Raw genomic sequence first — 70304 nt, 5'->3', positions numbered from 1 at the left:
TCATTCTGGTTCTGACTCTTTGTTTTTTACATCCACAGATGTTTTCTGAAGCTTTGCCACCAGGTTTGTGTTTTAATTGTTTTATCACATCAAGTTTTGAGATGAGCGCATCATAATTTACACTCTGGGAAGCCTTAGGCTCCTCCCCCTCCGGTTGGCTCACAGCTTCCTAAACGCAGCTATAAAAGCTAGTTCATGGACGTAATTTTCACTTTAGAAGTGGGGCGGACACGGGGGTCTTTACAGTATGCTCTAATAGGAAACAGGCTTCAACACAAACGGTTGTTTTCTGCTTGGTCCTAGAGCTCAACTAATGTCAATTTAATATAGCGTAATATTGTTTTTGGATGGTAAAAAGTGCAGGGGTCAAAACTTGACTATGGAAAAAGTGGGGGGGACATGTCCCCCCCCCCCCCCCAAAATTACGTCCATGAGCTAGTTTCTGATCAGCTTTGCCTCATGTCCTGAATCCCTTCAGTCTAATCAGGCATGTCATAAATGACGTGGCAGCAGAGTCCCTCCTCCTCACATGACCACCTTCATGGTGGTTTTCTCCACGTTTCATGCTCCTTCTGTTGTCCTGGAAGACGGATTTGAAGCTCGCTAAACTTCTTAGCATCAAACTGTGTTTTTTAAACGTACAGAGGTCAGAAGTGAAATCTACGGCACATATCAAACAGGATCAGAAAGTAAATGTGTCCACTCATAGACTCCCATTCATTCTTTTGGCAGGAGGGGAGCCATCGTCCAGAGGTAGATGGGCGTGACCTAGGCTCCCCATTTAAGGCCCATGAATATTTGCAGTTGAAACGTCTAAAGTCAGACTGATTCTTATATCGAGGGCAAAGTTGGGTTGTTTTAGGATTGGTGTTCAGAGTCTTTAAACTGTCTTCATCTACATGTTTGGATTTGCCACTTTTCTGCATCTCATCATCAACTGTGACTTGATGAGTCCTTCCTTCCTGTTTGTGTAGTTTGTCTTCCAGGCTTCTGTCGCCTTTGTCCTCGCGGCTGGACTGACTATAATGGCTACTGTTACCAGTTTGTGAACCAGGAACTGGCTTGGGCCGATGCTGAGGTACAGCTGATTTTCTGTTTAAAAGCTCTAAGCTCCTCATTTCAAATGAAGGTTCCAGCAGAGCAGTCTGCCTCAGCTGGGACTATCCAGCCTTCAGAGATGATTGTTGGACACCTGGATCAGCTGATGTGATGATGTCATGTCTTACTTTCCCTCAGATATTCTGCAATAAACACAAAGCACATCTGACCTCCATCAAAAACACAGATCAGTACAACTTCATCAGGGATCTGATCGTCAAAGGAGCAGGATTCAACCAAAAGTCTTGGGTTGGAGGCACCAATGCAGTCAGGGTGAGTTCAGTCACAGTTGTGACGTTCTGATGGTACAGGACTTGCTGCTGATCCTGGTAAATCTGAGTTCACACTGAGCATGAATGAGTGAATGATGACTACCAAGAAGTAAACTTGACTCTGAGTCACTTCTTCTGTCAGAACGATCTGTGGATGTGGACCGATGGAACACTGTTTACCTTTAAGAACTGGGGTCCAAGTGAACCCAACAACCAGGGAGGAAACGAGCACTGCATGGACATCAACCTGCGTGGTATGAGATCACTGCTGACTACACCGCTGCCTCGTTAGTCAGGACTAGTATAGATCAGCTGTTGAGGTCAGAGATGAAAACAGGAAATGATCATTTGTATAGCTGATGGTCACATGACCCCACGTTGGTAACAGTTTAGATATTTCTACATGTATCGAGAAGAAAAGCTCAGATGTCTGACTCTGTTCTTTCTTTTTCAGAGCAAGATTATGTCAACGACGAGGAATGCATCCAAGAGCTCTCCTTTGTCTGTATTAAACCAGAGAAACCCGTCTTCCACTCAAAATAATCAAAACCACAACATAAATAAAAATGTCCTCCTGACTTTCTTTGATGACTGAGTCTAAATCTTCACTAGAGCTGGTCCCAGCATGCCAACCTGCCAGAATCAGTTTGTCTGTTTTCACGTGCATTACAGATTACAAACACACGGGGGTGCTGATTCCTCATCATCTCCTTATGTTAAAATCCATCCACGTCTTTTGGGTTCTTTTGACCACGCCTATCTCGTACTTTGAGATTTCATTTAGTAGAATTCTTAATTCCTATGACTACAAACCAGATGAGGCTTCTAACACTTTAACCGTGTTTAATACGGGCCGTTTAAACGTCACTAACAAATTAGACGGAAAGTTTAATCTACACTTTTCATCCAGGAAACATAGAAGCTGCGCTTTAATCCAGGTTCTTCTGTGTTCACAAATCAGTCCGTGCAAGATTGCTCAAAAGCCACATGCAAGAATAAATCAGAATCATACCTGTCATAAGCCAAGCCACCGGGCTAACTCTAGGTATTAAATCTCAAGGCCTTTGCTCATGGTACAATATGGTGGGCTTGACCTCTGACCCCTCCTGACGAGCACCCTTACTCTGTGGAGAGATATTTTACCTTGTGCAACCTAGACTTTTAATTCTGGTAAAATCACCCTTTTTTTTTTTTACCGTGTCCTGTCTGGCTGTGAAGCAAGCAGAAATGATGTCTGAATGCTGGTGACAAGCCTTACAGATTTACTCTCAGGTGGAGCATCAAAGCGTTTGCTTTTAATGTCACGCCTGATACTTAAAACTTTATTGTTATTGTTGTTGAATGCATTGTAATTCCGACCAGACATGGAGACAGAGGTGAAAGAGAAAGGAAAAGAAAAGGTGGGGAGAGAGGAGGGGGGCGGTGTTCCACAAAAATAAACAATGAACAAGAGTCTGCTTCTAGACCTGCAGAAAAAGACAAAAAACAAAAAGGGACACAACAATACAACAAGATCTAGCTATCACTGCGTCAACTTGATGAAGAAAATATATAATCAACATTGCTTAACTGAAGAATCACGATAATAAATCACAGTGCATTAAGTGCCCACCATAGTCTTAAGACCTGTGTTTAACGTTCCCAAGCCCATACTTTTGAGAGCATCATGTGAGCACCTTTGTGTGTACACGCTCTTGTTTATGTAAGGTTTCTCTATAGGAGCGTCCAACAGAGAGTGTGAGGGACCACAGATCCGCCCCCCAAAGATGCGCAGGAGACGGGGGGAGCTCCAAGTCCCAGAGATCCAGGCGCTGCCCCAGAACACAGGAACCCCAAGGAGACTGCAACCAGGAAGGCCCCCGCCCCCCTCGAGAGGCACAGAGGATCGCCCCGGGGGCCACAACCAGCAGCCGGCAGAGTCCCGGGAGAAATCAGCGGCAAGCCCACAGGCCCGCCCGCAGCCTCCCACCCTCTAGCCGGCCGAGCCCGGGACCCAGCGACCCGGGACCCAGGGGCGACCACCCCCGCCGGGGACCCAGCAGAGCCCAGGGACCCGGACCCCACCAGGCAGCCACCGGGATCTATCAGGCAGATGCCTGAAACTTAAACCCCCAGACCCGGTTGCCACGAACACTCAGGCAGACCATGGCACAACCCCTCACACCAGGTGTGGCAGGTGGAGGGGGGACAAAGATCTATATCGTCAAGAGAGGTTCCAGAAGAAGGGAGGAGTCAAAGGCCCCACCTGACATATACAGTCATACACAAACACAGTCACACACTCCCTCCCTCATGCTCACACATGCACATACAACCCAAGACTTACAAAAATGCACGCCGGACACCCACTCATGCTCCCCATACACACCCTATTCACTCTGGTCCCGGTACTGCTGCACACTGGGTACAACCATCACCGGTAACCAGAGTTTGACCCTTTCTGCTGGGGTGCTGATGAGTAGGCTTCCCCGCCCAACGCTGAGCACAGCAACCCACCACCCCAAACCCCAACCAGACGGCCAGATCTCCCTCCTAGCCTCCAGCCCCAGGAGGCCTAGCAACAACAGAGGTGGCTAAGACCCCTAGTGGCCCTCCGCCTGCTCCAATATAGTGTTGTGTGATCATGAGGTGTATTACATGGCTGTGGTGAGTGGGCAGTGCGGGCATCATCCGGCCTATGCCAGCTGATGCCACCGCACCACCCCACTTACACCCTCAGCCATCAGTGTCTAAGTGCGGTTTAAAATTGGAAGTGGGCACCGGCACCCGGGAGGAGGCTGAAATATCCCCCTGCCAAATGCCGTTGAATGTGCTCACTCCCAAGGCCCTAAGTGTGTGTTTGTGTGGAATGTTGTCAGTGGAAGTGTATAAGGTGCAAATTAAATTGGGGGGCAGGTTGCCACAGGAATGTGGAAATGGGGTCCAGACCCGCACTCCCTGACTTGCCCACCCCCCAAGGTCCTATGTGTATGTTTGTGTGATGATGTGAGGGAGCTGGAGGAGAGAAATATGCGGGGATGGGGAGGAATGGCTGGCTGGGATTAGCCCTCCAGGGAGCCAGCTCCCCTACTGGCCCAAATAGGTACCTCCGTTGTCAAACTGCCACCCAGGGCATGGAGACCCCAGCCCATCCTGCCAGGGCCCAAAGCAGCAACATTACAGAGCCCTACGGAGTCCGAGGGCACCAACCCAGCCCCACCCCAGCAGAATATCTATGCCTATCCCTGCATTTGCACAACTTCCAGAATATATAAGACATGGGACATCCAGGTAAGGTTGGGTCCTCCCCCTCCTGAACCACCCCTCCCCTGTGATGGAACGGCAGAGGAGCCAAGGTCTACCTGAGGCCCCTGAACCCGGGCCAGGCACTGCTGCGTGTTCCTGCCTTCTTCCCGGCAGCATACATGTCAGGACCCGACCCCCAAGGCCCCGCCCAGATCCCCACATGGGGCCGGCCACCCCCAAACCCCGAGCACCCAGGCCCCCACCCAGACCCGCCCAGGGCCATTGCAGCCGCCAGGCAGTGACCCATGGCCACCGCCAAGCCCCCCATGGGGCCCCACTCACAACTGCCAGCAGTCCACCCCCCGAGGCAACCCAAGCACCTCCAGAGGGGGGCAACGGCCCCGCAGACCCAGACACCCCCAGTGAACCCACCTCCAGGGAACATCCGGATACTCCAAACTCAGACCCCACACCCCCCCCACCCACACCATCCTGTAGGACAACATCAACGGCCCCCCACCCTCGCTATGTGATGGAACCGATCAAAGGAGCCCAGAGAGATTGATCTGAAGTGGAAGCAGAGGCTATATCAAGTGTAATATGATCTACCAAAAGATTTCTAAACTGGTTAATGCAGAGAGTTTCTCTATTTTTCCAATTCAAGAAGATGGTTTTCTTAGCGATGTATATGGCAGTCAGAACCACGTGAACCACAGATGTTTCAATCAGAACATCGTCCAGGTTTCCCAGTAAACAAAGAGAGGGGGTGGTTGGGATATGACATTTCAGAGACTTTGACAGGTCTTCAGACACTCTATCCCAAAATTCCTGGACAGGAGGACATGACCACAGTGCATGAATGTAATTGTCAGGAATGCTGTTTGTGCAGTGTGTACAGGTGTCAGACGACACAAACCCCATCTTGAACATCCGATGACCTGTGTAGTGTACTCTGTGTAGAATTTTGTACTGAATTAATTGTAAATTGGGGTGTCTGATCATTTTAAAAGTTTTTAAACAAGTTTGGGACCAGAAGTCCTGGTCAAAGCTAACTGATAGATCCACCTCCCATTTTTCAATAGGGATTGCAATTTTATCGTCTATTTTGGACAGTGTCTTATATACTTTAGACAGTAGTTTGGGGGGTTTGAGATTATAAAAGTCTAATACCCTTGGTGGTGTTTGTAATTTTATTTTATTGAGCTTAAATTTTTTGTTTGACTACAGATTTAATTTGATGATATTCTAAAAAGCTATTCTTATCCATTCCAAATTGGGAGACTATTTGATTAAATGGAATGAAGTCCAATCCTTCATATATGTGTTCCAGGTATAGGATTCCTTTATTTTTCCAGTCCGGAAGGTTCATCGTTTTTTTGTTTTGCAAAATGTCAGGATTATTCCAGATAGGTGTGTGTCTGCATGGTACTAGTGAAGACTCTGTCATGTTAAGACACTCCCACCATGCCATCAGAGAAGTGCTGATACTAATACTTTTGAAGCTTTCATGTTTTCTTATGCTTGAGCTAATAAATGGTAAGTCTGAAAGCTCTATCGTATTGCAAAGTGTCTGTTCTATATCTACCCAGGACTCATCTAGTGGATTATCTTGCAACCATCTTGGTATACATTGCAGCCTGTTGGCTAAGAAATAATAAAAAAAGTTGGGTAAATCCAGTCCTCCTCTGTCTTTGGTCTTCTGAAGCGTTTTTAAGCTAATTCGTGGAGGTTTATCCTGCCAAAGGAATTTAGTAATTGAGGAGTCCAGAGATTTAAACCAGTCAGCTGGTGGTTTGTTTGGGATCATCGAGAATAAGTAATTTATTCTGGGTAAGACCATAATTTTAATTTTAGCAACTCTCCCCATGAGTGATATTGGTAAGGATTTCCATCTTGCAAGATCATCTTCCACTTTCCTTAAAAGTGGGATGTAGTTTAGTTTGGTTAGATCTGCTAACTTGGGAGAGACATTAATTCCCAGGTATGTGATATTCCCTGACTCCAATTGTGTATTAAGCAAATTGACAAATGAGAAATTAATTGGTAGAACTGTGGATTTTAACCAGTTTATAGAGTAATCTGAAACTCTGGAAAAAGGGTTTATCAGTTCTATTGCTTGGGAGAGAGAGGATTGTGAATTCTGGAGAAAGAGTAAAACATCATCTGCATAAAGACTGATCTTATGTTCTATTTTCTTACACTTTATCCCTTTAATATCTGTTGTTTGCCTAATTGCTGCTGGTAGTGGTTCAATAAAGATAGCAAATAGTGAGGGGGAGAGTGGGCATCCCTGCCTGGTCCCCCTCTGAAGACAGAAGCTAGCTGATATTTGGTCATTCGTCCTGACACGTGCTGTTGGTGAACTGTATAATGTTTGTAGCCAGTTTATGAAGAAGTTCCCAAAACCAAATTTATGTAAAGTTGCAAATAAGAACTTCCAGTTAACTCTATCAAAAGCCTTTTCTGCATCTAGAGATAATATACTAGTTTCTATTTTTCTACTGTAAGAGAAATCTATCAAATTAAGTAATCTACGTGAGTTTGTGGATGACTGTCTACCCTTAATGAAACCAGTTTGGTCAGGGTGTATTATGAAGGGGGTTACCTTCTCTAATCTTTTGGCCAGGGCTTTACAAATTATTTTGAGATCAACATTAATAAGAGAAATTGGGCGATAGCTGGTTGGAAATGCTGGGTCTTTGCCTGGTTTTAACAAGAGACTAATATTGGCTGAATTCATGTTTGGCTGTAATTTGCCGTTCTCTTCGATTTCCCTCACCATTCTGAAAAAAGTTGGAGCCAGAATGATCCAGAATTCTTTGTAGAATTCTACTGGGAACCCGTCTGGACCTGGAGCTTTCCTACTAGTCATGGATTTATGGGCTTCCTGGAGCCCCGCTGATGTTAGTGGCGAGTCCAGGACTGTAACTTGGCTGTCTGATAATTTAGGAAGTGTTATCCTGTCAAGGAACTCATTGATCTCATTATCTGATGGGTTTATCTGTGGTGAGTACAACGTTTGGTAAAAGTCTCTGAAGGTGTTGTTTATTCTTTCAGGGTCATTAACTCTATTCCCGGTTGAGTCTTTAACAGCAGATATGGTAGTTTTCTCTTTATTGATTTTTAATTGGCTAGCTAAGAATTTACCTGATTTATTACTATGTTCGAAGTTTTCTATTCATAGTCTTTGTGCTAAAAATTGTGTCTTTTTGTCAATAATTCCATGAAGTTCTAGTTTAGCTTTACATAATTTGCTCATTGACTCTTCTTCTGTGGATGCCTCTAAAAACTTGATGATTTCCTCTAACTGCTGAATACGTTTGTTTTCTGTTTTTTTCCTATGTGATGAGAAAGAGATTATTTTACCTCTCATCACTGCCTTTCCTGCCTCCCAGAGAATAGATGCTGATGTTCCAGGCAGGTCATTATGTTCTAAATATAAAGCCCACTCCTTTTTAAAAAATTCTATAAAACCTTCGTCTTAATGCAGTGATGTATTAAACCTCCAGTTTTTGCTTGGTGGGATTGTCTTCTTGTTTACCAGAGTTAAAGAAACCGGAGCATGGTCGCTGACAAATATGGGGTGTATCTCAGTGTCTGAAATGTCAGCCAACAATGAGCTGCTGACTAGAAAATAATCCAAACGTGAGTGAGAGTGATGGACGTGCGAAAAAAAAGTATACTCTCTACGGTTAGGATGAAGAGATCGCCATGCATCACAAAGCCCATAATCACTCATGTACTGTTTAACTATATTAGTGGATTGCCAATTGCGCTGAGTCCCAGCTGTACTGAGCCTGTCTGTTAAGGAATTCATCCAAAAATTAAAATCACCTCCAAGTATAAGTGGACAGTCCAAGTGCTCGGAGAGTACAGAGAATGGAGGGTCATCAATATTTGGACAGTATATGCTGACAATACATAAGCTTTGGTTCTGTACAGATATTTTTAACATTATAAATCTACCCTCTGGATCAAAGACTGTGTCCAGTACTGTGAAATTGATGTTTTTGTGTATTAAAATAGCTACACCTCTTTGCCTAGAGTTATAGCAGGCAGAGAACATGCTGGGAAACTCAGGTGTTTTAAGTTCATATGTGGATGTGGCAGATCTATGAGTCTCTTGTAACAATATTACGTCTGCTTGCACTCTCTTTAGCTGATCAAAAATCTTTAATCTTTTCTCTATGGAGCCAGCTCCATGTACGTTCCATGAGACAAATCTTAGTGCACCCATAGATGTGTGTGTGAGTAGCTAAAATATGACGCCTTCATGTGAATAAGATGGAATAAGTATCTAAATGAATAAAATAGTACGTTAATAAATAACAGAAAAGTTAATAATAATAATAATAATAATAATAATAATAAAGATCCAACAGTGTTTGTGGTTGTATTATTTGATGCAAAAATTATGATATTTATTGTGCTGTGAATTTAACTTGTGTGTGTGTGTGTGTGTGTGTGTGTGTGTGTGTGTGTGTGTGTGTGTGTGTGTGTGTGTGTGTGTGTGTGTGTGTGTGTGTGTGTGTGTGTGTGCGTGTGTGTGCGTGCGCGTGCGTGCGTTTGTGTGTCGGGTCTGACGCAGTGTTGGAAAGTTGTGTGGTTGTGCCGTACAGGTGTAGAGGTGCAGAAGCAGGTAAAAAGGAAGGGAAAATACAGATACAGGTTAAAAAAGAAGAAAGAACTAAAAAGAAAAGGTGATACGGGTGTGAAGTGGTGATGAACAGGTGATCGTATCATCAACAATACGGATTTAGCAGCTGTTTAATCCTGACGTGATCAAACCCAGTGAATCCTGAAAAGAATAATAAATGTCTGACCTGATGTTGGGCTAATACAGCCAGTCTGTCACTCCTCGCTCCTTGTAAAGCTTATTGTCCACATAAAGCTTATCCACCAAGATGACAGCCCTCTTCCCATCCTGGATAAACTTTTTACGCAGCGGAAAGAGGACCCGGCGCCGATCCAGAATTTCCTTCGGGAACTGATCATTGACGCTGAAATCTTTCCCTTTGAGCTCTCTCCCGTGACTTTTAACAAGATCCTTCTGCTTAAAATGTTCAAATTTAGCCACAATGGGACGAGGTCTTCTGCTGTCCCCTCTTTTAGCTCCAAGGCGATGTACCCGGTGAAAGGTGATGTTTTTTACCTTTTCTTCTGGAATCTTCATTTCTGTCTGGAGAAAGTTCTTTATTGTTTGCTCGCAGTTCTCCGCCCCTCCCGCCTGCTCCGGCAGGCCTGCGAACACCAGATTATCCCTCATGCTACGGGCCTGAAGGTCCAAAACCATCTCCTTCAGAATCTTGTTGTCCTGGGCGATCCGCGTCATTCCCTCTTCCAGGGAAGAAACGGACTCCCGCAGAGACACGTTCTCAGCAGCGAGCCGCTCAACCTGCTCCTGGCTGAACTCCAGAGATGTTCGGAGGTTCTGAAACTCCTGGTGTAGAACCTCGAGCAGAAGAAGTCGCCCCTCAAATCCCAGAAGCCATTTATCAATAGAATCTAATAATTCTAATATGTCCTTCCGGGGAGATGAGGCCTCAGGCGAGTCCTGAGGACGGCTCCTCTTGATCCCAGGTGTTTCAGCTTCAGCTGCTGATTTCTTCGGACCCATAACGAATAACTCAAAAACTTCGTCAATATAATTTAACAAACTTTCTAAATTTCCTTCACTTACCTCCAGATTGAGTGAGTTATACTTACCAGATGATATTTTCGTTGTCAGTAGTTAAATTAGGCAAAAATGCATCTAAATTGTTTGTGGATGTTTGCTAACGAGCTGCCATCAGCTTCAAACGCTGCTGTGTCCGGTGATCGGCCGTCAGCGCATGTGCAAATCACCCTTATTTTGCTGCAGGAAGACTCTTGCTGTATCAGAACACACTGCATGAGTGCATCACGCTCAGAACAGACTCTCGTCAGCTCCTCTGATCAGGCAAACGTTGATGTAACAACCTGGGATGGAATGAAGCAACCAGCAAACTCACCTTTTGCTGGGCCAGAGAAGTAAAGGAGGCCCCGATGAATTACTTTTAATTCCTTCCCGAAGGAGGGAAAAGTTTATTCCACACACAAAAAGGAAGAAAGGTAACCCACCACAGGGAAGAACAGCTTAGGCTAAATAGGAAAAGTTCTTATCAAAAAACCGAGATTCTAGCAGATCCGAGGAGAACATGCTCTCTGTGTACAGACACACACTTTCAGACCCCGCAGCAACACCAACCCCGATCAGAACCAACAAACACTGTTTATTCCACCCCTCCCACCTTCATGCATCATAATAATTTTTTTCTTCATTCTTCCGGGCTGTTTCTTTTTTTTTTTTTTTTTTTACTGTCTCGACTTAGAGATCAACTTCTTGAAAGGACGACTCATATTTTATTTTTGCAGCACAAAAACTCCCCCTCCACCATTGCAGGCCCCTTATTGTGAAGTGTAACCTTTGCTGTTTAACGCTTCTTCGCCCACCAAGCAGGAAGCCCGCCTCCTCTTCCTTTGTTCTCTCACACATGCAGTTCTTTCTTAGACTCCACATTCTGGTTTCTGAGAAGTCATGTTGGCGCCAAAAAGGTCAAGAGGTCATCTACAAAATGTATTGAGTTAAAGCTGAGTTCTTAGGTTGAAAGTGTTTTCTGGCTAGAGTTCGTGTGCTGTTCCAACATCAGCTCCAAAGGAATTTCCTGTTTTGGTCTCTGCTTGCTTCCAGTAGAATTGCTTAAAGCTTATCTGACTTGCTAAATACTTGATGTGATTCCAAAAGTGTTGCTGTGTCCCAGACAGAAGTCTCCACCCACAGTTTCCACAGAAGAGATGTGAGCTATAAAAAGGGGAACCACTCTTTTGTCGGGGTCTTTCGGCTGTCCTGAGATGTGAGGAGACAAATAAAAGACCACGCTGTTTCGACTGGGAAAACTCTCTCCGACTCTTTTCTTTAAGAATAACAGAAAAAGCCCACAGTCAGGCATGCAGTCTTGGTTCCAATAAACCCAGTCAGCTTGCTCCTTTCCACTGAATTGACTGCAGGAGACTGGGGTCAGAGGTTACCACACAGAGAGGAGCTTGGCTCAGGCTCGAATCATGTTTATGAGCGAGTCTCCTCTCAACAATACCCATCGCCCAACCCTGATGGCTACTTTTTACTTGATTACAAATATGAAGTAGTGCTACGCTTACTTGAGTGATAAATTTTAGCAGTAATGAAACGTTTGAGCTCCGTTTTCTTCCTTTAGAGGTCGTAGGGATCTACGTTGATAGTAGACAACGTCTGAAAATGCGGATCTTTAGCCTTCATCACAAGTTTCCCTGTAAGAGATGAATCCATCCATCCTTTAGATTCCTGTGTGTTGCGTCCACTTGTTTATGGAAATAAGGAAGGGATGGAGGTTACTGCTCAGCTCGGCTCCAGAGGAATGAAGACAAAGACCCGGGTTGGAACTCTTGGTGTCATAGCTGACTCAGAGCTGAGCTTCACTGGTCACAACTAGATCAGCATTTTATCATCTTGGTTTATTTGGATTCAAGATGGCACCAGCAACTTGTGTCAGTGTTCATTTTTTCTCATCTTCCCATTGGGCGGTTTACTGGCGGGTTGCAGTTCCACTATCAGCTATGACTCTCACAAATCCAATACACGGAAATGGGATTTTTTCCATCTCGTCTCAATGGAGGTTCTCTGTGCAAACCAGTTGAAGACTTGACTAGCTCTGACCAGTGGAGTTATCAGGTTTCAACCAAGCTAACCTCCACCATCCCACTGTGTCCAGGCCCTCCAGCCTGCAGATCTTTGCTCTAAATGGCTAAATGGGGATAAAATCACCTTAAGGGATTTTTCCTCCATATGAGGGGGCCTTATACTGCACGACTGAGACTCCAGTTCCACTTGGAGGGTTGGCTACTCTTGGAGCATTGTCCTTCAGATTGGTCCTAAACAAGCTTAGACCCTCCATGGTGGCCTTTCCGTAGTTCTTTTTATCCAAGAAAAATAAAATCAGATTCCTACCAACTTCGAGGTAACATGTTGTTCTTCTTATTCTGTTCTCCAAACATAGTCACCAGGCTGAATTGGGATCAGTGGTTAATAGAGGTTTTCTTCTCGAGGCTAGTTGGATCCGTTTACTATTTCATCCTAAGCCGAGTACAGCTGGGTCTGTAGAATGACTGGGCTGGTTAAAAATGGTCTCACCCCTTCAACTCTGGAAAATATGTCAGAAAAAATTGTTATTTTGGGTGAAATATCCTGTTGTGGTGTGAAATATTAAGTTAAGATTTAAATTAATGTCAAAGTTTATTTATTAAATAGAAGATTCAGTAAGATTCTTTTCATCCGATAAACTGGATATGCAACCCTTTTCTGTGTTTCGTTTCAATAATGAGGCAAGTTTAAAAAATGAAGACATTTATTTACTAAGAATTTTAAACTAAAGATTTGAAGCAACAATTATAAAAATGGCAATTCATGGATGGCAATTTTAATAACAATCCTTAACAGTGTCATGTTCCTGGGAAGGTGTTTAACCCACGACATGAAGAACCATCACAGGACAAAGGCAGAAAGTTCAAACAATGATTTATTAAACCTAACTAAAAGTGTCCTGGAGATATCCAAGTGCGAAGTAGTCGGCAAGAGTCCAAAAGCCAGCAGGGAGGGCAGACGGTGTGACGGGGTGCGTGCAGGAGAGGGAGCCAGATGATGGCGGCAGAGGGCAAGTGGAGAAGGAGGAGAGGTGAACCTTGAGTGTGTAATCCAGGCGGGTTATGGTGACTTCCAGGTAGGTACATCCATTAGTGGTTCAGCGATTCCAAGTATCCTGAAGATGACACAAACTTGAGTCCAAACACCAAAATCCAAGCACAAAAAACCAGATAAATCCAAAACTGCGACAACACGAATGTCTGAGCATAGACCAAGCAAAACCTAGAACTGAGTGGCAAGATTCTACCGTGAGTAGTTAATCATCCAGCGATGTGAAGTGGTTCCCTCTCCTCTTAAATAGAGCTCTGCTGTGGTTGATTAGAGGATCTGCAGCTGCCGCTGATCGGTAATGCCCCGCAGCTGGTGAGTGCCCTCTCCTGGAATGACAGTCTTACAAAGATGTTGTGGAGAAGAGGGAGTACTCACCCCGTCACACAACAAACAGCTTTGATGTTGCTTGTTTAAAAGCAAGCCTGTGATGGATGGAGCTAAAATTGAGAATGATGAGTTTTGAATGCGTGAATGAAGTTCTCAGAAGGTTTCTTTCAGAGGGAATGGAAGGTGTTCTGGAAGAAATGATGTTTTGCAGATAACTGAGTTATTTTTAGAGAAAACAGCATCAAACGCATTCTGTCGTGTTCTACCTCACCGAAATAGGCTGACCCTCTTGTGGATCCAGAGATCAGAGGATGGGTTCATCCAAGATGACACTCGGGGCTGGCAGAGAAGACGCCAAGTGTCCGATACTCTGGTCCGGAGTGGTAGCAGGGTACACGGCTGTACGAAGCGTTTGGCAGATGCAAGTTTCGTATTTAAATTAACTTCAGAAATCATTGACTCTGGGAGAGTCTTGCGTTAGCTCGTTAGTTTCGTTGTTCTTTAGCCATTCTGTCGGCGTGACAGACAGCTTGCAGAGGGTCAAGGAGACAGCCGTTCTCCTTTCCTCGTGGTGTTGGTTCCAGAACTGGACGTGAAATCTGTGATGGTTAGATTTTACCAAACTCTCTCAGAACCCCTCCCTCTCTCTGTGGAAGAAAGCTTGGTCATGCGTCAAAACACATGTGATGCAGTTATTGTTATCTGAACTCTGTTAGCTGAACAGGGTGAAGGTCTTCTTTGCTGAACACATCTTTAATCATTATAATAATTATCATTATAATAATACCCAAAGCATAATAATCCATTTCACGTAATTAAAATACCTTTATATCTGAACCAAGTGATCATGTATTAATGATTATTTAAACAGTAATAAAATCATAAGTTTATTAAATATTATTTAATTATTATCATTGTGGCTTGAAGTGTCCTTCTTCTGGGACGGAACAGCAGATGATGTTATGATCTTGGCAATACATCGTGGCTCCTTGGGCTTTAATCTGTGGATTCAGAGTACTGTTTGACCCAGCTTGACCCAGCTGGGCAAATGTGACCTTTGGCACAAATCAGAGAACCTTCATGCCGTTACAATCCCTTTCACATGAAGAGGACGGAGAGCTCATGTGACAGCCTCCTCTTGTCCGTCCAGGGTTATTGGAGTTTTTCTTTTTGTCGCCTCAAATCACCGCACACATACAATCAGGCCACAGACACAGGACTGCCCTTCAGAGCTTTTTACTGGCAGGATCTGATGTAAAAACAAGCACACAATAATACATCAGTGTGTGTGCGCTGCAACTGCATACAACGGTCTCCACCAGCTTTCATTACTGCTTTTCCTTTTTTTCCATCATGTGATCGTATAGTGACATTTAATAACAACAGCAATATATTAATTTAACAACTTGCATTTCAGAGCAATACATACTTTCTTTTTGATAAAACATATAAAATAGTTAATAGTACCAACAATGACAGCGCAGCCGCCGACAGTTGAAACAGTTAACTGCCATCAGTAGGTATAACAGTCAACTGCCACCGGCAGTTGAAACAATAAAACATTTACAAATCATATTTTAACCAAACACATCTGAACGTACCTGATGTAAAAACAAGCACACAATAATACATCAGTGTGTGTGCGCTGCAACTGCATACAACGGTCTGTTCAAGGCAAAAAGAAAAACCCAAACATTACTAAAAGGACTGAAAAGCTAGCTTCCATTAGCGTGAATCTCGGCTATAAAGTTATTAATTTAATGCAAACACGGCTAACCTTTTTCAAAATATGCTCTAACAACACTTAAATATCTGTAACAAGTCCTATTTATATATTAATTAAAGGTTAAAATGACTAAGTGCAGAGCGGCTTCACAGTACACCTACCTCCACCAGCTTTCATTACTGCTTTGGTGGGAGGGGCCGTGAATGCGCCTGAAGGACCCGTTGCATGCAGTTGCGCCTAACCACCAGTAGGCGGCTCCAAAAACAAACAATCACTGCACATCACTTTTGGTGAAATTCACATTTTCATCTCTGTTACACTCACAGGAACGTTTTATTTGCATTCAAAAGACTAACAGGAAGTTCCATCCTTTCAGAAGTGTGGGCTTTAACTTTGGGCACAAACAAAGTAGTTCTGTTGAGCGCACTCGTCGTCATCGATGCTGAGCTGAACTAAAACAATTCCAACATGGCAGCTGTGATCTCATACCGCCCAGGTTGATGTCCATAAAGTGAAGAAGAAGAAGAAGAAAATATAATTTCTATAGCGTCTCGCAAGATAAAAATCACGCGGCGCTTCACAAAAACAAAAACAAAATATAAAAATGTAAAAATATAAAAAAGCATTTAGAAAATGTGCTCATTTCCACCGTGGTTGTTTGGTTCCCCTGGAGACCAGGAGTCAAAGGTAAACAACGTTCCATAGGTCCACAGCCACAGATCGTTCTGGACAGCAATGCTGATCAGAGTTTAGTTCTCGTATTGACCAGTACACTTTAATCAGTTTACAAAACCAGCATCAGTACCTGGTGACGATCAGACACCTAAACTCACCCTGACCGCATCGGTGCCTCCAACCCAAAAAGGTACATTTGCTCCAGCTCCTGTGTAGATAAGATCTCTGATGAAGTTGTACTGAAACCGGTCTTGAATGGAAGCCAGATGTCCGACAAATGAATTGCACAATTTCTGTGCCGAAAGATCACAACATCAAATGAACAAGAGATCAAGATGTCCAAAAGCATCTCTGAAGCCTGGACAGTCCCAGCTGAGAGTTCTGTTGAAATTTTTATTTTTAAAGTATAAAACCTATATGAGCCTGATGACAGCCCTCAGTTGTACCTCAGCATCAGCCCAAACCAGTTGTTGGTTCTGGAACTGGTAACAGTGGCCAGCATACTCAGTCCAGCCATCAGGACAGCACTGGCAGTATCCCGGGATAAACTTTAACCAGAAACAACGGTTGCATAAGTCCGTTCATGGACAGAAAATAGTGAGTTGATCATGATTCATGAAATCAGAAGATATCTGGATGAAGAAACTACAGAAGAACTTCTGCTGACTCACATTTCTCCGATCCCAAGGAGCAACAGGAAGAGCAGACCTGACGCCATCTGGTTAGAATGTGTTATTTTAGTGTTCGGGAGGAAAATCCACATTAAAACACTTGAATAAAACCTGACATGGATATGCATTACTACCAATAACTGGAGATAAATCTAATCCAGAACAACTGAAGCATGGTGCACGTTTGTACATTGTGATAAGTCCCAATAACAGCAGTGACTGGATGAAGAATGCCTTCCTCCTCCTTCTTCTTCTTCTTCTTCTTCTTCTTCTTCTTCTTCTTCTTCTTCTTCTTCTTCTTCTTCTTCAGTGAGGTAGGCAGGCAACCTTACAGACAACAGACGTCAGAGCTATCGGCTTGTAGGAGCCGGGGAACCAGGGGGCCTACTCGGATTCAAAAAATGGAAGAACAACAGAGTGCCTCCACACAGCATTGTACAAGAACAAAAACTGAAGCAGCGGATACCCCAGACCATCCCTCCCAGGGCAAGTATCCCCCCAGACCAAACAGCTGACTGCAGCTCGTCCATAGCAAAAAACAGGTTCAAGTCACAGGCAGTGTCCCCAGAGACCCACATACCAGTCGTGTAATGCTCCACCAACCTAGCCCTGGCAGCACAGTCGTCAGCCGAGATACCCGCTGAACTATGAACCTCCTGAAAATGAACGGCAGGCAAATTCACCTTATCCATATCCCATATTGCCAGTCCACCCCCAATGCCCAGTACAGGAACCGCCGGAAGCACCTGTGCCCCCAACATCCTACGGACCATGCGCCACAACACCCTCACATTGGTCCGGGGCCCCAACCCACCACAGAAGCCCCTTCAACCAGCCCGCTTGGCAGCTCTCACTACCCTATGAGCCTGAGCCCTAAGCTTTTTATAAGCAAGCACATTGACCTCCAAAGGGTGCGCCCTGAGCAACCGGAACGCCCTATTCCTTGCCCCAATAGCCACATCACAGGCCCCAGTCCACCTCGGGACCATGGACCTCCCAGCAGGGACACGCTTCCTAGGGAATGTGGGCATCCGCCACCGATCGCACACACCCAGAAATAGCTGAACACCAGTAATCCACGTCCGCACTGCCCTCCAACTGACAAATCGCATCCTCTAAATCCTGCGTAAAGAGGGGCCAACGGGCATGTTTAAAATTGAACCTCATAACCAATAAACGACATTCAGACACCAACCCCCGACCAAACCAACTCAGCACAGGCACATGGTCACTCGCCATAGCTAGGTGAATCAACACCTCCCACCCCCCAGCCACCGCTGCCAGATCAGTCGTAACAATCATCAGATCCAGCCCCGACGAACATCGGCCATCTACCCAAAACCAAGTAGGTCTCCCATCACTCAATACCACAAAGCCCTTCTCATCCAAAATGTCCTCCAGGACATACCCATTCCCCTCCGTCCCCCGGGTCCCCCACAACCCCTAATGAGCATTAAATTCCCCGACGCACAAAACCGACACGGAAGCAACCTGCAACAGTCCTCGGAGAGCTTCACCCGCCAAGCCCAAACCGAAGAATGCCTTGATAAACTAAACAGAGTTTATTTACTCCTCCTAGTTTAAAATGTTAACGGTTCACACCTGGTTCTCATCAGCTCACCTGTCTCACTGTCAGGTTGGTGAGAATGTTCCTGCCACACTAAAGGAAAGCACCTTGAATGACCTCTGTGTGAAATGTGCTTTATAAATAAAGCTGCCTTGCTTTGATTCTGTTGTGTGATATTTTTGGGTTTTGATGTTGTGCTCTTCTGAAACCTGTTTCAGACCGCTTATGATGAGTTATATAAATGGAAACCGTGTTCCTTCGTCCAGACGTGGGTCACCGGGGCCCCCCTCTGGAGCCAGGCCTGGAGGTGGGGCCCGTTGGCGAGCTCCTGGTGTTCGGGCTTTCACCCATGGAGCCCGGCCGGACACAGCCCGAAGAGGAAACGTGGGTCCCCCTTCCCACTGGCCCAACACTCGTGGGAGGGGCAAAATAGTTTGGGTGCAGTGTATGACGGGTGGTAGTCGACGGCGGGGACCTTGGCGGTCTGATCCCCAGCTACAGAAGCTGGATCTTGGCAAATAGAATGTCACCTCTCTGGTGGGGAAGGAGCCTGAGTTGGTGTGTGAGGTTGAGAGGGTCCGACTAGATATAGTTGGATTCACCTCAACCCATGGCTCTGGCTCTGGAACCAGTTTCCTTGAGAGGGGTTGGACTTTCTACCACTCTGGAGTTGCTCCCACTGAGAGGCGCCGAGCAGGGGTGGGCATACTAGTTTTCCCCCATCTTGGTGCCTGTACGTTGGCGTTTACCCCAGTGAATGAGAGGGTAGCCTCCCTCCGTCTACATGTGGGGGGACGGGTTCTGACTGTGGTCTGTGCTTATGCACCAAACTACAGTTAAGACTACCCACCCTTTTTGGAGACCTTGGAGGGGGTGCTGGAGAGCGCTCCTTCCGGTGACTCCCTCGTTCTGCTGGGGGACTTTAATGCTCATGTGAGACCTGGAGAGGTGTGGTTGGGAGGAACGGCCCCCTGATCTGAATTCCATTGGTATTTTGTTATTGGACTTCTGTGCCAGTCATGGATTATCCTAAATGAATACCGTGCTCAGACATAAAGGTGTCCATATGTGCTCTTGGCACCAGGATACCTTAGGCTGCAGCTCGATGATCAACATTATTGTTGTTTCATCTGACCTGCGGCCACATGTCTTGGACACTCGGGTGAAGAGAGGGGCGGAGCAGTCAACTGACCACTACCTGGTGGTGAGTTGGCTCAGATGGTGGGGGAGGATGTTGGTTGTTACGGATCCTGGACTCCCGCGCCCTGTATGCCCCATTGTTGTTCCCTCCAGGATGGTTCAGGACCTTGGACAGGTCCTCAGTCAGGCCGGCCTCCGCCTCGGCCCGCCCTCTCTGCACCAGCTGCGGACAATCCAGTGATGATGAAGACCGCTAGTTTAAAAGGACTGGCTGTTTCAGTTGTCAGGGAGAGACTTGCAGACTCGACCCCTGTATTTCTCTCCTCGATTAGATTTGAGATACTCGGATTAGCTTAGAATAAGAATTTATATTCTAGTGATTAGTAACCGTGTGTGTTTAGAGATCTTGTTTTGTTTGGCCCCTATGAGGTATTTTCATTTAGTTTTTCAGCTTTAATAGCTCGCTTTTCATTTAGTACATTTTGAATATTGATAGCGGTCGAGATTTGGGTTTTAGTTAGTTCCGGCAGTTTGTTTTCTTTTTTAAAAGCTATAGTTATTCTCGTGTTTTCTTCCCTGGGACTGTTTGTCCCAGGTGTTTTGAGTTATCTCCGTAGTGCGTTTTCCTTTAGTTAGATTAGAAGTGCGTTTTTCATTTGAGCGTTTCCAGTCCAGCACTGTGCATTTTGGTTTTCTCTTGTAAAAATAAACATCTTTTATTTACACTCACCCCTCCTTTCTCCACATCAGTTTTATGTTACCCCTTACCACAACTCCTAACACTCAAGGGTGTAACACGGTCAAATCAGGAGGAACCAAACGTATCACGCGGGTCTTCTGGGAACGTCTGGCAGAGTCTCCTGTCAGAAGGAGCTTCAATTCCCACCTCCGACAGAACTTCCAAAATGTTCTAGGGGAGGCAGGGGACATTGAGTCTGAATGGACCCTGTTTCGTGCCTCCATTGTTGAGGCGGCCGACCTGAGCTGTGTTTGCAGGATCGTCAGTGACTGTCGTGGTGAAAACCCCGAACCCGCTGGTGGACACCGGCGGTTAGGGATGCTGTCAAGCTGAAGAAAGAGTCCTATCAGGTCTTTTTGGCCTGTGGGACTCCAGAAACAGCTCATGGATACCAGCATTCCAAGTGGAATGCGGCTCGGGTGGTCGCCGAGGCACAAACCAGGGCATGGGAGGAGTTTGGTGAGATCATGGAGCAAGACTTCTGTAAGGCTTCGAGGAGATTCTGGTCCACCATCCGGCACCTCAGGGGGGAAAGCAGTGCGCTACCAACACTTTCTGTAGTGGGGACGGTGTGCTGCTGGCCTCTACTCAGGACGTTGTGGATCGGTGGGCAGAATACTTCAAAGACCTCCTCAGTGCCACCAACTCGTCTTCCAGTGAGGAAGCAGAGTCTGGGGACTTTGGGTTGGCCTCTCAAATCTCTGGTGCTGAGGTCACTGAGGTGGTTTAAAAGCTCCTCTGTGGCAAGGCTCCAGGGGTGGATGAGATCCGCCCAGTGTTCCTTAAGGCTCTGGATGTTGTGGGGCTGTGTTGGCTGACGCGGCTCTGCAATACCGCGTGGACATCGGGGGCAGTTCCACTGGACTGGCAGACCGGGGTGGTGGTTGTTGGATAAAAACAGATTTTACTGTTATTAATATCCTTAACGGTTTAACATCTGGTGTTTTTAAACGAAGTTTCATCCATTAATGTGTGTCTGGAAACAGACAGGCCCTTTTGCAGTTTCTACTGGGAGGATTGACCTCGACCAGTCTCCTTATCAGTAGAAAGTCCAGACAGCTTTATTGTTTTAGAATTGCACCTGGAGTGTCTTCCTGCCTGAGAGTCTGTGAGAACCTCGAATGTGTGTGTGTGTAAATGGGTGTGCGTTTATCTTTTTGTGTGTCTGCTTAAAAATACTGTCGGAGGACTTTGTCTGATGAGAGTGAGCTGGCAACCTTTGTTTGGTGTGTATTCCTTGCCTCTCCACTTTGCAAAGTCTAAATTGATGGTTGATTGTTGATTATTGGTATTGGTTTTGACTAATTAATTACCCCCTGAGCTTTGAACTTTCTCTGAGGTAATCCTGGAGTGATAAAATTACCAAACAGTGGTCCCCTCATTTAAAAAGGGGAACGTCAGGGTGTGTTCCAACTACACTCCTGAGCCCTCCTGGTAAGGTCTATTCAAGGGTTCTGGAGAGGAGGGTCCATCGGATTGTTGAACCTCAGATTCAGGAGGAGCAATGTGGTTTTCGTCCTGGCCGTGGAACACTGGACCAGCTCTATACCCTTAGGGGGATCCTGGAGGGTGCGTGGGAATTTGCCCAACCAGTCTACATGTAATTCGTGGATTTGGAGAAGGCATTTGACCGAGGCCCTTGGGGGGCCCTGTGGGGGGTACTCCGGGAGTATGGGGTAGCAGGCTCTCTGATATGGGCTGTTAGATCCCTGTATGACCGGTGTCAGAGCTTGGTCCGCATTGCCGGCAGTAAGTCGGGCTCGTGCATTTCCTCTGCAATCACCTTTTTATTTTTCAATATGGACTTAATTAATTGGTCATTCAACGCGATTGATAAGATTTTTTCTACAATGAGGACGGAGGAGGGGGCTCACGCTTGTCCTCAGGGGACACATGCAGCGGGATACATGTTCGATTCCTGGAAAAAGTGGAATGTCATCTGTCTCTCTCAGCTGTCCATTGAGGACGTCGAAGATATGTGGATATTTGGCCTGATGATCGTTGGATTTCTTCTGATTGGAGTGGGAGGATATCTGGCTTTCCGTAAAATTGGGATGACGGGAGCGATTGGAGGGCGACCCGCATCCATGGACGGCACCGTCCGGATGGATACCTCACAGACTGGGACGTTGCTCGAGGTGAATCGCAAGCTGGACAATGTCTTAGCTGCGTTACCGGTGTTAGCGCGCAGGATTGATAACATCTCGGAAAGGGTCACCGGACGGTGTGGAGATGTTTAATCACTGAATTGGCTTCACTGGAGGACTTGAATGATCAATACAGACTTAAGGCAGAGAGGAAAAATTATCTCTGTCTGACCCAAAACAAAGTTCTGTTATCGAATCTGACGCCATAAGCAGCCTTGGAGTTGCATGCAAAACCCCCACGCTGGAAGGAATGCAGACAAATGCTGTGAATCTCTATCCACCCCCCCCCCCCCACCTTCAGATTGTGCTCTCTACCGAGGTCATGAAGCTGAAGGACTCACTGCTCTCTGTGCTTCCCCTGACCTCCCTCCCACCTGCGGAGCCAGCTGGTTGAGCGCCACACAGGCCGCCCCCGCTGATGAAACCAGGATCCCAGCCCCACCCCCCTACCTACCGGGTCTCATGTTGTGAACTGTGACGTTTGTTGCTTACATGTCGGGTGTTTTTTTTGCATTGGAGCGCTACACCCTGCTGGTGTAACCCTGTTAATGCCTTTTTTATCCCTCCCTGAACTTCCCTCATGTATTCCCTTACTCATCTACAAAGGAGCGCTGTTATGGCTGCTCCCATGGTCTGCCTGTATCTGTCTTGTCTATATGTGTGTGTGTGTGTAACCTTGGTCAGGTTGTACTGTGGAGTCAAGTTCCTACGCTCTGAAAGGAGCGCTGGCAATAAAATTCTTCTGATTCTGATTCTGATTCCCAGTGAGAGTTGGACTCTGCCAAGGCTGCCCTTTGTCATCGATTCTGTTCATAACCTTTATGGACAGGATTTCTAGGTGCAGCCAAGGTGTGGAGGGCATTCGTTTTGGTGGCCTGAGGATCAGGTCTCTGCTTTTTGCAGATAATGTGGTCCTGTTGGCTTCATCAGAACGGGATCTTCAGCTTTCGCTGGAGCGGTTCGCAGCGGAGTGTGAAGCAGCTGGGATGAGAATCAGCTCCTCTAAATCTGAGACCATGGTCTTGATTCAGAAAAGGGTAGAATTCCTTCTCCGGGTCAGGGATAAGGTCCTGCCCCAAGTGGAGGAGTTTAAGTATCTCGGGGTCTTGTTCACGAGTGAGGGAAAGCTGGAGCATGAGATCAATAGGCGGATTGGTGCTGCATCTGCAGTGATGTGGGCGTTGTACCGGTCTGTCGTGGTGAAGAGAGAGCTGAGTCAGAAGGTGAAGCTCTCGTTTTACCGGTGGATCTACGTTCCTACCCTCACCTATGGTCATGAGCTTTGGGTAGTGACCGAAAGAACGAGATCGCGGATACAAGCGGCTGAGATGAGTTTTCTCTGCAGGGTGTCTGGGCTCTCTCTTAGAGATAGGGTGAGAAGCTCTGTCATCCAGGAGGGGCTCGGAGTAGACCCGCTGCTCCTCCACATCGAGAGGAGCCAGTTGAGGTGGCTTGGGCATCTGGTCAGGATGCCTCCTGGACTCCTCCCTGGTGAGGTTTTCCGGGCACGTCCAACCGGGAGGAGACCTAAAGGTAGACCCAGGACACGGTGGAGGGACTATGTCTCTCACCTGGCCAGGGAACACTTTGGGATTCCCCCGGAGGAGCTGGCCCAAGTGGCTGGGGAGAGGGAAGTCTGGGCCTCTCGACTTAGGCTACTGCCCCCGCGACCTGCCTCCGGATAAGTGGATGAGGATGGATGGATGGATGGATGGATGGATGGATGGAGTTTTTGGGTTTTGATGTCATGCTCTTCTGAAACCTGTCTCATGTTTTCCCTTTTTTATTTTGACCCGGTGTAGTGGAGTGGGGGTGAGGCTGAGGGATGAGAAAAATCAATGAAAAAGATTTTATGAAACAATGAAAACATTATGATCTTCATTCCTCTGAAAGGCGGAAACAGCCTCTCCAAGGTTTCCAGTGACGAGTTCCTGGTAGAGGTCAGAAGTCAAAGGGACAGGAGCATTGACCAAACCTGAAATCATTCTCCTGATTGTTTTTTAAATATCTCACATTACCTGCTTGTCTCTGTCCAGCAAGCAGGTTTCTACTTTGGCCTCTGGTCTTTTTTTACTACCTAAAAAAACCTGATTTTTGGGTCATTTTCAGGTAGAAGAGGAAGCTGAGTGACAAGAAAACGCAGAGAATGCAATAAAGAAAGTATAAAAGTGACGAAGATGTGTTGATTTGTTTTCTGGTTGCATTCATGCATTCATAGAAATAAAGTTCATCCTGGTCTGAGAAGAGTGACCGCTCGTTAGTTTTTATTTGTCCGTTTTTGTGCGTTTCCTAATTGTTGCTGTAAACTTCTCTGCTCTGCATGTCCTGCTCCAAACATTATCATATATCAACTGACCCAAGTTAAACCAAAATTCACTAAATAAAAGACAAATTAAAAAAATCCTGAATACAGCTCTTTGTTAAAAAGGAGCATCAAACTCAGTGTAGACACTGAAAGGTACCAGAACCAACAACTTGTTCTGATCCCCATCAGAGTCTTCTGGTCAACAACAGAAATGTTGATCTAAACCATTTCTTAGAAACCCCAGCAGGCTGTTCCCTCCATCGGCACCAACCTTCTGGGATGGAGACGCAGAGAGAGAGAGAGAGATGGTGAAGTCAGATATGTGAAACAGCTTCAGGTGATGTTGCTGCTGACCCACCCTGATCCGTCCCAGTACTACCTGGGTAACTGACACTGTGAATAGAGCCGAGGCAGATGAAATATGTGGATATGTGGATTGGATTGGCTGACTGGCTCACCTGGCGGTAAGGCGTTTCCTGTTTCCTGTTTTCAGTGTTGCACTCCGTGAAGCTGTTTGGTGTTTGGGGCTCGCTAAAACCGATTTAATTTCTCTGTAACAGGATATCTCTGAGTTATTGTAGCACATAAGCACGCTAAAACACACATTTTCTGTTGTTCCACCTAGCTTTTAGGGAACCATTTGAGTTCGCACGCAGTTTATTTGGTTCTGAACAGTTGGCTGTCCAGTTAGCTTAGCCTCAGCACGGCTCTGGCTACTTCTGTCTCTGCTTCTCCATCTCCTATCTCTTGCTCTCTGTGTCAGATGTTTAGTTACTCCTCTGCCTCCTTTAGTGATAATGGTACGTGTAATAAATGTAGCATTTTTCTAGCTTTGGAGGCGAGGGTGTCGGAATTGGAGTCCCGGCTCCGCGCTGTTGAAAAACCCGTAAACAGCTGTAGCTACTTAGCTAGCGCGGGGCTAACTAGCTCAGAACAACCCCGTAGCGACCCTCCAGCAGAAGAACCCGAGCAGCCGGGACCTCAGGCCGGCTGGGTGACGGTACGCAGGAAGCATAGAACCCAGCCCGTGGGCCACCACCAACCCGTCCACGTTAATAATAGATTTTCCCCGCTCAGTGACGCACCCACTGACAAGCCGACTCTGATCATTGGCAGCTCCATAGTCAGAAACGTGGCATTAGAGACTCCATTAACCATAGTTAAATGTTTACCTGGGGCCAGAGCGGGCGACATCAAATCTTATCTAAAACTGCTGGCTAAGGATAAGCGTAAATACAGTAGGATAGTTATTCACGCTGGCGGTAACGACACCCGGTTACGCCAATCGGAGGTCACTAAAATTTATGTTGCTTTGGTGTGTAAGTTTGCCAAAACAATGTCGGACTCCGTAATTTTCTCTGGCCCCCTCCCTGATCGGACCAGTGACGACATGTTTAGCCGCATGCTGTCCTTCAACCGCTGGCTGTCTAGGTGGTGTCCTGAAAACAACGTGGGCTACATTGATAATTGGAAAACTTTTTGGGGAAAACCTGGTCTGATGCGGAGAGACGGCATCCATCTCTCTTTGGATGATGCAGCTCTTCTTTCTAGGAACATGGCCAGTTTTATTAGTCCTCCATGACTACCCAGGGTCCAGACCAGGAAGCAGAGTCGTAGTTTAACCCACCCCTCTGCAGCTTCTGTACTGTTACCCACCCACTACCCCATAGAGACAGTGTCCTGCCCACAGCCAAAACCACACAGATTAAATATCAGGCTTAATAAAGCAAATCATGGAAATCTCATAAATATTAGAACAAATTCAACTGAGCAGAAAACTAGAAAAATTAAATGTGGGCTGTTGAACATTAGATCCATTTTTTCTAAGACTTTGTTAGTTAATGAGTTGATTTGTGATAATCACATCTCTTTGCTCTCTCTCACAGAATCCTGGCTGCAGCAAGAGGACCATGTTAGCTTAAACGAGTCGACTCCTTCAAATTATTTAAATCATCATATTGCTCGAAGTACAGGGTGAGGAGGAGGAGTAGCAACCATTTTTCATTCGGACTTATTAATCAGTCCCTTACCAATTAATAGCTACAGTTCGTTCGAACATCTTATTCTTAGTTTTCCTAATCCAGATTGCAAAACTGTAAAACCACTCTTGTTTGTAGTTTTATATCATCCACCAGGCCCTTACTCTGAGTTTTTGGATCAGATCCCTGATTTTTTATCTGATTTGGTGCTAAATACTGATAAGGTCATTGTAGTGGGGGATTTTAATATTCATGTGGAAATTGAAAATGATAGCCTCAATGTAGCCTTTAGTAATATCTTAGACTCAATTGGTTTTACTCAAAGAATACATATCTCCACCTACTCCTGCCATCATACATTGGACCTTGCGCTGACTTATGGCATAGAGTGTGAGGAAATAACGATCTTTCCACATAATCCAGTCCTCTCGGATCACTTTCTGATAACCTTTGAGTTTTTTATAACTGACTTTTCGAGACACGAAAGTAAATTTCACTATAGTCGGTCTCTATCTGACAACGCAGTTGCATCTTTTAAATCAACTGTTCCATCTTTACTGTCCTCAGCATCTCAGAGGAACGTAGCAGAGGGCAATATTCTCAGTTCTAACCCCTCACAAATTGATGCCTTAGTTCATCAAGTTAATTCCTCTTTACGTGTGGCATTAGATGATGTTGCCACTTTAAAAAAGAAGGTAATTAGGGACAGGAAGTTGGCTCCCTGGTTTAATTCTCATTTACGAGCCTTAAAACAAAACTCTAGGAAATTGGAGAGAACATGGCGCTCTACACACCATGAGGAGGCCTACCTATCTTGGAAAAATAGTCTTGTGCTTTATAAAAATAAGCTTCGACAAACTAGAACTGCTTATTTCTCAGCTTTAATTGATGAGAATAAGCATAATCCTAAATTTCTTTTCAGTACAGTTGCTAAACTTACACAGAATCATAGCTCTGAGCCATCTATTCCCTTAGCCCTCAGCAGCAATGACTTCATGGGATTTTATACAAGTAAAATTAATTCTATTAGAAGCAAAATCTTTAGCATTCTCCCTAATGCGATTTCTTCTTCCTCAGTAAGTGAGGCAGCATCAGAGGTGACTGTAGAACCTCATCTGTGCTTGAACCATTTTGATCCAGTTGAGCTTTCAGAGTTATCAAAAATATTAGCTTCATCTAAACCTTCCACTTGCATTTTGGATCCAATCCCAACCAAATTATTTAAAGATGCATTTCCTTTGGTTACTGCCCCCATTCTAGATATAATCAATCTATCCTTAGTAAATGGGTATGTACCACAAGATTTTAAGGTTGCTATAATCAAACCTTCCCTTAAGAAGCCTTCTCTGGATCCAGATGACCCAATTAATTATAGACAGGGGCGGATCTAGAAAATTATTTATGGGGTGGTAGAAGAGGGGCAAACATTTGTCTGGGGTGGCAATACATACTCACACAGATATTTTATATATATATGTGTGTGTGTGTGTGTGTGTGTGTGTGTGTGTGTGTGTGTGTGTGTGTGTGTGTGTGTGTGTGTGTGTGTGTGTGTGTGTGTGTGTGTGTGTGTGTGTGTGTGAGCTGAACCAAGGTAAATCTAATTGCACTGTGTGTAAAGAAATATTTCACTGCAACGAGATATTGTACTTTGGTTTTATTGTTCACTCAGAAACATGTTTTCTTTTATCTTTTCCCAGTATTTACATATTCCTTTGTTTTGGGTACTCATTTAATAAGCTTAAAGGCCCATCACAAAAATAAAACATATTATAAAATTATGTCATTCCTACAACAGCTGAATGCGGCGGTTTCCATGTTGCTCAGCAAAACACTTTACAAATTCATTAAGATCCAAAGATTTTGCCCATTTTGATTCAATGCTGAGTACAGCCAAGCTTGATAGTCTTTTCTCTGTCATAGCAGACCGCAAATAGGTCTTTATGAGCCTGAGAGTTGAAAAACTTCGTTCACAGGATGCACTGCTTACTGGTAAAACAACAGCTATTTTACACAACCTGAACATTTCATGAAAAACATCCTGATATGGGTCTAAAAACTGAGTCATCTCCATCAGAGTGGTAGGACTCTCCTTTCCCCCTTTTTTTCTCTGCAACACTCTTCTCATCTGATGTAACTCATGTTTGAGATCCTCAGTGTTGGAATCATACGCTTCAGCCAACAGAAGAACAGTCTCCTCTCTCAAAAATGTCTGACTTGATGGATTTAGTGCCTGCACACCTTGCATTATGTTACAGTTTGTGTTAGAAAACCTTCTTCCTATTTCTCCAATCATCTTATCCAGAACTGGATAGTACACAGAGATGCAAAAAGTGTGTTTGTTATCTGGAACTTCATGCTGTCCTAAGGTGGAGGCAACAACACTGCCCTGAAGCACCTTTGATATGACTCTTGGCCTCTTTGGTTTGTGCTGAGTTGTCTCAATGCTGCTTCGTGTGCATAACTCAAGTGTTTCACTCCACATTTCCTCAAACGAGTCATGACTACGGTACTGGATCAGTGTCTCTTTAAGTGATTCAACAAGCTCAACAACCTTGGAATAATCCACCGTTTTAGACTGGAGCAGGTCTGATAAATATTTGGAGTCACTGAGAACCTTTCGAAAGAGAACAAGACATCCGGCAAAATTTAGATCAATCTGAGCCAATATCCCTCTTGCTTCAACAGCTCTTTGTGGATCTTTCTCAGATGCAATCTCTTCAAGCACCTGTACAATTGCAGGCAACCTGTCCATAACATTGCGACATGCTATGTGCCTACAAGCCCAGCGTGTATCACTTAGCTGTTGAAGCTCTCATGGTGCACCATCAAACATCTCCCGCTGCACTTCCAGCCATCTGTTATGTACATAAGAGCCAGATATGAATGTGTACATTCGTTCCAAAAAGGAGACGAAGTTTCCTGCATCTGCCACACTTTTTACAACGTCTACAATGACCAAGTTTAAGCAATATGCGCTGCAGTGAACATAAAAGGCATGTTTAGCCACTTCTTTTATTTTAGCTTGGACACTTGCATGTGCTCCACGCATAACTGCTGCACCATCATAGCCTTGACCTACGAGGCTGTCCTTGTACTCTAGGCCATGCTTCTCAAGAAAATTTATGATCTTGTCACTTAAGGCAGCAGCATCCATCTGTTCTGCCACTTCAAACTCAAGAAAACTCTCATGAACCACACCACTGTAATAGTATCTCTGAACAAATGAAATTTGTTCTGTTTTTTGAACATCTCTAGTTTCATCCACAATCACTGAAAACTGCTTGCTCTTTTTAACCATTCCAGCTAGGCATTCAAGTATTTCATTTTGGATTGTTTTACTGGTGTACTTAGCATTTTTCGATTGTTGTTCAAGTCTTTTTTTAATGACAGGATTATGGTTACTTAGCAAATCTAACATTGATAGAAAAATCCCTTTTTTCTCTGAATCTGAAGTCTCCCTGTGACTCCGCTGGGCTACATTTTCTGTTGCAGTTAGAACAAGGATCTCAGCCAGTGTTTTAATGTAATACTGATTTTCAGTCACCTGTTTCTTATTTTCCTCATCCATTATTGCAAATAATGAAGCATTTTTGTCCATAGTTTTTTTGTTCTCTGTCCATGCAAACATTGCATTTTCATGGCTTTCTGATCTTGCATGAGAACAGAAACCGCTGTCTTTCATTTTTGCCTTTTTCCAGTTTTGATAACCCTCAAGGGAGGTGAAAACAGTCCTTGGAGCATCAGGGAGGGAAAAATGCCTACAGGCAAAACAGTACGCTGAATTGTTCAACTGTGAGTACTCCAGCCATGGATGGGATTTGTACCAGTCACTGTGAAAGCTTCTCCTGGCTCCTCCTTGAAATGTCTTAGGAAAACTCTGGAGCTTTGGTTGTGCTGGTCCCTCACACCAGGACTTGGATATGTCTGAAAGAGAAGAGGTGAAAATAAATTGTTTTTACGAGATTAATCAGACTGAGTTAACACGCACAGCTTAAAATATATGTTTTTGGGTAACTTTCTTTCCCTTTTACACAAAAATGTTTTTCATAGAAAGCAAACCAAATAAGGATGAATAAAAACATTCATCTTAAGTTTAAATGTACTGCCTAGAAAAATAGTTATTTTGTTTTTAATATTTTGATTCAGATGTTGTATGCAGTGATATATCCATACCGTGTGGACCAGCTCGACTGGAGATGTTTGGTGATGTTTCAGACTCTGTGTTTCCACTATCTGAGCCCTGCATACCGTCTCGTCTTTCTCCCTCCTCGTCTTGGTGGTGATCCTCTCCCTTCTCCATCACTTCACCGCTGTGCCCTTCTATCATTTCCTCCTGTCCCTGATCTTGCTCTTTGTCACATTTGTGTTGCTCTTCTCTCTCTCTTTCCAGCTCATCTCCTCCACAACAGAGCTGGTTAGTCTCCGTTTGTCTCACCTTACTCTTTGGTGAGAAAAAGCTAGAGATACTACCTTTCCTCTTCATTTCTGAAAGATTGAAAGTCATTTACAATGTTTTCTGGACAAATATTTAATTGATATCTGCTTTTCTGCCATAAACAGGCCTAAGAATCTGGCTTAAGCCTGGCGTACACTGTGCGACTTTTTCACTCGTAGCATTCAGCTCCATTTCAAACTGTACAACTTTCTAGCAAATCAAAGCTTGAGCGCCATGTTCGCACACTGCACCGTGTACGTCTGGCGTCACTAACCTACACACAACGCGCTTTGGCGTTTTATCGTCTTAAAATCAACAGCAGCTATTATCATCAAGTGAAATAGCGTAGTTATTTAGTTCTTACCTCCTCGGTTGCCTTCTCGTCTGCGTCGGCCCGATCTCCTCTCCTCTCGCTTCCCGCCGCTGCCTTCTGCTGCTCAGAACTCGAGCGCCGATGGTGAGTGTGCTGCGTTCAATGTAATCGGACCTGTGACTTTTGCTGCATTTTAATCCATTGCATGGGCGACTTTGTGCTGTGTTCAATGTTTTTGGACATGCAACATTAACGTTTGTAATGCCACAACTATTTATGGAATTTACAGCTGCCAGCTGGGGTGGCAGCAGGGGTAGCAAGGCTTTCTTTTAGGGTGGCAACTGCCACCCTATGCCACCCTTGTACATCCGCCCCTGATTATAGACCAATATCTAACCTTCCATTTTTATCCAAAGTCCTGGAGAAAATAGTGGCCATCCAAGTATGTGAGCATTTAAACACTAATGATCTGTTTGAGGAATTTCAGTCTGGTTTTAGAGAGTATCACAGCACTGAAACTGCATTAGTGAGAGTTACAAATGATATTCTTATGGCCTCAGATAAGAATCTTGTGTCTGTTCTAGTCTTGTTAGATCTCAGTGCTGCCTTTGACACAGTAGATCACAATGTTCTTTTAGAAAGACTTGAACATGTTGTAGGGATCAAAGGAGCAGCGCTAGGCTGGTTTAAACCCTACCTGTGTGACAGATTTCATTTTGTAAACGTACATGAGAAATCTTCTTCATACACCAGGGTTACTTGCGGAGCACCACAGGGTTCAGTGCTTGGACCAATTCTTTTTACTATGTATATGCTCCCAATTGGTAAAATCATTAGACAGCATGGGATAAACTTCCACTGTTATGCTGACGATACTCAGCTATATTTATCCATTAACCCTGATTAACCTAATCGGTTGGGTAGATTACAGGCTTGTCTTGAGGACATAAAACATTGGATGACTCTAAACTTTTTGCTTTTAAATCAAGACAAGACGGAAGTTCTCATCTTTGGACCAGAAATCCAGAAAAGGAAATTGCTTAGCCAATCACCTGACTTGAATGGCATTACATTAATCTCCGAGAACAAAGTAAGGAACCTTGGTGTTATCTTTGACCAGGACATGTCATTCAAATCCCAGGTTAAACAGGTTTGTAGGATTTTCTTTTTCCACCTTCGGAATATTGCTAAGATTAGAAGCATCCTTTCCAGGAGTGATGCTGAAAACTAGTTTATGCATTTATTACATCAAGACTGGATTACTGTAATTCATTACTTTCAGGAAGTCCACAGAATGTAGGTAAAAGTCTTCAGCTTGTCCAAAATGCTGCAGCTAGAGTTCTGATGAGAATTAAAAAGAGAGATCATATCTCTCCTGTCTTAGCTTCCCTACATTGGCTACCTGTTAAATTCAGAATAGATTTTAAGATCCTTCTTCTCACATATAAAGCTCTTAATAATCAAGCTCCATCATACATCAGTAATCTGATTGTTCCATATGTTCCTAACCGAGCACTTCGCTCTCAGACTGCAGGTCTACTGGTGGTTCCCAGAATATCTAAAATTAGGATGGGAGGCAAATCTTTTAGTTATCAGGCTCCTCTCCTGTGGAACCAGCTCCCAGCCTTAGTCCGTGAGGCAGACAGTTTGTCTACTTTTAAGAATAGGCTTAAAATATTTTTATTTGATAGGGCCTATGGTTAAAATCTGATGTTAGCCTAAATCTGGACAAGTGGGGGAGTACAGGGAGGTGGAGTGTACAGTCGTTAAAGACGGCTCTCCCTTGCCCTGCCTCCAACATGCCTCCATCTAAATAGGATAGATTATCCAGAGTTATCTCTGTAGTTATGCTGCTATAGGCTTAGACTGCTGGAGGACACACTGACCACTTTCCACACTCTACTGCTTTCTTTTACTATCTGCTCTTTAACTGTATTACTTTCTGCAATTTCAGCTGTTAACTTTATTTTTTCTCTAAGTGTTTTTCTCCCCAGAAGAAGCTACAAGGATGTTCTGCTGAGCTGTGGTGGCCTCATGGAGGGGGCCATCGTCTAGCACACTGCTGCTAACCACTTAAACATTCTCCTTCTCCTGATAATAACTTTTTGCTTTCCTTGACGTTGGATGTGCTACTACTAGTTTACCCGTTTAATTATAGATCCACTAGGATAAATACAATAAAGTTTATCTTTCACCAAATAGAATATTTACTAAGACATCACAATATAACTATATGTGTGTGTGTGTGTGTGTGTGTGTGTGTGTGTGTGTGTGTGTGTGTGTGTGTGTGTGTGTGTGTGTGTGTGTGTGTGTGTGTGTGTGTGTGTGTGTGTGTGTGTGTCTGCTCTGTCTTCTCGATCCCCAGTGAGTCGTGGAGGATGGCTGCTTATACTGAGCCAGGATTCTCTGGAGGTTTCTTCCTGTTAAAAGGGAGTTTTCCTCTCCACTGTCGCTGCATGCTTGCTTAGTATGAGGATTGCTGTATAGTCACTGACACTAGTCAGTGACTTGATGCAATTTGCTGGGTTCCTTATATAGGAAACATTATTTCTGATTGGCTTAATGAACTGTGAATTGGAATGTTTATTATGTGAAGTGCCTTGAGACGACTCTTGTCGTGATTTGGCGCTTTATAAAAAAACTTGAATTGAATTGAATTGAATATGTCTAACATCATTGAGAAGTTGTCACTTTCCTTCTTTTTTAAACTCGGACTCCCTTTGGACAGTAAATGTCCACTCTACTGGGACAGAGACGAGGCTGTGGTTTGACCCAGCGTGTCTGTGAGGACGTAACTTTTATCGATACTATCTCCTTGTGAAGATCCAGATACACTCCATTACTTCTCTTGCCAGATAAATTCAGACTTTTAACATTTAAAACGGTCAGGAGACAGAAAACTCTCACCTCTGTAACACTGTAGCTTCATTTGCTGATTTAAACTTTATGCATGATGACATCACGCGTTGGCCTGACTGGTGGGAGCTTTTTAAGTCCAGAAGTTTGTAAAATTAAGTGAAATTTGAGAGGAAATTTTAACTGTCTGACCTAAACCTTATCTTAGAAAACCTCAGCATCGTACTCCATCAGCACCAACCTGCTGGGCTGGAGACACAAAGAGAGAGAGATGCTGAAGTCAGATACGTGAAGCAGCTTCAGGTGTGGTCGTTGCTGCTGACCCACACTGACCAGTCCCAGTACTAGCTGGGTTAGTTGGGTGTGTTTGCCCCGTGGTCTTCATGTTTATCTAATCAGCTGTCCTCAGTGACTGACAGGTCCACCAGCTGGAGCAACGGTACATAAACTCAGTGTTTAGTTCAGGAAGGCATCCTTCACCCAGAGACTGCTGCTGCTGCTGCTTGGATTCATCACAACAAGGTAAAACCTGACCTCTCTTCATCAGCTGTTACTGCTAGTGATGATATCCACGTCAGAGTTTTTAGGAAAGTCTTTTAATGTGGATTTTCCTCCTGAACACTAAAATGACACGTTCTACCCAGATGGCGTCAGGTCTGCTCTTCCTGCTGCTCCTCGGGATCGGAGGAAATGTGAGTCAGCAGAAGTTCTTCTGTAGTTAAATAATCAGCCTGAATGTGACTTTGGTGGATTTATTTTCTCATGATGACCTGATGAGAAACCAACCAATGAAACGTGTTTAAAACCAACGAAGCAGAAGCTTCGTTCATGTTTTACAGACGATCCTCCTCGTCACTGAAGGTCCGATTTAAAGTGACACCAATGACTCATCTTAGAGCTCCCAGTTCCACCAGTCTGCCCAGTCTCTACTGGCTTCATTCTGGTTCTGACTCTTTGTTTTTTACATCCACAGATGTTTTCTGAAGCTTTGCTACCAGGTTTGTGTTTTAATTGTTTTATCACATCAAGTTTTCAGATGAGCGCATCATAAATTACACTCTGGGAAGCCTTAGGCTCCTCCCCCTCCGGTTGGCTCACAGCTTCCTAAACGCAGCTATGAAAGCTAGTTTCTGATCAGCTTTGCCTCATGTCCTGAATCCCTTCAGTCTAATCAGGCGTGTCATAAATGACGTGGCAGCAGAGTCCCTCCTCCTCACATGACCACCTTCATGGTGGTTTTCTCCACGTTTCATGCTCCTTCTGTCGTCCTATAAGACGGATTTGAAGCTCGCTAAACTTCTTAGCATCAAACTGTGTTTTTTAAACGTACAGACGTCAGAAGTGAAATCTACGGCACATATCAAACAGGATCAGAAAGTAAATGTGTCCACTCATAGACTCCCATTCATTCTTTTGGCAGGAGGGGAGCCATCGTCCAGAGGTAGATGGGCGTGACCTAGGCTCCCCATTTAAGGCCCATGAATATTTGCAGTTGAAACGTCTAAAGTCAGACTGATTCTTATAGCGAGGGCAAAGTTGGGTTGTTTTAGGATTGGTGTTCAGAGTCTTTAAACTGTCTTCATCTACATGTTTGGATTTGCCACTTTTCTGCTTCTCATCATCAACTGTGACTTGATGAGTCCTTCCTTCCTGTTTGTGTAGTTTGTTTTCCAGGCTTCTGTCGCCTTTGTCCTATCGGCTGGACTGTCTATGATGGCTACTGTTACCAGTTTGTGAACCAGGAATTGGCTTGGGCCGATGCTGAGGTACAGCTGATTTTCTGTTTAAAAGCTCTAAGCTCCTCATTTCAAATGAAGGTTCCAGCTGAGCAGTCTGCCTCAGCTGGGACTATCCAGCCTTCAGAGATGATTGTTGGACACCTGGATCAGCTGATGTGATGATGTCATGTCTTACTTTCCCTCAGACATTCTGCATTAAACACAGCGGACATCTGACCTCCATCAAAAACACAGATCAGTACAACTTCATCAGGGATCTGATCGTCAAAGGAGCAGGATTCAACCAAAAGTCTTGGGTTGGAGGCACCAATGCAGTCAGGGTGAGTTCAGTCATGGTTGTGACGTTCTTATGGTACAGGACTTGCTGCTGATCCTGGTAAATCTGAGTTCACACTGAGCATGAATGAGTGAATGATGACTACCAAGAAGTAAACTTGACTCTGAGTCACTTCTTCTGTCAGAACGATCTGTGGATGTGGACCGATGGAACACCGTTTACCTTTAAGAACTGGGGTCCAAGTGAACCCAACAACCAGGGAGGAAACGAGCACTGCATGGACATCAACCTGCGTGGTATGAGATCACTGCTGACTACACCGCTGCCTCGTTAGCATAGGCGTCATTTTAACCGGGGACGCCGGGGACATGTCCCGGGCAAAATTTGTGATTGGCAGCTGTGTCCCCCCACTTTCAAAAAAGCCTGCCTTTATTGTCCCCAGCAATTTTTAAACCCCACTCAAGTGTATGGTTATTGTCCCCAGCAATTCTGAAAACAAACTGACGCCCTTGCTCGTTAGTCAGGACTAGCATAGATCAGCTGTTGGGGTCAGAGCTGAAAACAGGAAATGATCATTTGTATAGCTGATAGTCACATGACCCCACGTTGGTAACAGTGTAGATATTTCTACATGTATCGAGAAGAAAAGCTCAGCTTTCTGACTCTGTTCTTTCTTTTTCAGAGCAAGATTATGTCAACGACGAGGAATGCACCCAAGAGCTCTCCTTTGTCTGTATTAAACCAGTGAAACCCGTCTTCCTACCAAAATAATCAAAACCACAACATAAATAAAAATGTCCTCCTGACTTTTTTTGATGACTGAGTCTAAATCTTCACTAGAGCTGGTCCCAGCATGCCAACCTGCCAGAATCAGTTTGTCTGTTTTCACGTGTTTTCAGCGCCGATGCTACGTCTCCGATAGTTTTTAGAAGGTAATTCATCACTTTTAGGCTTTCATGATGTTAATAATGTTGAAATTTTCATCTTACCTCATTTTAAATCTAAATGTTGAGTCTGCAGAGAAAATAAAAGTTTTAGTTCATCTCATTGCTGAACTTGACTGAAAATTAGCGTAGCCAGAAACTCATTTGTGGGTGGGCTAAAGAAAAAGTAAGTGGGCCCAATAAATGCAATTGAAAACAAGTATATTTTGCGTGTGTGTGTGTGTGTGTGTGTGTGTGTGTGTGTGTGTGTGTGTGTGTGTGTGTGTGTGTGTGTGTGTGTGTGTCCTCCGCATGTGCCCTAGCTTCATAATAACAATGCGCTCCGAGTTGTTTGCTAAGCACATAAACATAAACATAACAAACATAAACATAAACAATGCGCTCCGAGCTTCAGCGCTCTGGCCTGCGCACGCCGATATGTTCCGTATCATTTTTAACGATGTCTGAGGAATCTGAAGGTGGTGAGTCATTCTGGCAGATTGTAATTAACACCTGTCTCATGCAGGTGTTCTGACATTGTAAACCTCACACACAGAACATTGTGGATGTAACAAAATAAATCAAGAAATAATTCCCATCTGAGCATTTTAGCATTATTATATTATTATATTAGCACACTGACTGTGGTGCAGCATTCTAACAGCGCGCTGAAGATCTGAAGTTCAGAGTGCCTCTGTCAGAGGTCAGACGCGTTCCAGCGGAACCACGGCTCACGGGTGTACAAGTGAGCACATCTGGGCTGGGCAGAAGTAATTTTACAACATGGGTTTAAATAGCGCCAATAACGAGACGCGGTGACTGGAGCAGCTCTATGAGCGTATGAGGGGGCCTTATAATGCACGACTGAGACTCCAGTTCCACTTGGAGGGTGGGCTACTCTTGAAGCATTGTACTTCAGATTGGTCCTAAACAAGCTTAGACCCTCCATGGTGGCCTTTCCGTAGTTCTTTCATCCAAGAAAAATAAAATCAGATTCCTACCAGCTTTGAGGTAACATGTTGTGCTTCTTATTCTCTTATTGGTTCTACAAACTGTTGAAAGGTAAAAACTGATTTTCACCTCACCTTGTTAATAATTCGTCTGGTGTTATTCTTTCAAACAGAGTTCATCAAACTTATTTACATTTAAATTGTTGCAGGAAAGCTGACCTCACTTCAGTACTTTTTATTATTGTTATTAGAACGTCCTGAGAAGGCTAAAAGCCAAACCAATGTGTTGTTTATCACTGCCTGCAGGCTCTGCTTCTCGGTTGACTGTCTGTAAAGAATTTGTGTGTGTGTGTTTATCTTTGACTTTGTGTGTGTGTGTTCCCAAATAAATTGACTCTCTAGGCTTTGCCATGTTGTGAGAGGAAACTGCCTTCCATATTGGTGTGTATGATTCTCTCACCCTTTGCAAAGTATTTTGTTGGTGTTTGTTGTCGGCTGATTATGTCGTCGTCATCATCGTCTTCCTCCGCTTATCCGGGTCTGGGTCGCGGGGCAGCAGCCCAACTAGGGAGCTCCAGACTGCCCTCTCCCCGGCCACCTCCACCAGCTCCTCCGGCAGGACCCCAAGGCGTTCCCGGACCAGATTGGAGATGTAACCTCTCCAACGTGTCCTGGGTCGACCCGGGGGCCTCCTGCCGGCAGGACATGCCCAAAACACCTGCCCGGGGAGGCGTCCAGGAGGCATCCTGACCAGATGCCCAAACCACCTCAACCGGCTCCTTTCAACCCGGAGGAGCAGCGGTTCTACTCCGAGTCCCTCCCGAATGTCTGAGCTCCTCACCCTATATCTAAGGCTGAGCCCGGCCACCCTACGGAGGAAACTCATTTTGGCCGCTTGTATCCGTGATCTCGTTCTTTCGGTCATTACCCAAAGCTCATGACCATAGGTGAGGATTGGGACGTAGATCGACCGGTAAATAGAGAGCCTGGCTTTCTGGCTCAGCTCCCTCTTCCCCACGACAGATCGGCTCAGCGTCCGCATCACTGCAGACGCCGAACCAATCAGCCTGTCGATCTCCCGATCCCTCCTACCGTCACTCGTGAACAAGACCCCAAGATACTTAAACTCCTCCACTTGAGGTAGGACCTCTCTCCCGACCCGGAGTTGGCAAGCCACCCTTTTCAGGTCGAGAACCATGGTCTCAGAATTCGAGGTGCTGATCCTCATCCCAGCCGCTTCACACTCGGCCGCGAACCTACCCAGCAAGAGCTGAAGGTCAGAGCTGGATGAAGCTAGGAGGACCACATCATCTGCAAAAAGCAGAGACGAGATTCTCCTGCCACCAAACTCGACACACTCCACACCACGGCTGTGCCTAGAAATTCTGTCCATAAAGGTAATGAACAGAACTGGTGACAAAGGGCAGCCCTGGTGGAGTCCAACCCTCACCGGGAACAGGTCTGACTTACGACCGGCTATGTGGACCAAACTCACGCTCCTCTGGTAAAGGGACTGAATGGCCCTTAACAGAAAGCCACCCACCCCATACTCCTGGAGCGTCCCCCACAGGGTGCCCCTGGGGACACGGTCATAAGCCTTCTCCAAATCCACAAAGCACATGTGGACTGGTTGGGCAAACTCCCATGCCCCCTCTATCACCTTTGCAAGGGTATAGAGCTGGTCCACAGTTCCACGGCCAGGACGAAAACCACATTGCTCCTCCTCAATCTGAGATTCAACTATCGATCGGACCCTCCTCTCCAGTACCTTGGAGTAGACCTTTCCAGGGAGGCTGAGGAGTGTGATCCCCCTATAGTTGGAACACACCCTCAGGTCACCCTTCTTAAAGATGGGGACCACCACCCCGGTCTGCCACTCCACAGGAACTGCCCCCGATGACCACGCAATGTTGCAGAGATGTGTCAACCATGACAGCCCTACAACATCCATAGCCTTGAGATACCCAGGACGAACCTCATCCGCCCCCGGGGCTATGTCGCTGTGTAGTTGTTTGACTACCTCAGAAACATCTGCCCCGAGATTGGACAGTCCATCCCCAGGTCCCCCGGCTCTGGTTCCTCCTCGGAATGTGCATAGGTGTCATGAGCTGGGATGAGTACTCGTCACTTCATTCACAACCTTTGAGTTCTGATTGCAGGAGAGGAAGCTACAGCTGTTCCTCATCAGCGGGCTGGCCTTATAAGGATGAGGGTGTTGGGGTTATTAGGAGCGAACAATTAGTAAGCTTCAACTTACTTTTGGATTCTTCAATAAATTCTGTAAATATGGGAATATTTACTGATTTATTAATTAATTAAGATATTCTTAGATATACGGGGCACCATTCCCCTTTTTCCGGGGAAAAATTGAATCCAAAACTCTTATCAGTCTTTCTTGAAGTTCGTAGAATCCTTGGAGCAGAGACTTCTCTTCGACACAACAAAGCTACTGGAGACGAAAATCTGAATTTTATAACGTTTAATTAACAATTTGTCAAATGAATAAACAGTGGCATAAATGAATAATAACCATGTGATATAATAAAAGGATGTATATTCAAAATAATGTTCAAGGTGTTTTGTGTGTATGTAGGATGTATGAATGGGGTCCTTTGTTCTCACAAAGGAGTAGTGTGTGTGCGTGTGTATGGATTCAAAATGGAGTCTTGAATACAAGATGGCTGACTCCTTTGTCTGGCTAAAGTGTGGGTGGCAACTTGCACTTTAACTTCCAAAGCACTTAGAATCAGTAGTAACTTAACCTTAAATCACTCAAAACATTTCAAAGGATCATGCAACAACACAAAAGATTAATCACGAGTTAATATCCTTAGTTTATCAGCCTGGCCATGGCCGAACATTTAAAGATACCAAACAATGATTAATAAGCAGTTTATTCTTTCAAAATGACCCGAAGGACGAATTTGGAACGAAAGAGGAAAACACGAAGCTACTTTTTAAGCAATAGACGCGGTTTATTGCTTATTCTGGACTATAGAGGAAACGGGAGAAGAAAAGGAGAGAAAAAAATGAGTTTTCTGATCACCAAAGCAGCAAGGCGTCCCCCGCTGTTATGATTTGACGGTTCTCCGTTTTTCTCCGCAGTTTCCAGCGTCATCCGTCGGTTTGATGCTTTCTCCGTTGTTTGGCTCCACGAGTGTTTCTCCACGGCTGGACACAAAGAAAACGAAGTTCCTTTTGGGCTGAGTTTGACAACTTACAGCGTTTCTGAGAGCTGGATGGAGTTGTTGTTTCCCTCCGCGGGTTCTGTGTCCTCAAACATCAGCTGGAGGGGAGCAGAAACGAGCAGATCAGCGGTCCCGTGGGCTCAACTTGGCTCTTAGAGCTTCCGCGTGCTCAAAGAAGTCGGAGCGTTCGACAAGCGTGTCCTCACCGCCAGGTATCCTGGGCAAAAGAACGAGGTTTCTTTGTCTCATTCATGATTTATAGTCTTTGAAGTCGCGGGAAAGCTTCAAGCTCCCGCCTCCCGCACATGCGCAGAACGTGTTTCTGGTATTAGGCGGTGACATCATCCCAATGCTTCCGTGTGCAAAGCATCATGGGAAATGAAGTTTCTTGGCGCTGATGTGATTATTTGCTTTTCAGAGCAATTTAAGCACAGTCATTTTGGAGAAAATCACTGCATAGTAATTTCCTCATGAGGTCAGACCCTCAACATTCCCCCTTTTGGTTTCGGGGATCGCGCCCAAAGCTCGATCGTCGGAAGCACAGATGGGTTTGTTCCTCATGAACGTAAGTCGACTTGATTGTCGGAAGCACAGGTGGGTTTGTCCCTTAGGACGTTGGTCTCCTTGGACGCCTTTGTCTTTGGTCTTTGTCTTGGATCCTGGCGCCTTTGGTCTTTGTCTTGGATCCTGGCGCCTTTGGTCTTTGTCTTGGATCCTGGTCAGGCACAAAACAAAAGAGGATAGGAAACGGGATAGTCCCCAACGCGCATAACGAGAAGAAGCCACTCACGCAGGTGGTACGCAATGATGATGTCGTCCATGCGAGAGGTAGTAGTGTAGAAGGAGGAAGGTCGGTGGGCGGTTAACTCCATGAGTGGACACAAAGGCATCTCACCGCCGGCCATACAGTTCAGTTTATGGAGCACGCGGTGATGTACGAGGTCCATAGTTCGCAAACGCGCATTGACCTATGTGGTCCCAAGATTCCCCCCTTTTTGGTCCAAAGGGTGGATCAGGACAGTCTTTGGGCTAAAACAAGGACCATAAAACTAAGAGGTACTACAATGTGCTGGTGCGTCAAACAGAGTCATTGACAGACTGAGCTGGGCCGGCACATAACCACTAGTTGATATGTGACCAAGTAAGAAACAAAAATACAGAAAACCCAAAAAAAAAAACATGTAACATATAACATCCAAGAAAATTCATAGCAACCTTGAGGTCTCATAAAATACATTCTTAGGTCATACATTCAGTGTGTAGCTTATAAAGAATGTGACATACTGCAACACTCAGATAAATATGTGAGGTAGACTAAAATGAGAACTACTCTTAGGTTTACAGAATAACAAAGAAAATGTTGCTCACCCCCTTTAGACGGGTGTGGTACATTTACGCTTGGAGTCTCCCCGAACGCGGTTACGAGGCACACCGTAGGTGAGCAAGTGCATCTTATCTTGGAGTTTATTAACACGCCTGTAGGCGGAATAAGCTATCACGGCCGTGATGAGCCATTCCATCCCCAGGGCGACCAATGTGCAGATTAAAGTCGTATAATCTGTGTCAATGTAGCGTCTTGGGCGTCAAAGTAAGTTCACGCGGGTTTTGTGTGAACTTAGCAAATTTGGTTCCTTCAATCAGTAATTGTTGGTCAATTTCTAAATCGAAGGCAAAGTTACAACCCCGGAAAGCGTCCATGATCTCAATCTCTGAGTCATGCTGTTCGAGGTTGAGGTGATGGAGTGTCAGGTTTCTAGTTCAAAGTGGAAATGCCTACCATCCTTTCAAATACCAATGTTCAGCATCGACTTAAACCTATAGATGTGAGGTGTCACAATTATGGGAACATGTAACAGGAAACCGAGTTCTAATTTTCTGCATCAACGTGAATGGGAATTGCACTACCTAGGCTGTACGCTAGGTGGATTTGTGAAAGGTGCACAGTAGAGGGGTAGCAGCTGTCAAGCTAACTTTGAGCAGGTCCAGTGGTACCAAGTACGGGGAAATACGACTTTCAACCAAGCTGTCCAGCGTGGAACTTACTTCCCTGAGCAGGTCCTACATCAAATCTCTCACCACTCGTGTGTACACAATATCCTGAGGTATGGTTTCAGACAAAGTCTTGATTGCACGTAGAGATCCATTAATCAGAGCCTAGTGTAGGTACCAGAGTACCCTGTAAGGTTTTAGTAGGTACATCCTGTTAGCGGTCTAGGAAGGAGTTTCTCTTGGTTAGTGAAAGTGACGGCGGGGGGGGGCCTGGTTCTTTGTCGGTTAGTACATGTTAGTGGGTTAAACGTGCACTTTCCCCCCCTTTCCATTTCCATGCATAGAACTATGTCGAGACTACGTCTACCTCCTGCGGGGAGTCTGGTCTCTGTACCCGCGGGGATGGTTTGACGTAGGGTTTGATTTGGTTTGCATGCACCCATTTGTAGACAGGCTCCTGTCTCGCTTTGGTGATGCGTAACCTGTATGCAACTGGAGAGAGTTTTGCCACGATCTCAAATGGTCCTGACCAGCAGGGCAGGAACTTCTTAGCTTTGCGTGCCGGTTGGGCGAACCGAAAGTAGAATACTTTGTCACCCACCTCGTATTCGCGGCTGGTTGTCTTTTGGTCGTAGTAGGCTTTAGCGCCTTCTACGTTGGTCTCCAGTTTCTTCTGAGCGTGCGCGAACGTAGCTCTGAGGTGTGTTTTCAAGTCTGCCACATACTGATGAGCGGTATAGGCAGTGGCAACACTGACATCCTCTGGGTGATACAGGAGGTGCAGTGGTAGAGTCATCAGTCTGCCGGTCATCATCTCAAAGGGCGTAACCCCAGTGGATCGCTGTGGAGTGGACCGTATGGCCATCAGGACCAGAGGGAGCTTGACGTCCCAGTCCTTCCCAGTGGAGCAGACGTACTTTTTGAGCATAGAGACGACCGTGCGGTTCATCCGTTCGACCTGTCCGGATGACTGTGGGTGATAGGGAAGGTGGAATCTCACTTCCACTCCCAGAAGTTCAAACAGGGACGTCATTACACTGGATGTGAAATGAGTTCCTCGGTCAGAGTCAATGCAGAGTGGAAGTCCCCATCGACTGAAAACGTGGTTAATCAGCAGTACAGCGGTTGTGACGGCTGTATCGTTTGGCGCTGGAAGGCACTCAACCCACTTTGTGAAACTGCAAGTTACAGTTAGCATATATTTGTTTCCTCTTGCCGATTTGGGAACCGGTCCAACCCAGTCGATCTGCAGGTGGGACCAAGGGAAGGTTATTCCCCTGCGTTGCAGTGGTGCTCTAGCAAGCGGCTGGGAGGGTTGAAACTGGGCACAGATGAGGCAGCCTTGGACATAGCTGTGTACGTCCTTGGACATCGACGGCCAATATGCTACTTCTGTCAGTGACGCGAGGGTAGCTTTTGCTCCGCGGTGACCTCCAACCGGAGTGTCGTGGGCGTAGGCAAGCATCACTCCTCTGTGGTCGAGTGGAACAACCCAGCGCGGCGGGCTGTGATCGTCACGTATGTAAACTAACAAATCGTTTTGTAGTTTCAGATGCGCGAGTTGACGATGCAGGGTTACCAAATCTCGGCTTGCGCCAGTAGGTGGTGACGGTTGTTTAGACATCGGGCCCTTTTGGAGAAGCTCGCGGATGAGCTTCAGGTCAGGATCTTGTTCCTGCATGGTGACTAGGTCCACGTCCTGTGGTTGTCTGCCTAGAAACACTGGTACCTCAACGGTCCGAGGTTCGTCTGCCTGTTTAGCATGGCGACGAGTAATCGCGCAGACCTTGTGAACGGCCTTGGGTGGAAGCCACTCGTCTTTGAATTCCCAGCAGGTTCCCTGGTCAGCACCGAGCTTAGCAAGGCGGTCAGCTTCGTCATTACCATCTTTCTCTGGACCTAGGGTCCTGGAGTGACCTTTGACCTTTTTCCAGTAGACCATTATGCCTTTCTCAGTGGTGAGCAGATCACACGCTAGGAATAACTCCGAGTGTTTCACGTCTCTGTTCCTGGCGTTTTTCATGTGGTTCTCCTTCCACATGGGGAAGTGAGAAATGAAGCTGTGTCTAGCGTAGTTTGAATCTGAGCAAAGGACGATTTGAGTGATGTCCAAGGCTGCCGCCTGCTGGAGGGTTATCAACACTGCAGCAATTTCGGCGTACTGACTAGACTTTTGGCCCAACCGGTAGTGATTTGGTTGCTTAGTGTCACAGTCCACCCAAACGACTCCAACCCCAGCACGGAGCTGGCCTTCGTGAAGGTAGGAGCATCCATCAGTGTAAACTTTCGGAAGCCCTTGGCAAACATTCTCATCAAAGTAGCGATGATTGGATGCGGTTGGGTAGACTGCGGCAGGTGTGTCCAGGGGGCCCATGACGGAGTCAGAGTCACAGTGCTGGCAGCCTGCTAGCCCTTGTCCTAGCGCTAGCTTGGTGTTCTGACCATACTTGACCTCAATGTTGTATCCTTGGAGCACCATCATCCACGTCGCAATGCGGCTGTTTGACACTCTTCCTTCGCGAAGTCGCTGGCTGTTTAGGAAGGTGACGGGCTGATGACACGTTTCAATGATCACTTTCTGTCCACCGATGTAACTACGAAAGTGTTCGACGGCCCAGACTGTAGAGAGGAGAGCTCTCTCGCAGTCTGAGAATTGGAGTTCCACCTTGCTCAGAGGCTTGCTGGCGTATGCCACAACTCTCATGTCCTGATCGTGTTTCTGCTTCAAAGCAGCGCTCAGGCAGTGAGAGGAGAAAGTAGCCTCTATGTAGAACTCTTTATCCTTGTCTGGGTAAGCCAGACAGGGTGCGGACGCCAACTTCTGTTTTAGGAACTGGAAGGAGAGTTCTTGGGGTCTGTACCACACGAAAGGTGTGTCGTTCTGAAGCAGCTCAGTGAGGGGCCTCGCTATTTCAGCGTACTCCTCAATGAACTGCCTGGAGTAGTTGCAGACTCCGAGGAAGCTCCTGAGTTCGGTCAGATTAGCTGGGGCTTTGATGTCCTGAATGGCTCTAATGCGTCCCGCTTGGGGCTCGACTCCATTAGGGCCAACCAGCAGTCCAACATACTCCACTTTGGTTCGACACCACTGTCCCTTGAGAATCGCCAATTTAGCTCCGGCGTCAGCGAGCTGTTGCAGCACGTGACGGAGTTCGGCCAGGTGCTCCTCGAAGGTTCGACTCCTCATCAAGATGTCATCGACATATATGAGGTTCCCTCTGGAAGCAGCATCTGACATGGCTTTGTGGAGGAAGATGTTGAACTCGGCAGGTGAGTTAGAGTAGCCAAAGGGGCAGCGGTTCCAAGTATATTGGCGATTTCCAAAGGAGAAAGCCAGTTTATACTGGTCCGCCGGCTCAACCTTCATGGTCCAGAAGCCGTTGGCTACGTCAACCGTAGAGAAGAAACGAGCATCTCTGACTCTGGCTAGCTCCTGATCTAAATGGATCATAGGCCACCTGGAGAGAGGTACTTGTTTGTTCAGTGCGCGATAGTCTATGGTGAGACGCCATTTCCCAGTCGGTTTCAGAACCGGCCAGATGGGAGAGTTGTAAGTGGAGTTACACTCTCTGATGATGTTTTTCTCCTTCAGCTGATCGAGGATCTCCTGGATCGACTCATAAGCAGCGAGGGGAATCTTGTACTGACGTACAAAAGTAGGAGGGGCATTCGGGTTCGTTGGAATGCGAACCGTATACAGGTTTGTGAGTCCACAGTCCAGGGAGTCCCTGGATAAGATGGACTGAAACTCATAGAACAGGCTTCTAAGCGCTGCTCTCTGCTCCTCTGACTCCAGCGCATCCGCTTTGTCAAGCTGCTGGCTGACTTCGGCCTCGAAGCCGTCATAAGGTTCAGAGGAGGAGGGTCTCTGGTGTTCCGGGCTTTCAACCGGTGACTCAGAGGGTTGAGTATTTATTGCAAAAACCGTTAGACACTGACCGCCGTCAGTATCTAAGGTTGCACTGCAAATGGGTTCCTCAGGAAGGGCTTCATGCCGCTTGATGGTAATCATTTGTGAAGGGAAAGTACTGAATGTGTCTGCACCAACCTGTCTGTCGTTCAAGAACAACGGAAGTTGTCCGATCACGGGGACTGAAAGTTCGAAGTCATGGAATGAGCTATCTATCAGCATGCCCAAGGGCTTTCCTGCTGGCAGGTGGATAGGACTCTGGGTCGGATTTTCGACCAACAAGTACGCAGAACGATTGTTCAGCTCCAAGAGTGGCGTGCCACAGACGGCTAAGTTGAGCTCCAAGAAGTGTGGTGATGGCTGGAAGAAGGCCTGTGTGCCTGGCAGCTTCTGATGCTTCATCAGAGTCAGACGAACGGGCACTCCTTTGACCTGTGGGGGCAGAACCGTGCTGGCCTCAACCACTGCACGGCAGGCCTGTGGAATGGTCTGACCGGACAGCAAGTGTTCAGGGCCTTCTGAGCCAGGCTCAGAGGATGGTGTGGCCCGGGCCCAAAGGACTTGATTGCAAGTGTCCAGCTGGGCACCGAGTCGAACCAGCAGATCTGCTCCGATGAGTGCAGGTGGATCAAGCTGTGGTATGATGCTGAATGTATGTGTGAGCTGTCTTGCTCCAAGCTGGATAGTCAGAGAGCAGACCTCTGGCGCTTTCAGGAGCCTCTGCGGCCAAGTAGGTGACAAGAGCCGATGGCTACGTGTCACACTGACCAGAAGGGGGTCCTTCTGACGCAGGTGTTCAAACATCTGCTGGCTGATGGCTGACTTTTCCGACCAAAGAGCAAGGCGAGCATCTGAGATGTGGGTGCAGTTGATGGTAAGACCACCAACTATGTGTGGTGCATATGGCTGCAGGCTGACGTTCTTCAGCGAGCAGAGAAAAGATGAATGTGTGCAGAGCGGAGTTCCAGGAGCGGTTTCGTGCCTTTGCAGGCGGTCCTCGTCTGTGGGAGCCGTAGGGAGGGGCATGACCTTGGAACAAGGGTTTTGCGGCTCACTTATGCTGACTTCAAGAATGGAGGATGGTCGGCTGCTATCCGGTTTCCAGGGCTTAGGTGTGTCCACCTGGGCCCACAGTTGACCCTTCTGGCAGTCGATGAGGGGAGCTAGACGTTCAAGCAGGTCCTGACCAATGAGAAGTGGTTCAGTGTCTAGCTGGCAGACATAAAACGGGTGAACCAGAGTCATGTCTTGGAAGGTGATGTCCAGCCACGCCCGGTGAGTGATACACTCCCTGGTCTGGGTGTAGCTGGTGATTTTCAGGTCACAGGGCTCTACCTGGACTGGTTTCCCGAGCGACCGCATGGTGTCAGACAAGCGATGGAACAGTGTGGAGCATATCAGGGTGATTTCTGAGCCAGTATCCAGCAGAGCATCAACCTGTATGCATCCACCTACGTTGGTGCTACAGTACAAACGGCGAGCATGATCATGGTTTGTTAAGTCACCGAGGAACTTCAGAAATTTAGTATCTGGTTTCTCTGGGGGGTAGATTTCAGGAGACTCCTGTGGTCTACCAGTAGTGTTTCCCCAACTGATCAGGTAAGTCCTGGCCACGCTGGGGGGTTGAGCCACGCCTAGTCATGCGGACGTTGGCTCTGGGTCTGGCTTCTTAGAAGACGACTTTGGTGCAGGGGTTTCTTCTGCAGATCTCAGCTGTTCCTTCTGTTTAGCTAGAAACTGCTGAAACATCTCCTGGACGTTGGCTTTGGTCAAGTACTCACCTGCGGACTCGTGTTCGGGACCTACCTGTGGGCGGCGCTCCTTAAACCTTCCACTGTTCCGACCTGCTTGCCGTTGGTTTTGGTTGGGCCACTTCCTGTCTGATTGTCCAGACCTAGGCAGCCAATCAGCACCCCCCTTCCCCTGTTGAGGAGATTGGGACTGCTCTCGCGGTTTAACAGGTCTAGGTTTAGCAGATTTTGGCTTAGTGGGTGGAGCTTCTGTGCCTTCGAGCTCCAAACGCGGCTCGGCGTCAGGAGCTAGGTGCATGACGCGGTGATGTGCGTCAGGCTTTTGGGGCTTTCCGCCGGCTTCCCAAGCCTGTTGAGCGTATCTCCTAATCTCCTGAGTTGTCAGTTTTTTCATCCGACAATACATTGAGACTTCGGAGCGAACACACTCGTGCAGGTTGTGAATGAACAGGGATCTGAAGGCAGGGTCTTCCTCGAGCCCAGGGCCGTTTCGACCTTGGAAATAAGCACTTTTGAGTCGGCGATAATACTCTCTGGGGGGTTCGTTCCTCCCGTGTTTGATGGAGAAGGCCCCCATTGTAGCTGACGCAGAGTCTGCATACGTGGCGTATTCATCTCTCAACGCTCGGCAGAGCGAGGAGTACCGATCTCGAATGTCAGATGGTAGAGTTTCCATGAAACCGTGCACCGTTCTAGATGTGGTTTTCCAAATTAGCTTGAGCTTTTCCCTTGAAGAGGGTGCTGGAAGATCAAGCAGACAACGTTCTATCTCCCGGAGATAATCGTCGACATTGGATTCATTGGTGTTAGGATCAAAGCGTTCTATGTCTTTAGCTAGCGATTCAATTTGACGTACACGGAGCCCTGACTCACGGTACGGCGCGTCATCCTCTGACTCTGACCCACGGTCTGTCTCAGAGAGTGCTGGATATCGCTGGTGTGCTCTGGGCTCCCAATGTTGACTCCTGGGGCCCAAATCGGGGTTCGGCATGTTGTGGCGGGCTGCTGGCACGTCACGTGGGTGTCTTGGGAGGTCCTCCTCCCGGGGCACGTCTGCGTAGTGCAGCCTGCGTCTTTCAACTGGGGCTTCTGCGTAATACGCTCTGTCCGGGTACGGACTGGCGTATGATGCTTGGTCATGCAGCTGGTTATCGGCATGCCGAATACCGGAGTAGCTAGGATGGGTGGATGGTGGAGGTGCAGCTTGGGGTGCATAACCCCAATCGGCACCTTGCACCCTTCGTGGACTGGGGGAGCGGTCTAAATAGAGGTGCCGCTCAGCTGGTCGACTTCTCACTGATTGAGAAGGCCGTGAAGATGAGGGTGGTGGTCCAACCTGGGGTTCGAGGGCGAACTGCCCTCGGCCCCTAGATGGTCCTGAATGCCCTATAGTGTGTGTAGGGAACGGGGCCGAAGGTTGGGACAGATAAGCTTCATCTCTCCCCTGCGGCGTGCGTCCGTCCAGAGAGTCCCACACCACATACTGTTGATTATCGTATGGAGCCGTATCAGGAGGTAGCCTACCTTTACGGCGGGACGGCGGTCCCTCGCTACCTTGGGTGGAGGGAACCAATTGGTCTTTGGCGATCGTCCTGGGCGGACCCTGGTTGGCTTTGCCGGCTTGCTTTCGTACCGGTGTGGGAGAGCACTCTGGCTCAGCCTCAGAGTCACGGTGTTCCCCCCCTTCCCACTGTCTGTTGTCATCAGCAGAAGGGGGCGGGGTCTTCTCCCCATCTTCCCCAGAATCGGTGCTGGCTTCCTCCTCGTCATCCTTCTGCCTTCCATTTTGCTGCCTTTCAGCTAGCATGCTCTGGAGCTTCATGATCTCTCGATCATGTTGGAGTTCTCTCTGATAGAGGATCAAGGCTAACTTAGCTAAGTGAACCTGGATTGGTTTTGTACCATCCGGGTTTTCTATTTGATCAATTACAGCTTCTAGCTCGTCGCTACGCTGTTCTTCAGTGAAATCCCTAGAAGGGTAGTCGGGTTCTCGAGCAACCGCGACCAGTTTGGACAATATTTGTCCAGAAAGTAGGCCAGGTTCATAGTCGTGGGCCGCAGCGCCACCTGGTTGCCGGGAGTTGGTCAGTTCACTACTCTGTCCCTCCATTTTAACAACCGAACCAAAAATAGCCTAGTAGAGCTTCTGCAGATAGCTCAAGCTGCACCTTTTGGGCAGCAACTGCTAGCTTTGTAGCAGAAAAACACTAAATTAACCTTTGTGCGCACAGGTTTTAGCGTTTTAAGATTGCACGGAATGCCGTGACTGATGCTTAAAATACTATTCCTTTCAGTATTTTAGCAAAAGCTGGTGCGTTGCCGTAGCAACGTCTTACAACACTTGCAGTGTTAAATATGCTAGTTATTCCTTCAGAATATTAGCAAACAAGGTGTTATCAGTCTTTGAGTGAAGGTTTCAGTTAGTTACAATAGCCACTGTGAGTTAAAGTCGCTAAATTAGCAGTTAATTTTAGCCTAAAAGGGTTAGTCAGAATTACTTACACGCTGCACCTTTAATGAGGAACTGAATTTTAACCTAAAAGGTTAGCCAGAATTAATTACACGTTGCACCTTTAAGGAAAAACTGAATTTTAACCTAAAAGGTTAGCCAGAATTAATTACACGTTGCACCTTTAAGGAAAAGCTGAATTTTAACCTAAAAGGTTAACCAGAATTAATTTACACGTTGCACCTTTAAAGAAGCACTGAGTTACTGGTGAGAGTTCGATGCAGCTTCCTGCTCAGCGAAATCAGCACCACTCTGTTGCTGGTTCAAGGCTGAACAACGGATTATTTTTAATTCAAGCTCTTTGGATTTATTTGTTTGTTTGTGCCGGATAGAAATCTCTGTGTATCCAAGCCTCACACGGGGCACCAATAAAATGTTGGGGTTATTAGGAGCGAACAATTAGTAAGCTTCAACTTACTTTTGGATTCTTCAATAAATTCTGTAAATATGGGAATATTTACTGATTTATTAATTAATTAAGATATTCTTAGATATATGGGGCACCATTCCCCTTTTTCCGGGGAAAAATTGAATCCAAAACTCTTATCAGTCTTTCTTGAAGTTCGTAGAATCCTTGGAGCAGAGACTTCTCTTCGACACAACAAAGCTACTGGAGACGAAAATCTGAATTTTATAACGTTTAATTAACAATTTGTCAAATGAATAAACAGTGGCATAAATGAATAATAACCATGTGATATAATAAAAGGATGTATATTCAAAATAATGTTCAAGGTGTTTTGTGTGTATGTAGGATGTATGAATGGGGTCCTTTGTTCTCACAAAGGAGTAGTGTGTGTGCGTGTGTATGGATTCAAAATGGAGTCTTGAATACAAGATGGCTGACTCCTTTGTCTGGCTAAAGTGTGGGTGGCAACTTGCACTTTAACTTCCAAAGCACTTAGAATCAGTAGTAACTTAACCTTAAATCACTCAAAACATTTCAAAGGATCATGCAACAACACAAAAGATTAATCACGAGTTAATATCCTTAGTTTATCAGCCTGGCCATGGCCGAACATTTAAAGATACCAAACAATGATTAATAAGCAGTTTATTCTTTCAAAATGACCCGAAGGACGAATTTGGAACGAAAGAGGAAAACACGAAGCTACTTTTTAAGCAATAGACGCGGTTTATTGCTTATTCTGGACTATAGAGGAAACGGGAGAAGAAAAGGAGAGAAAAAAATGAGTTTTCTGATCACCAAAGCAGCAAGGCGTCCCCCGCTGTTATGATTTGACGGTTCTCCGTTTTTCTCCGCAGTTTCCAGCGTCATCCGTCGGTTTGATGCTTTCTCCGTTGTTTGGCTCCACGAGTGTTTCTCCACGGCTGGACACAAAGAAAACGAAGTTCCTTTTGGGCTGAGTTTGACAACTTACAGCGTTTCTGAGAGCTGGATGGAGTTGTTGTTTCCCTCCGCGGGTTCTGTGTCCTCAAACATCAGCTGGAGGGGAGCAGAAACGAGCAGATCAGCGGTCCCGTGGGCTCAACTTGGCTCTTAGAGCTTCCGCGTGCTCAAAGAAGTCGGAGCGTTCGACAAGCGTGTCCTCACCGCCAGGTATCCTGGGCAAAAGAACGAGGTTTCTTTGTCTCATTCATGATTTATAGTCTTTGAAGTCGCGGGAAAGCTTCAAGCTCCCGCCTCCCGCACATGCGCAGAACGTGTTTCTGGTATTAGGCGGTGACATCATCCCAATGCTTCCGTGTGCAAAGCATCATGGGAAATGAAGTTTCTTGGCGCTGATGTGATTATTTGCTTTTCAGAGCAATTTAAGCACAGTCATTTTGGAGAAAATCACTGCATAGTAATTTCCTCATGAGGTCAGACCCTCAACAAGGGTGACCAGACTACGACGCTGGATGATTGCCACTAACTGGTAGTCACTTGCCCTTCGAAATTTTGCTTAAACTTTGCTCAAAGATTTGTCGTGTTTTGGATTTTTGGATTACTCGCTCATGTGTTTTTGGTACTCACCTCAGGTTCCTGGATCCTCGGATATCTCGCTCTCTCTGGAAGAAGATCATTGGTTCGTTTCCTGTTTCACCTCCGCCAGCCGATCCGCTCTCCACCACACTCACGCTCCCTCTCCGAATCAACCTCCTCAAACCATCCTCCGTCTCACTCATCATCTTGGACCGCTACCTCACTTTGGATATCACCCCGGCTCTCTCCCCCTCCAAGTTCCAACTCCTCTTCTGCATAGTAAGTCTGACTACAAACAAATCTCCCAGAACTACAACTCCCATACTCACCTCTGTTTCCCTGTAGACGCCGCTTCCTGTTTCTGAAACCGCTGGACTTCAGTGCGTCCTTAGTTCTCCTGTCAAAATAAAATTATTTTTACTTTTTACCATCATACTTGCCTCCGGTCTCTGATTCTGCATGTCTTCGGTTAAGCACATACCTCAGAACATGACAGAATCATCCGGCCAACATTCTAACCCAGCAGAATCAGCATTGTCTAATCTGTCACAACGTTTAAGTCAACAGGAACAGAACCTCCCCGTTGTCATGGAACAACTCTCCACAGTTAACCAGCGATATCAGCAACTGGAAACCCTTGTTCGACAAATTCACGAAACCCTCTCCCAAGCTAATCAACCTCTCCAGCCATCAGCACCACTGTCTGCTGCATCTACACCAGAAATTCCTGCCAGTCAGGAGCAAGCCTCTCCCTGGGAGAGAAATCATTTTCGTGTGGTGCCCTCACCTCAGACTGAGACTTTTGGTGGAGAGTTCAAAGACAGTAATAGTTTCTTGTTACAATGTAAACTGGCGTTTGAACGTTGTCCCTCGGCCTTTACATCAGACTCTGCTAAAATTTCATATATTGTTGGACTGTTAATAGGGCGGGCGCTTAAGTGGGCTGAGGCGAAGAGTCATGACAACTCGTTTTTACAAGGACCCTTTAATATGTTTATCACTGATTTCAAACTCACTTTTGGTGGACACGAGTCGTTTTCGGACATTAGGAAGAAGCTCATGGCACTCTCCCAGGGGAAAATATCTGTGGCGGACCTGGCTGTGGATTTCTGCATTCTTGCGGCCAGAACCAATTGGAATGAGGATGCCCTCATAGGAGTGTTTACTGAGGCCCTGAGTGACAAGGTGAGGAACCAACTAGCCTTGTGTCCAGAACCCAGTTCCCTGGAGGAACTCATTAGACTTACCATTTCGATTGATAAACGCCAACGGGAGCTCAGCAGACACACCCCCGTACCAGCAGCAGCCGCAGGCCATGACCAGAACCCAGGCTTTCCTAATCGCGCACAACCTAACACAGAGGAGCCAATGCAGATGGGAAGAACCCGTCTCACACAAGAAGAGAGAGAGTATCGCCAAAGACTAAGACTTTGTTTGTACTGTGGAACTGCAGGACATTTTGTGAGTAACTGTCCTAAACTGTCAAAAGGGAGAGCCCGTCAGTAAAGCTGGGACTACTGGTGGGTGGAGAGTGAAATTCTGGTTCCCGGTGGGGTTTTTTTCATGCGTTTTGTCTATAGATTCTAGACCGGTGACGTTTGAAGCGCTTTTGGATTCTGGCTGCGAGCAATCGCTCTTGGACGAGAGAGTGGTGGAAAGTTGGAAGATCCCTACCACCAGACTTTCTACACCCCTCTCTGTCTCATCTTTGGACAACAAATCTCTCTCTACCATTACCCACCAAACCATCCCTCTACGGCTCATGGTATCAGGTAACCACTCGGAGATGATCAAATTCTTTGTGTTTCCTTCTCCTCAGTCGCCAGTGGTTCTGGGTCACTCCTGGTGTCTTCAACATAGCCCCTCACTGGATTGGAGGAGAAATAAGATTCTGGGTTGGAGTCCATAGTGCTCTCTGAGTTGTCTAAATTCAGCCTTACCTGTTGGTCGACCATCACAACCGTCACTCCCAGAGGACATTGACCTCACAGCAGTTCCTCAAGTTTATCATGACCTCAGCCAGGTATTCAGTAAAGATCATGCCTCTTCTTTACCACCCCACAGACCATTCGATTGTGCCATTGATATCCTGCCAGGGGCTCCACTGCCATCAAGCCGATAATACAATCTCTCCAAACCCGAGCGTGAGAGCATGGAAAGATACATACAGGACTGCGTGGCTGCTGGTACCATTCGCCCCTCTTCGTCTCCACTAGGCGCAGGTTTCTTTTTTGTTCCCAAAAAGGAAAGTACTCTCAGAACATGCATTGAGCACGCCGATTACGGCAGCAAGTGTTACAGAGGTGCAGGCAGCAGAGATTGAAGCACAGACTAGATCACAGCACATGACACCTGCATGGTTTCGCTTTCGTGCAGGGAGAGTCACAGCTTCGGCTATGCATGCTGTTTTGGCTACAAGTTTGGACACTCCAGCCTATAGTGTTGTGAATTGTGTGTGTTACCCAGAGACGACCTTTTCTACTGTGCAAACAAGGTGGGGTGTTGAGCATGAAGAGAATGCAAGAAAGGCCTACACCGAGATAATAGCATCAAATCACCGCAAACTGCAGGTGCGTTTATGTGGTTTCTGTGTGAACACCAACTTTCCAGAAGTAGGAGCATCTCCAGACGGACTGACAAAATGTGACTGTTGTGGAAAGGGGTGCCTGGAGATAAAGTGTCCTTTTAAAAAACGAACGGCCAGCATTAAGGAGGCTTTGGCTGCACAGGACAAAGACTTTTGCTTGGAGGTAGCTGCTAATGGTCTTCAGTTAAAGCAGGCGCACCCATACTACTGTCAGGTACAAACACAAATCTTTGTGATGGGCGTCAACCACTGTGACCTCGTTGTGTGGACACAGAGAGACCTTGCTGTGATCCGCATCTTTCCTGCTGTGGATTTCTGGAAACCGTGCTTAAAGCAAGCACAAGAGTTCTTTGTTAAAGTGTGTCTTCCTGAACTTGTTGGGAAATACTTCTCGAAACAACGTGCTGCTCTAAATAGTCTGTAATGTTTCTTGTTGTGTTACAAGATTGATCACAGCTGTGTGGTGGGATGTAAATTGTTTGCATGTTCTTTTGTGAAAAGATGAATAATAATAAAAACAAATATACTATTCTGTCTTGTTTTATTAAAACAACTTTACACAAAGTACAACTATTTACAATTTACTGTACATTCAAAAAAACAGCTGTAACAATACTCAACAGGAGCAGGTGTCATTTGGCCCTGGTTTGACAACCACACTGGGGCACATATTAACAAAAACACAGCAAACCTTAACGATTTTATCAAGAAGTGTTGTGTCTTCACCCTCACATGATAAGAGTAATCTGATTGGCATTGTAGTGTGTAACATTTTGTACTTGTTGCGCAAAGTACCTATTACTCGCTCCACGTGAATTCTCAGGTGGGCAATTGCTCTTGTTTTTCGGTATTGTCCTTTAAGAAAGTTTCATTCAGCTCTGTCTTTTGCAACTGTGCTCGAAGCAGTCTGTTCTCCTCCTACAGCTGGTTTATTTCAGTTCTGCCCTGTTCACTGCACACACAATCCTTCGTCTGCCCTTCAGCTTCTGTGACGCTGTCACTCCCATCACCACTGTCCACATTTGCAGCTGGCACGTCAACCTCCACTTGTCCAACACAACTGCTGTCAACTGCCTCCACAACATGGTTATCTTGTTGTTCCTCTTCTGTCTGACCTTCACTGATCATCAAGCCTGTAAGATAAAAGAAGGTGCATAGACATAAGGTTAATGTATACCAATATTCCAATGACAGTTGTGTGATTCACCTTTGAGTTATGTGCTTGTACAATAAGTGCAATTTAGTATGTTTTTGGAGGGAAGGGGAGGGAGGGGTGGGGGTGTTTACCTGCAATGTGTGCTCTTTTTCGCTCCCGTTGCATACGCCTTGCGTGCTGGTCGGAGTCCGGTACAGGTATGTCGTAATGGCCCATGTGCAGTGTTGGTGCCCAGTCTGGATTTGTTGCATCCATTTCAAATGCTGGTTTGCCTGCAATAATGCCAAATCTATATGCAGGCTCGTCTGTTACAGTTTTGGTTCCTCTGATACACACTGTAGCCTCGAATTTAAACAACAGAGCAGCGACATGGGTGCAGGTCTCTGCCACTCAGGCCATGCATGTGCAGTGAGTAGCCTCAACCCTCCCATTGGAGCTCACAATGACCCATGGCTGTAATGCAGTTTCATTCAGTCGTTGTGAGTGCAGGACCTTAAATACACAAAAATCACTTTTAATATTAAGTCTGTAATTAACCAAGGCTAATATAGATGGGTTGGCTGTACATGCAAATCAAAACTGTAACAAGGAATTTGTTTAGAAAGTTATCATGTTCAAAGCGACTTACATTTGTCTTAATGACAACATACTCGCAGCGTGGAGGCTTAAAGACGGACAAATCTTGCACCCAGCCGTTCGTGAACTGGATGTGGGCCTCCAGGGATTTATAATTCTTAAACTGCTTCGCTGTGTATGCGCTTACTCCGCAGACAAGGTATGTGAAGATATCGGGATAGGACAAAGGCGGAAGATCGTCTGGGTTACCACTCCACTTCGTTATTTCATATGGGTCCACATTACCGAAGCAAGCAATTTTTTCAAAGTACCTTCTCTTGGCGTCTGGGCACAATCGGTCGCGATACAGCCCCTTTTCTCTTGCGCTGATTTTGAGCATGATTATATCACTCCCGATTCCAACACTCCAACACTGTGTGCTTGTTTACCTCTCTGGCCAACTGTCATGGCGCGGCGATCTCACAGTGCACGTCAACTCCAGAACCCTATAGTCGGACTCACCTCAACGCATGGCTCTGCCTCTGGAACCAGTTTCCTTGAGAGGGGCTGGACTTTCTACCACTCTGGAGTTGCTCCCACTGAGAGGCGCCGAGCAGGGGTGGGCATACTAGTTGCCTCCCATCTTGGTGCCTGTATGTTGGGGTTTACCCCAGTGAATGAGAGGGTAGCCTCCCTCCGCCTACGTGTGGAGCAGTGCGCTACAACCACTATCTATAGTGGGGACGGTGTGCTGCTGACCCCTACTCAGGACGTTGTGGATCGGTGGGCAGAATACTTCAAAGACCTATTCAGTCCCACCGACTCGTCTTCCAGTGAGGAAGCAGAGTCTGGGGACTTTGGGTTGGCCTCTCAAATCTCTGGTGCTGAGGTCACTGAGTTGGTTTAAAAGCTTTTCTGTGGCAAGGCCCTGGGGGTGGATGAGTTCCACCCGGAGTTCCTTAAAGGGACTTTACGGAGTTTAGAATTTTTATGCTCGCGATTGCCCTCTCAGGCCAAAAGCGTAACGGCAGCTTCAATAGTAGGCTTGATCACGACGTGCGTATGCTGTACGTGCACACTCCTTAACGAAAATAACAGCTGAGACATTCAGCTCTGTGTGTGTGTGTGTGTGTGTGTGTGTGTGTGTGTGTGTGTGTGTGTGTGTGTGTGTGTGTGTGTGTGTGTGTGTGTGTGTGTGTGTGTGTGTGTGTGTGTGTGTGTGTGTGTGTGTGTGTGTGTGTGTGTGTGGCCCAGAGGACAGGAGAATGCGCAGCTAATTAATTTAATAATTTGGTTCTGACCTTTCTCTTCAGCACAGCCGACAAAGGTTTAAGATGGGTCAGTCCTCCTGCATGCTCTTGAAAATTTGTTCCAAAATGAAAGTTGAACCCACACCTTTTTTATCTATGAATTCAATGACGTTTGGAGAGTCTCAAATAAAAATTTGGGCATCTTACTGTAAAAAATATACCATTAATGTAAAAAAGAAACTCTGAATAAAATATGTTCACATGCAGATTCAAACCCGGGTCCTCTGCACAAAAGTTCGAGATCTCACTAGGCGAACTGACACGCCAGTGACATCACTTGTATCTGTACCATTTAAGAATGGTTTGGAGGGCAATGCCTGAGCGTGAACGCGCATGAAGCAGCCTGCTTGACCCGAGCAGCTCTCTTTTTCTGTGATTTTACAGAAAAATAGGCAATCACAGTAAAAATACCAGGGCTCATTTTACAGGACCAGGTCATTGCAGGAGAATGTATGAAGAAGACATTTATTATTTCTATACATGTTTTGGCTGTCAAACTTCCATAATGTCCCTTTAAGGCTCTGAATGTTGTGGGGCTGTGTTGCGTGACGCGGCTCTGCAATATCGCGTGGACATCGGGGGCAGTCCTACTGGACTGGCAGACCGGGGTGGTGGTCCCTTTATTTAAAAAGGGGGACCGCAGGGTGTGTTCCAACTACAGGGGGATCACACTCCTGAGCCTTCCTGGTAAGGTCTATTCAGGGGATCTGGAGTGGAGGGTCCATCGGATTGTTGAACCTCAGATTCAAGAGGAGCAATGTGGTTTTCGTCCTGGCCGTGGAACACTGGACCAGCTCTGTACCCTTAGGGGGATCCTGGAGGGTGCGTGGGAAATTGCCCAACCAGTCTACATGTGTTTCGTGGATTTGGAGAAGGCATTTGACCGCGTCCCTCGGGGGGCCCTGTGGGGGGTACTCCGGGAGTATGGGGTACCAGGCCCTCTGATACGGGCTGTTAGGTCCCTGTGTGACCGGTGTCAGAGCTTGGTCCGCATTGCCGGCAGTAAGTCAGGCTCATTCCCAGTGAGAGTTGGACTCCGCCAAGGCTGCCCTTTGTCACCGATTTTGTTCATAACCTTTATGGACAGGATTTCTAGGTGCAGCCAAGGTGTGGAGGGCATCCGATTCGGTGGCCTGAGGATCAGGTCTCTGCTTTTTGCAGATGATGTGGTCCTGTTGGCTTCATCAGAATGTGATATTCAGCTTTCGCTGGAGCGGTTCGCAGCTGAGTGTGAAGCAGCTGGGATGAGAATCAGCTCCTCTAAAGCCCCATTCCCACCTGTACCGGGTCGGCCCGGGCCGGGTAACCCCAGTCGGCCCCAGCCTGGCCCGGTTGATTCCACACATCCTTGCCTTAAGCCCATGTGGGCTGATTCTACCCACCAATCAGAGGCTTGCTCTAATGGAAGGTGTGAATTTGCTGTCAGCAGTGGGCGTGTTGGCCCTGGTCGGCCTGAAGCAGTACCCCTCGGGAAGAGGGCCGAGAATGAGCCTTGGTTGGCCCGGGAAAATACCAGGCCACCCAGATATGTAAACAACCTTCGCTACCCGGCCCGGGCCGACCCGGTACAGGTGGGAATGGGGCTTTAATCTGAGACCATGGTCTTGATTCGGAAAAGGGTAGAATGCCTTCTCCGGGTCAGGGATGAGGTCCTGCCCCTAGTGGAGGAGTTTAAGTATCTCGGGGTCTTGTTCACGAGTGAGGGAAAACTGGAGCGTGAGATCAATAGGTGGATTGGTGCTGCATCTGCAGTGATGCGGGCGTTGTACCGGTCTGTCGTGGTGAAGAGAGAGCTGAGTCAGAAGGCGAAGCTCTCGATTTACCGGTCGATCTACGTTCCTACCCTCACCTATGGTCATGAGCTTTGGGTAGTGACCGAAAGAACGAGATCGCGGATACAAGCGGCTGAGATGAGTTTTCTCTGCAGGGTGTCTGGGCTCTCCCTTAGAGATAGGGTGAGAAGCTCTGTCATCCAGGAGGGGCTCGGAGTAGACCTGCTGCTCCTCCACATCGAGAGGAGCCAGTTGAAGTGGCTCGGGCATCTGGTCAGGATGCCTCCTGGACGCCTCCCTGGTGAGGTTTTCCGGGCACGTCCAACCGGGAGGAGACCTAAAGGTAGACCCAGGACACGGGGGAGGGACTATGTCTCTCACCTGGTCAGGGAACGCCTCGGGATTCCCCCGGAGGAGCTGGCCCAAGTGGCTGGGGAGAGGGAAGTCTGGGCCTCTCGACTTGGGCTACTGCTCCCGCGACCCGACTCCGGATAAGTGGTTGAAAATGGATGGATGGATGGATGGATGGATGGATGGATGGAGTTTTTGGGTTTTGATTTCATGCTCTTCTGAAACCTGTTTCATGTTTTCCTTTTTTTTTTATTTTGACCCGGTGTAGTGGGGTGGGGTGAGGGAGGGTTAAAATAAATGAGAAAAATCAATGAAAAAGATTTTATTAAACAAAGAAAACATTGTGATCTTCATTCCTCTGAAAGGCGGAAACAGCCTCTCCAAGGTTTCCAGTGACGAGTTGCTGGCAGAGGTCAGAAGTCAAAGGGACAGGAGCATTGACCAAACCTGAAATCATTCTCCTGATTGTTGTCTAAATATCTCACATTACCTGCTTGTCTCTGTCCAGCCAGCAGGTTTCTACTTTGGCCTCTGGTCTTTTTTTTACTACCTAAAAAGGAAGCTGAGTGAAAAGAAAATGCAGAGAATGCAATAAAGAAAGTATAAAAATGACCAAGATGTGTTGATTCCTTTTCTGATTGCATTTATGCATTCATAGAAATAAAGTTCATCCTGGTCTGAGAAGAGTGACCGCTCGTTAGTTTATTTATATATTTTAAAAGGCTCTTTGCCCCCCCCACCCCCCCCCCACCACCACCACCACCACCACCGCCATTGATTATTGACAAGAAACAGAGATTACATCTCAGACTGCTCAGAAAACTTGAGTTTTGTCCGTTTTTGTGTGTTTCCTAATTGTTTTGGAAACGGTTTGAAACTTGCTGTAAACGTCTCTGCTCTGCATGTCCTGCTCCAAACATTATAATATATCAACTGACCCAAGTTAAGCCAAAATGCACTAAATAAAAGACAAATAAAAAATTCCTGCATTTAGCTCTTTGTTAAACAGGAGCATCAAACTCAGTAGACACCAAAAGGTACCAGAACCAACAACTTGTTCTGATCCCCATCAGAGTCTTCTGGTCAACAACAGAAATGTTTATCTAAACCATTTCTTAGAAACCCAGCAGGCTGTTCCCTCCATCGGCACCAACCGTAACATCTATCGATACTATCTCCTTGTGAAGATCCAGATACACTCCATTACTACTCTTGTCAGATAAATTCATACTTTTAACATTTAAAACGGTCAGGAGACAGAAAACTCTCACCTCTGTAACACTGTAGCTTCATTTGCTGATTTAAACTTTATGCATGATGACATCACGCGTTGGCCTGACTGGTGGGAGCTTTTTAAGTCCAGAAGTTGGTAAAATTAAGTGAAATTTGAAAGAATATTTTAACTGTCTGACCTAAACCTTATCTTAGAAAACCTCAGCATCGTGCTCCATCAGCACCAACCTGCTGGGCTGGAGACACAAAGAGAGGGAGAGAGATGGTGAAGTCAGATACGTGAAGCAGCTTCAGGTGTGGTCGTTGCTGCTGACCCACACTGACCAGTCCCAGTACTAGCTGGGTTAGGGTTGGGTGTGTTTGCCCCGTGGTCTTCATGTTTATCTAATCAGCTGTCCTCAGTGACTGACAGGTCCACCAGCTGGAGCAACGGTATATAAACTCTGTGTTTAGTCCAGGAAGGCATCCTTCACCCAGAGACTGCTGCTGCTGCTGCTTGGATTCATCACAACAAGGTAAAACCTGACCTCTCTTCATCAGCTGTTACTGCTAGTGATGACATCCACGTCAGAGTTTTTAGGAAAGTCTTTTAATGTGGATTTTCCTCCTGAACACTAAAATGACACATTCTACCCAGATGGCGTCAGGTCTGCTCTTCCTGCTGCTCCTCGGGATCGGAGGAAATGTGAGTCAGCAGAAGTTCTTCTGTAGTTAAATAATCAGCATGAATGTGACTTTGGTGGATTTATTTTCTCATGATGACCTGATGAGAAACTAACCAATGAAACGTGTTTAAAACCAACGAAGCAGAAGCTTCGTTCATGTTTTACAGACGATCCTCCTCTTCACTGAAGGTCAGGCTCGCTGACAGGAAGGACAAACCGGTCTGTTGTCCCGGCTCAGGGCAGGAGCGCTTTTATTACAGAAAAGTTGTTATTCAGTGCAGCAGGATCAGAAACTAATACCAGCATTCCTGCACTAACCTGCAGCTAAACTGACTGATTATGGATCCATGCTGTCGTTCAATTTTTAAAACATAGATACGCGCAGATAAACGGAGAAGGAAGTGACGCCACCATCAGCGTCAGCCTGAGGAAGTCTGCAGCCGCAGACGAAACGTAGCGAAAAAACAGGTAACGAAACTGTTTCTGTGTTTTAAAAATTGAACGACAGCATGGAATTAAAACCACGACACAGCAAGAACACACCTAAGATGACTGATTATGGTTTGGTGGTAAAACAAGACAAAGGGCCAATTAGATCAACTAAAACTGGCTCTCATTCATCAATTCTGACCGGATTCCCTTTCATTGTGCTGATTACCTCCTTTTTTCTACATGTGTGGTTCGGATGGTTTAGCTGAATTATTTTTCTACTGGATCCAGTTTTTCACTCTTTGTGTTTTCGCTCCCACAGATTTATTGTGAAGCACAATCAGGTAAGTAACTGAGTAGATGCTTTCTCCTTTCTAAGCAGCAGATGAATGCATCATGATTTACTGTCATTGGCCGTCCATGAAAATGTTAACATTAATCCTGTTTGTGTAGATTGTCCTCTTGACTGGACTGAGTATGACAACAATTGTTACCAATATGAGGATCAGGAAAAGACTTGGGCCGACGCTGAGGTACAGCTGATTTTCTCTTTAAAAGCTCTAAGCTCCTCATTTCAAACGAAGGTCCAGCAGAGCAGTCTGCCTCGGCTGGGACTATCCAGCCTTCAGAGATGATTGTTGGACTCCTGGATCAGCTGATGTGATGATGTCGTGTCTTACTTTCCCTCAGGCATTCTGCAATCAAGAAGGTGGAGATCTGACCTCCATCCAAAACACAGATCAGTACAACTTCATCAGGGATCTGATCGTCAAAGGAGCAGGATTCAACCAAAAGTCTTGGGTTGGAGGCACCAATCTAGACACGGTGAGTTCAGTCACGGTTGTGACGTTCTGATGGTACAGGACTTGCTGCTGATCCTGGTAAATCTGAGTTCACACTGAGCATGAATGAGTGAATGATGACCACCAAGAAGTAAACTTGACTCTGAGTCACTTCTTCTGTCAGGGCGGTGAGTGGGTGTGGGCCGATGGAACACCGTTTACCTTTACCAACTGGGGTCCAGGTGAACCCAACAACCAGGGAGGAAACGAGCACTGCATGGACATCAACCTGCGCGGTACGAGATCACTGCTTACTACACCGCTGCCTCGTTAGTCAGGACTAGCATAGATCAGCTGTTGAGGTCAGAGCTGAAAACAGGAAATGATCATTTGTATAGCTGATGGTCACATGACCCCACGTTGGTAACAGTTTAGATATTTCTTCATGTATCGAGAAGAAAAGCTCAGATTTCTGACTCTGTTCTTTCTTTTTCAGAGCAAGATTATGTCAACGACGAGGAATGCACCCAAGAGCTCTCCTTTGTCTGTATAAAAGCCATTTAAGGGTGTCCTTGTTGTCCCACTCCTCTGAAACTATGATGTCACCTCTAGTAGGACGTCAAGCCTCGATGACATCACTTCAAATAAAAGCATGTCTCTCTGCAGTCGCACGCCTGTTTTTATTGGCTGGATCATTTATAGTGGTAACTAAAGCGATTCAGAACACGAGCCACCGCCCCAGGATTATGGCATCAGATGGATCTGATAGACTTCTGCCCAGATTCTGACATACCTCTAATCACTTCAGTAGGTTTGTGAATGGTGCCCTCACACAGAAAAGGGCTTAAACCTACGCAGGCTAACGTTAGCTCTTCTCCTGGTCATAAAGCTAAAGGTCCAGGAATGTGGCGTTCTCCCATTAATCCGTACAATCACTTGCTCCAAACACATCTATCACCATCTTCTGGGCTGAGAAAAGAACAACAGTGGCAGTGAACATGATGATATGATAATAATATAAACGACATGCTGACCGATGGGAATACCTACACAAAACTAACAAAAGATCCCACGGAGGAGGTTGCTGGAACCCCACTGTGGCCCCTCGTGGATAGCATAGGTCAAAAGCTCCTCTTAAAAGCCGGAGAAAAAAACTTGTTTCTGACCCCTGGCTTAATGACAACACTCGAGCTCTTCGGCGCCAGTGTGGATCTCATGAACGCAAATGGAAAAAGGACAATTTAGAAATGTCCTTACAAACTTTGAAAGATTCTCTATTTTTGCATCAGAAAGCGGTGAGAACAGCCAGAAATAACTTTTTTAGTAATATAATCACAACACATCTGGGTGATCAACATAAACTATTTAGTACCATTAATTCGGTTGTCTCTTTAAAAGATGCAACTACACCCTCAGCACCAATGACGTCCCTTTGCACCGATTTTATGAACTCTTTTCAGCTTAAAATTCAGAATATTAGGTCAAGCATCTTGCCATTGGGTCAGCCCACCACTGAGGAACCAGTCTGTCCGTCAATTTTCGAATTTTACACTGATCTTCATGATCTGGAGGAGCTGGTCAGGTCCATGAAACCCTCTGGTTCTCCAGAGGACCCCCTCCCACCAAAACTACTAGTTGGGGCTCTTCCTGTGCTGGCGCCATTTATTCTGGAAATGGTCAACAACAGCATTTCGACTGGAGTGTTTCCAACCATCTTTGAGAATGCAGTTGTACATCCGTTACTGAAAAAACCTGGCCTGGATCACACTGATTTTTCTAATTATCGTCCGATTTCCAAACTCTCATTTTTATCCAAGATTATTGAGAAAGTAGTTCACACTCAACTTTCCAGTTACTTAGGAGATCATAGCCTCCTCAGTCACTTTCAGTCTGGCTTTAGACCTCACCACAGCACAGAAACTGCACATCTTTGTGTATTAAATGATATCCTGGTGGCAACTGATTCTGGTTCCCATGTCCTTCTGTTACTCCTGGACCTCTCTGCTGCCTTCGACACAGTGGACCATGACATCCTACTTAGGAGGTTGGAGATGAGGTTGGGGGTAACAGGGATCCCACTTCATTGGTTCAGATCATATTTGTCAGATAGACAATTTAGTGTTCACATTGACAGTTTTTCCTCTCCATCTACTCCACTTTGCTGGGGTGTGCCTCAGGGTTCGATTCTAGGGCCACTCCTATTCTCGACATTAAATCTTATCTCAAACGCTGACTAAGGATAAGCGTAAATACAGTAAGATTGTTATTCACGCTGGCGGTAACGACACCCGGTTACGCCAATCAGAGGTCACTAAAATTAATGTTGCTTCGGTGTGTAAGTTTGCCAAAACAATGTCAGACTCCGTAATTTTCTCTGACCCCCTACCCGATCAGACCAGTGACAACATGTTTAGCCGCATGCTGTCCTTCAACCGCTGGTTGTCTAGGTGGTGTCCTGAAAACAACGTGGGCTACATTGATAACTGGAAAACTTTTTGGGGAAAACCTGGTCTGATGCGGAGAGACGGCATCCATCCCTCTTTGGATGGTGCAGCTCTTCTTTCTAGGAATATGGCCAGTTTTATTAGTCCTCCATGACTACCCAGGGTCCAGACCAGGAAGCAGAGTCGTAGTTTAACATACCCCTCTGCAGCTTCTGTACTGTTACCCACCCACTACCCCATAGAGACAGTGTCCTGCCCACGGCCAAAATCACACAGATTAAATATCAGGCTTAATAAAGCAAATCATGGAAATCTCGTAAATATTAGAGCAAATTCAACTGAGCAGAAAACTAGAAAAATTAAATGTGGGTTGTTGAACATTAGATCCATTTTTTCTAAGACTTTGTTAGTTAATGAGTTGATTTGTGATAATCAGATCTCTTTGCTCTCTCTCACAGAATCCTGGCTGCAGCAAGAGGACTATGTTAGCTTAAACGAGTCGACTCCTTCAAATTATTTAAATCATCATATTGCTCGAAGTACAGGGTGAGGAGGAGGAGTAGCAACCATTTTTCAATTGGATTTATTAATCAGTCCCTTACAGATTAATAGCTACAGTTCGTTTGAACATCTTATTCTTAGTTTTCCTAATCCAGATTGCAAAACTGTAAAACCACTCTTGTTTGTAGTTATATATATCGTCCACCAGGCCCTTACTCTGAGTTTTTGGATCAGATCTCTGATTTTTTATCTGATTTGGTGCTAAATACTGATAAGGTCATTGTAGTGGGGGATTTTAATATTCATGTGGGCATTAAAAATGATAGCCTCAATGTAGCCTTTAGTAATATCTTAGACTCAATTGGTTTTACTCAAAGAATACATAGCTCAACCCACTCCTGCCATCATACATTAGACCTTGTGCTGGCTTATGGCATAGAGTGTGAGGAAATAACGATCTTTCCACATAATCCAGTCCTCTCTGACCACTTTCTGATAACCTTTGAGTTTTTTATAACTGAGTTATCGAGACATGAAAGTAAATTTCACTATAGTCGGTCTCTAGCTGACAATGCAGTTGCATATTTTCAATCAACTGTTCCATCTTTACTGTCCTCAGCATCTCAGAGGCATGTAGCAGAGGGCAATATTTTCAGTTTTAGCCCCTCACAAATTGATGCCTTAGTTCATCATGTTAATTCCTCTTTACATGTGATATTAGATGATGTTGCCCCTTTAAAAAAGAAGGTAATTAGGGACAGGAAGTTGGCTCCCTGGTTTATGACCCGCACTTGTATAGCGCCTCTCAGAGTAAGGACTCCAAAGCGCTTTACACTACAGTGTATCATTCATCCATTCACACACACATTCATACACTGGTGGGGATGAGAGGCGAGGCTGCCGAGCACAGGCGCCACCGGACCCTCCGACCACCACCAGCAGGCAAGGTGGGTTAAGTGCCTTGCCCAAGGACACAACAGCAGAATTCTCTGTCATTTACGAGCCTTAAAACAAAACTCTAGGAAATTGGAGAGAACATGGCGCTCTACGCACCATGAGGAGGCCTACCTATCCTGGAAAAATAGTCTTGTGCTTTATAAAAATAAGCTTCGACAAACTAGAACTGCTTATTTCTCAGCACTAATTGAGGAGAATAAGCATAATCCTAAATTTCTTTTCAGTACAGTTGCTAAACTTACACAGAATCATAGCTCTGAGCCATCTATTCCCTTAGCCCTCAGCAGCAATGACTTCATGGGATTTTTTTTACAAGTAAAATTAATTCTATTAGAAACAAAATCTTTAGCATCCTCCCTAATGCGATTTCTTCTTCCGCCGTAAGTGAGGCAGCATCAGAGGTGACTGTGGAACCTCATCTGTGCTTGAACAGTTTTGATCCAGTTGAGCTTTCAGAGTTATCAAAAATATTAGCTTCATCTAAACCTTCAACTTGCATTTTGGATCCAATCCCAACCAAATTATTTAAAGAAGCATTTCTTTTGGTTACTGCCCCCATTCTATATATAATCAATCTATCCTTAGTAAATGGGTATGTACCACAAGATTTTAAGGTTGCTGTAATCAAACCTTCACTTAAGAAACCTTCTCTGGATGCAGATGACCCAATGAATTATAGACCAATATCTAACCTTCCATTTTTATCCTGGAGAAGTCCTGGAGAAAATAGTGGCCATCCAAGTATGTGAGCATTTAAACACTAATGATCTGTTTGAGGAATTTCAGTCTGGTTTTAGAGAGTATCACAGCACTGAAACTGCATTAGTGAGAGTTACAAATGATATTCTCATGGCCTCAGATAAGAATCTTGTGTCTGTTCTAGTCTTGTTAGATCTCAGTGCTGCCTTTGACACAGTTGATCACAATGTTCTTTTAGAAAGACTTGAACATGTTGTAGGGATCAAAGGAACAGCGTTAGGCTGGTTTAAATCCTACCTGTCTGACAGATTTCATTTTGTAAATATACATGACAAATCGTCTTCATACTCCAGGGTTACTTGTGGAGTACCACAGGGTTCAGTGCTTGGACCAATTCTATTTACTATATATATGCTCCCTATTGGTAAAATCATTAGACAGCATGGGATAAACTTCCACTGTTATGCTGACGATACTCAGTTATATTTATCTATTAACCCTGATGAACCTAATCGGTTGGGTAGATTACAGGCTTGTTTTGAGGACATAAAAAATTGGATGACTCTAAACTTTTTGCTTTTAAATCAAGACAAAACAGAAGTTCTCATCTTTGGACCAGAAATCCAGAAAAGGAAATTGCTTAGCCAATCACCTGACCTGAATGGCATTACATTAATCTCCGAGAACAAAGTAAGGAACCTTGGTGTTATCTTTGACCAGGACATGTTATTCAAATCCCAGGTTAAACAGGTTTGTAGGATTTCCTTTTTCCATCTTCGGAATATTGCTAAGATTAGAAGCATCCTTTCCATGAGTGATGCTGAAAAACTAGTTCATGCATTTATTACATCAAGACTGGATTACTGTAATTCATTACTCTCAGGAAGTCCACAGAATGTAGTTAAAAGTCTTCAGCTTGTCCAAAATGCTGCAGCTAGAGTTCTGATGAGAATTAAAAAGAGAGATCATATCTCTCCTGTCTTAACTTCCCTACATTGTGTCACGAACTCCTCCAGCTGACTGCATTCCATTCATTCCTGCCACCAACGTGGTGACTGACGTCATCACGCCGACACTACTTAAGGAAGTGCCGGCGTTTCATTCATTGCTCAGTCATCATTCTCACCAGACTTTGTATCAAGTCTCCAGGCTTACCAGCCCTCTAAACCCTCAAGCTGCACCTACAGGAGATAACCACGCCGGTTATCTTCGTCTCTCCACGTCTGGGCAACAGAACTCTCAGTCACGCTTCAGATCTGCCAACGAACCTGACAGGATGACTGAGCCCAAAGTTGACCCAGCGGAGTTCGCGCGTCTGCGTGCCGAAGTGGCTCAACAGCGCGCAACCTTGGATCAGCATACGGCAGAAATGAACCAGCTCCGTGCCATAGCTGATCGCCAAGCCACCAAGATCGAGTCACTCACCGAGCTAGTACTCCAGCTGACCACCGCTCTGCAACGTCAGACCGCAGCTGTTCC

The 70304-nt window shown here is 45.9% G+C and overlaps 4 protein-coding genes across 5 annotated transcripts in view; 3 read left to right on the top strand and 1 right to left on the bottom strand.

The window, feature by feature from the left end:
- The window catches only part of LOC129164695 (galactose-specific lectin nattectin-like), a 2465-nt gene extending 507 nt beyond the window's left edge, over nucleotides 1-1958 (top strand). The window contains exons 3-7 of the mRNA XM_054745585.2: nucleotides 39-63; nucleotides 975-1078; nucleotides 1237-1371; nucleotides 1513-1624; nucleotides 1825-1958. Coding sequence (XP_054601560.1) covers nucleotides 39-63; nucleotides 975-1078; nucleotides 1237-1371; nucleotides 1513-1624; nucleotides 1825-1913 — 465 coding nt within the window. The 3' untranslated portion in view covers nucleotides 1914-1958. The remainder of the gene's footprint in view (nucleotides 1-38; nucleotides 64-974; nucleotides 1079-1236; nucleotides 1372-1512; nucleotides 1625-1824) is intronic.
- A 32698-nt stretch (nucleotides 1959-34656) lies between these two features.
- On the top strand, nucleotides 34657-37043 carry LOC129164696 (galactose-specific lectin nattectin-like). The gene is made up of 7 exons (XM_054745586.2): nucleotides 34657-34743; nucleotides 34866-34913; nucleotides 35195-35219; nucleotides 35884-35987; nucleotides 36146-36280; nucleotides 36422-36533; nucleotides 36920-37043. The coding sequence occupies exons 2-7, from the start codon at nucleotides 34866-34868 to the stop codon at nucleotides 37006-37008; spliced, it is 513 nt and encodes a 170-aa protein (XP_054601561.2). The 5' UTR covers nucleotides 34657-34743; the 3' UTR covers nucleotides 37009-37043.
- Nucleotides 37044-48835: 11792 nt separating this feature from the next.
- LOC139063326 (uncharacterized) lies at nucleotides 48836-53268 on the bottom strand. Of its 2 annotated transcripts, none has more exons than XM_070544937.1 (2): nucleotides 51520-53268; nucleotides 48836-51459 (listed from the first exon to the last, which is right to left on the bottom strand). In XM_070544937.1, the coding sequence occupies exon 2, from the start codon at nucleotides 51056-51058 to the stop codon at nucleotides 48836-48838; it is 2223 nt and encodes a 740-aa protein (XP_070401038.1). In that variant the 5' UTR covers nucleotides 51059-51459; nucleotides 51520-53268. The 2 variants fall into 2 exon arrangements, with proteins under 2 accessions (XP_070401038.1, XP_070401037.1); XM_070544936.1 differs by having other exon boundaries at nucleotides 48836-51544; nucleotides 51605-53268.
- Nucleotides 53269-62732: 9464 nt separating this feature from the next.
- Nucleotides 62733-64889, top strand: LOC129164697 (galactose-specific lectin nattectin-like). Its single transcript, XM_054745587.2, has 7 exons — nucleotides 62733-62863; nucleotides 62986-63033; nucleotides 63765-63786; nucleotides 63896-63975; nucleotides 64133-64267; nucleotides 64409-64520; nucleotides 64721-64889. The coding sequence occupies exons 2-7, from the start codon at nucleotides 62986-62988 to the stop codon at nucleotides 64786-64788; spliced, it is 465 nt and encodes a 154-aa protein (XP_054601562.1). The 5' UTR covers nucleotides 62733-62863; the 3' UTR covers nucleotides 64789-64889.
- Nucleotides 64890-70304: the final 5415 nt, after the last annotated feature.

The sequence above is a fragment of the Nothobranchius furzeri genome, chromosome 15, assembly GCF_043380555.1.
Source record: "Nothobranchius furzeri strain GRZ-AD chromosome 15, NfurGRZ-RIMD1, whole genome shotgun sequence".
Lineage (NCBI taxonomy): Eukaryota > Metazoa > Chordata > Actinopteri > Cyprinodontiformes > Nothobranchiidae > Nothobranchius > Nothobranchius furzeri.
Note: the sequence above shows the minus strand (reverse complement) of the source record. Positions and strands in the feature narration are given on the sequence as shown.

Excerpts from the sequence above, each read along its gene's own strand:
- LOC129164696 (XM_054745586.2), top strand. The coding sequence starts at position 34,866 with ATGGCGTCAGGTCTGCTCTTCCTGCTGCTCCTCGGGATCGGAGGAAAT. Across the intron at positions 35,220-35,883 it reads TTCTGAAGCTTTGCTACCAG|TTTGTTTTCCAGGCTTCTGT; the intron begins GTTTGTGTTTTA and ends CTGTTTGTGTAG. Across the intron at positions 35,988-36,145 it reads TGGCTTGGGCCGATGCTGAG|ACATTCTGCATTAAACACAG; the intron begins GTACAGCTGATT and ends ACTTTCCCTCAG.
- LOC139063326 (XM_070544937.1), bottom strand. The coding sequence starts at position 51,058 with ATGGAGGGACAGAGTAGTGAACTGACCAACTCCCGGCAACCAGGTGGC.
- LOC129164697 (XM_054745587.2), top strand. The coding sequence starts at position 62,986 with ATGGCGTCAGGTCTGCTCTTCCTGCTGCTCCTCGGGATCGGAGGAAAT. Across the intron at positions 63,787-63,895 it reads TTATTGTGAAGCACAATCAG|ATTGTCCTCTTGACTGGACT; the intron begins GTAAGTAACTGA and ends CTGTTTGTGTAG. Across the intron at positions 63,976-64,132 it reads AGACTTGGGCCGACGCTGAG|GCATTCTGCAATCAAGAAGG; the intron begins GTACAGCTGATT and ends ACTTTCCCTCAG.